Source organism: Motacilla alba, chromosome 1 (assembly GCF_015832195.1).
Source record: "Motacilla alba alba isolate MOTALB_02 chromosome 1, Motacilla_alba_V1.0_pri, whole genome shotgun sequence".
Lineage (NCBI taxonomy): Eukaryota > Metazoa > Chordata > Aves > Passeriformes > Motacillidae > Motacilla > Motacilla alba.
In genome coordinates this window covers 38,240,856-38,306,194 of record NC_052016.1, presented here as the reverse complement: position 1 = coordinate 38,306,194, position 65,339 = coordinate 38,240,856, and the positions used below count along the sequence as shown (strand labels likewise).

The 65,339-nt window shown below is 46.0% G+C and overlaps 3 protein-coding genes and 1 long non-coding RNA gene across 4 annotated transcripts in view; 1 reads left to right on the top strand and 3 right to left on the bottom strand.

The window, feature by feature from the left end:
- Positions 1-5,117: 5,117 nt before the first annotated feature.
- On the bottom strand, positions 5,118-7,395 carry LOC119705208. The gene is made up of 3 exons (XR_005258168.1): positions 7,214-7,395; positions 6,815-6,882; positions 5,118-5,575 (listed from the first exon to the last, which is right to left on the bottom strand). It is a non-coding gene; the product is annotated as an uncharacterized LOC119705208 (long non-coding RNA).
- An 18,233-nt stretch (positions 7,396-25,628) lies between these two features.
- On the top strand, positions 25,629-28,028 carry LOC119708143 (homeobox protein NANOG-like). The gene is made up of 4 exons (XM_038154179.1): positions 25,629-25,824; positions 26,137-26,411; positions 27,138-27,227; positions 27,606-28,028. Exons 1-4 carry the CDS (start codon positions 25,629-25,631, stop codon positions 28,026-28,028), a joined length of 984 nt encoding a protein of 327 aa, XP_038010107.1.
- Positions 28,029-34,082: 6,054 nt separating this feature from the next.
- On the bottom strand, positions 34,083-39,938 carry LOC119705165 (homeobox protein NANOG-like). The gene is made up of 4 exons (XM_038147265.1): positions 39,758-39,938; positions 36,400-36,674; positions 34,980-35,069; positions 34,083-34,508 (listed from the first exon to the last, which is right to left on the bottom strand). Exons 1-4 carry the CDS (start codon positions 39,936-39,938, stop codon positions 34,146-34,148), a joined length of 909 nt encoding a protein of 302 aa, XP_038003193.1. The 3' UTR covers positions 34,083-34,145.
- Positions 39,939-60,117: 20,179 nt separating this feature from the next.
- The window catches only part of LOC119705597 (solute carrier family 2, facilitated glucose transporter member 3), a 10,797-nt gene continuing 5,575 nt past the window's right edge, over positions 60,118-65,339 (bottom strand). The window contains exons 6-10 of the mRNA XM_038148204.1: positions 64,787-64,974; positions 64,310-64,414; positions 63,780-63,881; positions 63,357-63,560; positions 60,118-62,841 (exon numbers count right to left, since the gene is read on the bottom strand). Of these exons, the coding sequence (XP_038004132.1) occupies positions 62,656-62,841; positions 63,357-63,560; positions 63,780-63,881; positions 64,310-64,414; positions 64,787-64,974 (785 nt within the window). The 3' untranslated portion in view covers positions 60,118-62,655. The remainder of the gene's footprint in view (positions 62,842-63,356; positions 63,561-63,779; positions 63,882-64,309; positions 64,415-64,786; positions 64,975-65,339) is intronic.

The following is a 65,339-nucleotide window of genomic DNA, read 5'->3' as shown; positions in this document are numbered from 1 at the left end:
GATGTGCATCCCAATACCCACGTTCCCTTAACCTGACAATCAGCATTCATCACTTCCCAGAAACGGTTTTGTTCAGCCCAGCACAGAGAAAAGGAAACTACATTAATATGTACAGCCACAAGAAGAACAGGAGAAACTCTGCCCCGGGCGAAAAACGCCGTATAAAACTAGCCCGGCAGAGACAGCATTGGTGAACAGAGGGCATTCGAAGCGGTAGAGTTTGGATCTGTGTTCACCCAGCGCCGATCCCGGGCTTGACGCTGACCCTCTGACTGCGGCTATCAGAGACCAAATCTCGGTCGCGAAATATAAACTTTTTTTTCATTGATTCTTAATTTCGCTTTATAATTTATTTTTTTTAATAAATTATATTATAGCTATGATCATAATTAGGAACTTGCAAAGTATAAGGTATAGAAATATCACTAGTCTATGTTTGGAATGTGTAACCTTTCAAACCTCACCAAGAAGTTACTAGACCCTTATGTTTCAATCAAGAAGCTACGGAGACCATCATGGTCACCGCTTATGCTCCCTGTTGGGGAATGAAAAAGTTCATTTTAATCGGTATAGGAGCAAGTTATTTGATATTTATTATGTGTAGAGAAAAACTTAGTTTGGAACCTGTAAGCATGGTGGGTGCAATAGGGGGAAAGAGAACAGTCTTTTCTTTTACAAACATTACTATTTAACTAAGAAAACAGTGGGAGACACACCATTGTGTATGTGCCTGAATCAACTATGCCCCTGCTGGAAAGAGATTTATTGGGAAAATTGGAAGCTTAAATAACTTTCTGTGATGAAGAAATATAAATTAAAATACCAGAATCAAACGCTGTTGTGGCAAAGATTTTTTGCGTTACAGAAATAAAAAAAGAGCTGGAAGAAATCCCAGAGGAGGTAGAGAATTAACCCCACTGCTATAGATGACTGAGACGCCTGGATGATCAAAAGTGGCTAAACCAGTAAGGATTACTTTCAAACTTGAAGCCAAACTGGTAAAGCAAAAATTATATCCTCTTAAGTGGGAGGCAAGTAAAAATTTGGAGAAGCTTATTGAAAAATTTTTAGAATATGGGTTATTGAAAGAATGTGAGTCAGAATATAACATACTGATATTACCAGTTATAGATAGTGCAAGGTTTAAGGGCTATTAATAATAAGTACCTGATATTTATCTAGCAGTAGCTCGTCCATACACACTCTTGACAACACTGAAAAGGGGAATATAAATGATTTCTGATGCTTGATCTTAAGGAGTTTTTTCCTGCAATATGTCCTGACACAGATAGATAGAAATTGTTTGGTTTTGAGTGGGGGAGTCCAAACACCAGGCGGAAGGTGCAGCTGACATGGATTGTGCTCACAATAAAAAAAGAAAAAAGGAAATTGGAAAGCTGCAAAAAGAAAATTTGGGCAGAACTTTACTACAATGTGTGGTGTGGTAGATAGGGACAGGCAAACGGAAGATCACGCAATGTGACGGAAAGCAGCAGGATTCCTTTTCCCCTTAATCCCCTGAGATAAGCGATCACCCTAGGAATGTAACCCCCCTAACTCTAGTAACTTTCCACTCCTTACTAACCATAGATGGTACTGCAGACCCCCTCTGACGTAGTGAAGCCCCCTGGACTATTTAACCTCACGAGATAAGTCAATAAAGGCCATTGACCGTCCACCACATTGGTGTCAGCGCGCGTCTTTGGCCCAAGTGACCCTAGTGAGTTTGGGTCGCCGTGCTGCTCCTTGAAACCAGGTCGCCTTGCCTTATAGCAGAAGGCAACAGCGTGGATAATATTTTATCAGCAATCAACACCTTTACAAGCAATCAGTGCCTCGGTGCTGGTGTAAGTCTATTAAATTTTTTGGGACTATTTGGATACAGGGTGTCAAAGAAAATGGCACAAATAGACAAAGAAGCAGTAAGATATTTTAGTTTTGAGATCTTGCAGGAAAAAAGAAGCTTGAGAAGCAGCTGAAAAGAAGCCATTTTTCAGATTCCAGAGCCAAGGAATACAAACCTTCTTACGTACAGCCAGGTGCTGTCAGTTATGGATAGCCAGTTATGGGGTACTGGGAAAACCCTTGCACAGTTCTCCACCAAAAAGACTTGGTATAAACTCCTGGAGTCAGGGAGTCTTTGAAGCCCTAAAAGAACCTTAATGCCAACCTCTGAATTAGGACTCTCGCACTTAAACCGAACCATTTGAGTTATTTGTGCAGGAAAGGATACACCTGGCACTAGGGGTACTGGGGCAGCCTTTGGGTCATGAAAGTATCCCGTCCAAACAATTGAACAATGGAAGTAAAGGTGGATACCTGGGAAAGGTGATAGCTGCAGAGAAGCACAAAAGCTGCCATGTACCCTAGATGGGCACGGCTGGTTTGGAGCATAACGGAGGACGTTGGATATTGTCAGCAGGATGCTCCAACACCAGGTTGCTCTGTTGGAGGAGGACAGTGTTGAGCTTCAGGTAACCACTACTTTAAACACAGCCATGTTTCTCCAGGCTTCAGAAGAAGCCCAGAAACCTTTTCTCATGACTGTCTTGTGAAAGGAATGAGAGGGAGGTGTTTTTACAAACAAACTGTGTGCCTGCTTGTAGATAAAGCCAGATACTGATAGGTGAAAGAAGCAAAGGGAGAAACCATAAATTCCAGAGGAATTCCACTAATTGACACAGACTGTTGCTCCCTCAAGGTCGTGCTAAATTCCCAGACTGAGAAAGAAAGAACAGAGATACAAAGAAGGGTGCACATTAGAGGGGAGTCTGTATTAGGCAGTTTGGGAGTCTGCACCTCTCAAGTACCTCAGCCAAAGCAAAAAGAGAGAGAAATTAGTCTGGGAAATTAGAATAAAACGGAGGCTGTACCCTCTAGCATTTTGAGATACCCCATGGGAAATGTTCCCTGGTCTCTATCATTATTTGAATAAAGGTACAGGACTCCTCTGTCTCCTTTTTGGATGTAAACCTCTGGCATCTTGAATTAATTTTCCCAACACTGGTAACCACTCAATAAGTGTGTTTTGGCAGACCTGATCTCAAGAGCAATCCCATCCCGGACCCAGAACTGGACCTGCACTCCAGCAGGAGCAGCATGGCACAAAACAGAAAACAGGCAGCTGGTTATGCAGTAGGAATCTTGACTCAGGTAATAGAAGGCCAGGCTTTACCTTTTAACACATCAGCACAAAAAGCAGAATTAGTGACCTCACACTGAGTGCTAGAAATCACTGAAAGAAGAAGGGTAAACATAAGAACTGATTTAAAATATGGGTTTGGAATAATACACCATGAAACCACATGGGAAAAAGGGGAACTGTTATCAGCATAGGGGGCTCCTATTAAATCCAAAGAAGAAATTAGTCAACTACTACAGAGTGTGCAAAAGCTGAAAGAAGTGGCCGTGATGCCCTTGTGAAGCTCATCAGTGTTGAGACTCCCCATTTAATACAGGGAATCAATTCCCTAACAAAACAGCTAAAGGGGTTGCTGAAAAATATATCCTTGCACTAATACCTAGCAAAAAGTTGAATATCTGGGGACAGAAAACAAATTATAGCAATCAGGACAGCCAATTAGCCCTATCTTAAGAATCAACTGAAAATCCCAGCAAGTGACTGGTAAAGTCATGTGGGCAGGTAATTGTACCTCCACAATTAATGCATAAGATAGCAAAGATAACAGAAATAGAATATCAGGGTACACATTAGGAAAGAGAGAATATGGCAACTACTTTATAAAGGAATATAGGAAGCACAAAGATGACAGAAATTAATAGATCAGGTGTTGAAAAATATGTGATTTGTTTTGTAAAATAATCCCAAGGAAGGAGGAAGGCCACCTCCAGGGCTATTAAAACACAGGAATCAAAATGATTTGCAGATCATTGGCAAATTCGTTTTACAGAATTGCTCTGGCAAAATGGAGACTGGTATGTTTTGGTATTGATAGATACTTTTTTGGGATGGCCAGAAGCTTTCCCATGTCACACTAACAAGACAAGTCTCAAAGATTTTGCTGAAATTAATATTTAATAGCACTGAAACTAACTCTTTAAAGTTTTAAAAGATACATCGCTATCAACAGATCAGTAGGACTAGAGCTGCCTGTACATCCTTTCCGTCCAGGAGATATGGTGTGCATCAGAATCTGGAATTTTGGGCCAATCCAGGGGAAGTGGAAGTGACCAGATCAAGTTCTCCTGGTAACCTACACTGCACTCAAGGTGGAAGGAATTGAACATTGGCTTCATCACACACAGGTAAAAACAGCAACCACACATTAAATTCAGTAGAGACAAGACTGACTAACACCATGGGGATTTTACAAATAAATAAATAAATAAAAAAATAAAATATATATGTATATATATATATATATATATATATATATATACATATATATTCTTACTGGTTTAGGAATAGGATATGATTTTCTAAAGGGATACTATTTATTGTATTTAGATTAAGATGATAAATAATTGCATTATTATAATAATATTAACAACAATAACAATAATAATGATGAAGATGATGATAATAATAATAGAAACTATGTTTTTAATTTTTGGGAAGGGGAATGTTGTTTTAAACTTAGTGCAAAATTTTGGCAGATTACAGAATATAACTTCTGTAGTATATTGCCTATGCAAATCTCTGCAGAAAATCCAGTTCTGTGGGGCTTTAAGTCATCAATTTGACAAAAATTTGGAAACAAATGTTAGTGGAAGCTTGGGGCAAGGTAAGAACTGAACAACAAGAAGTATCAATAAGAGATGGAGAGCCATTGAAATTGAAGTGCGATTTTACTCAGATTCCAAACTTCAGTCCTGGTAAATTGAAAGTGAGCTGGGAAAAAGAGATAGAAAATAACTGTTTTTAAAGTTAAATGCATAGGTAAATGGCACAGTGGCTGTTGCCTTCTGATTAAGGCAGGCGACCTGGTTTCAGGAAGACAGCACGGTGGCCCACACCCTCAGGGCCGCTCGGGCCAAGGATACACAGACACCAATGTGGTGGACGATCCAAAGACGTTTAATCCGTTATCTCATCAGCTTATATAGCCTTGGTGCTACTTCTACTTCTGGGGGTCTAACATTGCCTTTTATGGTTAGTAAGGGGAACGGGAAGAGGCCATGTTAGGAGGGGGTTACATTTTTGACCTCTTACCGAGGGTGATCCCTTATCTCTGGGAGTCAGGGGAGAGGGGCCCTGCTGCATTTCCGTGACAGCCCGAGATCTTCCGCTTCGCCTGTCCCTATACTGCCACATCTTCCTCCCCCCCCAAAAATGGATGAGGTAGTCATATATATATATATATGCACTGATATGAGGTATATAAGGTTGTCTCTTGACAAGGAAAGAGGATTTGGGAAACCTGAGTAAGTTTTTGCCAGGCAACTTTTTTGGGAATTCTTGCGACCGGCAGTTTTCCCTGTTGAATTCACAGCATCGGTTGTCTGCCTATGAGCAGGATGTTGGTCCGTTCCAAGCGGTTCCGGACGAATGAGACTAGCTTGTTCAGCAGGCATGGTCCGAAGGTGACAGCTAGAAGCAGTATTGCCAACGGACCTATTAGGGTAGAAATTAGAGTGGTTAGCCATGGTGATTGATTGAACCAGGATTCGAACCAGCCTTGTTGGTCATCCCTGTCTCTCTGTCTCTGAGCCAGTCTGCTTCGGAGTTCTGCCATGGAGTCTCTGACGACTCCCGTGTGGTCTGCGTAGAAGCAGCACTCCTCTTTTAAGGCGGCACACAGGCCTCCTTGTTGCATGAGCAGGAGGTCCAGTCCCCGCCTGTTCTGCAAGAAGTGGCACACCTTATCATCCTGAAGGATGGCAGTCAGTATTGTTTGTTGAGTGAAGGTGATTTTTGTTGCCAACCTGTCCTGGATTGTCAAGCAAACTGTATTCTATTTACCATCTGTATGGCAGTTGTCTTCTGTTAAGTGGGCAGTTTTCCTTATCTCTTCAACAACCCAGGAGACATCTGCTGATAGCAGGTTATTGCATGTCACTGCATGACTGATAAGAAATATAGCATCCCCGTTGTGAGATGCTCTGCCCTGAGGGGAGAGCCAAGCATTCTACCCCATACAATGTGGAGATTCTGGAACACCAGCGCGGCTTTTCTCCACTGGATTTCCCAGAGGAACAGCTGCCTCTTCCACTGGAGATTCAGAGGAAGACTACACCATTTTTTACAGGATCCCTGCTCCAACAGAACCACACCTGACACTCCAGGACTGCAGCCACATCTCCAATTGGACTGCTACCAGCACCCTGACCAACAGGGTGTCAGGTTATGTTCTGATTCTATCAGTGTTGTTTTAGTTTACTGCATTGTTTATTTTATCTTTTTATTTTCTTCCCTATTAAAGAACTGTTATTCCCTGCTCCCATATTTTTTGTCTGAGAGCCCCTTAATTTAAAATTTATAGCAATTTGGAGGGGGAAGATGGGTTTACATTTTCCGTTTCAGGGGAGGCTCCTGCAATCACAACCCATTGAAAATAAGGAACAAATGACATAGTGTTACAAAGTCCAAAACAAGAACTGGTTTGTAGGGAGTACCAAACTTCAAAGCACGGATGTTGTTGAGAATTGGAAAGAGACCAAGGAATTTGATTTGCCAACTCAGTCATTCGGAAAGAAGTGCACCCACCCAGATCAAGAAGAAAGGTCAAATAAGAATTAAAAGTCAAACAGAAAGAGAGCAATTAATCCTCTTCCTCAGAAAAACTCCAGAGGAGAATTTGATGTTAGGATTAATCAAGGAGTTTGCCAATTTGCAGAATGTATCACGGCTTACCATTTGTTTACCAAGACCAAGAGCAGTAGGTGAGTCCATTCCATGGGGAATTTTAACCATGCACTTCACTAAAAATGAAATCACACGTTGTGAACAGAAACCTGTAATTGGACTGTTATGTTTGCCCAATTATCCCCAAAAAAAAAAAAAAGTAGCAGCAATTTTCATTAAATAGTTTAATATACATAAAATGGAATACACACAAAATATTGACAATATAATTTGGTTAAAATAAGGGATAATTTGGTTCTTATAATAGCGCATAAGCAAACAAAACAAAATTTAAAAAATAACCGCGCAGGGTACGGAGTGCAGGGCATTTGGACCCCCACCATCTCACATGCAAGCTTGCCAACCTAAAATTCCCCTTTTATACTATATGTCACCACCATCTCCTACCATTTTCGATTCGTCACACTTGTATCTCCATCCTCATCATCACCTTCATCACGCATGCTCCACCATTCTTGTAGGTGGTCGCACCACTCTTTGGGGGTCGTCTTGAAGAAAGCCGATAGTCTTCCTCGTGTCCTTTATTTCATCTTTTGGATTACACATGCGCACCAAGCTGGTATAGTATAAGCCAAAGCCAACATAACATAAGCCAATATTATGTTCCAATATTAAAGCAATAAATCTCATATAATTAACATTTTCCTGGTGTCCCACCAAATTTTCCTCTCTTCCAGATAAATTTAGTAATAGTTATCTCTTGCTTCTTCCTGCTCTGAACATCTGCAGGAGAAAAGGGGGGAGACACCCCCCCTCCTTTTTTGGCATTTACCTTTTAACTGTTTTTTTTATTTTCAAATATTAATTACTGTATCAATATTGATTACTGTTTCAATTTTGTCAGCATGAATCACACCTATTTATCACAGGACAGAGGGAGCAGGCAGAGAAAATTAGGAAAAAATGGAAGTCTCCAGGGAATAGAGCTGATTGTGAGAAATTTTCAAATTATATATTAATCAAAATAGGTAGATTTCAGGCAGTAGGATAGTGTTCTTAACATGAACAAATAAAAAAAAAGTGAGCCAAATATTTATGGAATGGACATGTGGCAAAATTAACCAAACAAAAGAAAAGGAGGTGTACTGTGACTCCATTTGGTCTGCAACAATATTTTCTCAATTTCAGTATATGGCAAAGGTTCCTTAGGGTTTTACTTGGGATGGCTTAGTTTTTGCAAATTGGCCATTTGTGCAAGAAGGGAGAACCTGATATCAAGTAAAGGAAAAGCCAGTGTCATGGTGGAAATGTGAGAGGATATATAATTATAGTCCTGTTGATAAGGTAATATAGGCTATTCCTTCTTTAACTGCTGCTTTAAAGCATGGATGCTCTGAGGCCTCAGAAACAACCTCCAACTGACTGATAGGAGGGGAACCTGTTTCTTTTCAGTTGCAGTAGAGCTACATTTAGGAGCCTTGGACATTTAATATGAGCAATGAGTGATGGGACTTGGACAACTCCTCTACCTTTAGATGGTAAAGTAAAGCAAATTACATTGGGTATGCCAACTTTATGTCCAATTGGGAAGAAAGTTCCTTTTAGGGGAACAGTAGAAAACCTGCTGTTGGAACGTGTGAGAAGGTCAAAAACAGATGAAGGATGGAATGAACCTTCATCTGGAGTGAAAGTTAGCTGGGCCTTAGAGTGTTTATTGACTCCTTTAGTAATATGCAGGAATAAAGAATGGATATCAACTCACAGGACATGCAGAAAGGCTGGCAAATGCGACCAGGAAAGGATTTACGGATTTAAACGTGCAGTTACAAGCAACCTCCAGGATGACTTTATAAAATGGAATGGCTTTAGATATGCTCCTGTTCAAAGAACATGGGGTTTGCGGATGCTTAAAAGATAGAATTGATCTTTGCTGCATACACATTACAAATGTGACACAAGATGTAGAGCATGAGCTGGACTTAGTAGAAAATGTAGAAGAAAATATTCATGAGTGTCAACAAAATATGTAAGAAAAATGGATAGATAAAATTTTTAGTGGATTGGGATGGAATCTGAGTTCACAGGTAAAAGCACTGATTAACACAATTTTGTTAATAGTCTTCCTAGCAACTATGTTGATCTACTATTGTTTAAAGAAGCAAATTAACAAGACTTCAGGGAATTGGATGGTTATCCTAGCAGTAGCTAGACAACCAGATGCAAAGGAATCACTTCCAAGTCTCTCACCAGCTTGTAGTGAATAATATTTGGATTAAAACGTTGGAATAATTTTCAAATTTTTAAAAGGGGGGAAATGTTATTAGTATTTTCATCAAATAATTGATTAAATTATATTAAAGGGTTAGCTATGATTATAGGTAGAAAATTGCACTGTATAAGGTATAGAAATATCAGGAGTCTTGTGTTTGGAATATGTCACCCTACAAACCTCACCAAGAAGTTACTGGACCCTTATGTTTCAATCAAGAAGCTATGGAGACCACCATGGTCACCAGTCATGTGCTTGGAAACTCACTCCACTTCCCACTTTGATTTTAGTATTAAGGATTACAATCAGTAGATCTCAGGAGAGACAACCAGTGATTGTTTTAGGCTAAGAATATTGATGAAGTTATTAACAACTGGAACCAACAAATGCAAAGGTTATTATTTAAGAACCTGCATAATATGCAAAAGAACTTATGTACCAATGATTCAGCAGAAGATAAATATAAATATAAATATAAATATAAATATAAATATAAATATAAATATAAATATAAATATAAATATAAATATAAATATTAAATGGAGGAGTGTGGTTGGTGAAGTGGAACATGTTTTCAGAGGAGCTGTTTCCCATGTTCCTGGTGCCTGAATAAAGACGTGTCTGCTTATTCACATCAAACTGGTGTTGGGTATGTTTCTTTCATCTCATTTGGTGACAATATAACATGCAACAGCTATAATTTCTTAGATTAGTAAATTTACCTGATTGATTCCCACTCACATGCTCCCAATCATGCAAACAACATGAGTGAATGACACAAGCCTGTAAAATTAACACAGCCTGAAATGCACGAACATAGCACGTCCCAGGTCAGGTTCCCTTTCAGTCTGTCAGACTTCATCATCTCCTGTGTACTGCAACAGCAGCATGACATGCTGACCTGGATTTCCCACACCTTAGAGAAGGGCTGCTTTCACTGTGCTGTGACAGCTTCAAATCACATTGTCAAGCCGCAGGTTAAGATTCTCCAAGTGAGCTGGCAACAAAAAGCTGCATGCTGAATGCTTTCAGTTTCCAAACACCTGGGGCTGGAACTGCCTCCTCCTGCTGCTGCAGTGTCCTAGGACTGGATGAAAATTTCATGCTGGACTGCTGAGATAACAGTTAACCCTCCCCCCACGGAATGGTGGGGGAAAGAGCCAGTCCCTTCCTGGGAAAATGCCCAGACATCTGCTCTGTGCAACAGGAGTGGATCATTGCAACGCACAGCACGAGCCATGCTCAGGACCACCTGGAGCACCAGCTCCTCACAGGCAAGGCATGGCACAAAAATGTGCTAGCACAAAATCTCAGCTGGGAGGAGTCAGCAGAGCCCTGTCAGAACGTGACCTGAAGGAGAACAAATCCACAGCACCTAGCAGGGACCAACAGCACTGCAAGGGTCTGGCATTAAGGAGGTCTAGCTCAGGAGTCTGCTGGGCAAACAATAAGCATTATTAGTTACAGGGATCTGATGGGGCTATAAATAAAGCAGGTTAGGTAATTAGATTCGTAGACAGCCAACAAAGAAAAGATGAAAACTGATGAGTGATCAATGTGCCCTCAGTCATTTTGCCTCTTAGGCACTCTGGTCGTATTTGTTATTTCAGAGAAAACTTGGATAGGACAATGAAAAACATGATGTGAGATCATCAGCATGTAGGTAACTCAACCAGAAGTACAAAACATCTTGTTCTGACAGTTCAGTCATGGGACATATGAGTCATAATGTTTTAGTTCAATTTATAATATTCAATATGCTGCTCTTTGTCTTTAATACTTGATGAAATAGAAATCAAAACATAACTGCATTTTTGTAATATATTTTCCTCTTTTGAAAATTTGCAGAGTATCAGGAAATATTTCCTATGCACATATTAGATGTTGGTCCCCCAACAGCTGGGCCTTTCTGACCCCATATCCATTATGAATCCTGTTAAGGAGGCTTTACCACCGCACACATTTGGATAGGATGGGAGAATCTGTACAAACCAGGAGATTTATGGAAGGCAATTGTCACCAAAATCAGCATATCGAAAAACTACAGCACTCCCCAGCACATCTCTCTGTGGCCTTTTGGATGTTGTTGACCTTTGCTGTCAGATTCTGAAGGTTTTTCCTACATCTCAGCCCCTCTAGCCTCAGACCTGCGTCACAGCCACTCATCTGACATTAAATATTTGCTCAGGCCTGTGGGACAAAGAACAGGAAGGACAGTTCAGAGCTCAAAAAGCAAAGGGCAAATAAATACCCCAGAAAAAAAATACTGATCCCTGTTTTTAAGCTTGTTTTATCTTTTAATGAAGCATATGCTTCCCTAATGATTTTCAAAGGGTTTTGAGGATGGGGAAAGACAGTGAAATAGCTTTTGTTCTGAAAGGTGGTGTTTGAAAAAAAAGAAAGATCGGGAAAGTCTGCCTGAGCAGTACAATAGTGTAAAGAATTTTCCTTCACTCTTTAAGGGAGGTCTCCCTTTTCTGCATCATTCCTGTGCTATCCAGACACTTCTCACTGCCAAGAGACTGCCCTAAATACTGACACTTCCGCTTGGTTACTCCAGCTCATCAAGGAAGCTCTTCCCATACAGAAGGAATGGAAGTCAGACAGTCAAAGGAAGCTAGGCTGGGATACAGCACACCTCCTTGCAGCTCTACTTGTCCATTTGCAGGGCCCTTCCATTACCAGAGGAATTTCTGGGAGTGGTAACAGAAGTCAGCCCACCTCTCAGCACTATCCATCTTCCATGCTGCCCCAGAGGCATCAGCAGCTGCCAGCACATCCTCAGCACAGCAGTGGGAGGAGTGACTCGGCAGAGCTGGGCAGACTTGGGCAAGTTTGGCCCCTGCTGTTGCCTTTGGCACAGCCCACAGCAGGCACGGGCAGTGGGGCACCTGCCTCGGGGGGCTGAGGCCGCCCCTGCTCCTGTCCCCAGCCTGAAAATGCCCGGTCTCGTGTCAGCCCACAGCCAGCCCTTTGCTGCAGCAGCTCTGGGGAAACCCCTGCCTGCCCTGTGCTTGGACCCTAGTGAGTGCAGGCTTCTGTTCAGATACTAATGCATGAGCAAAAATGCAGAGGCAATGTATCTAGGCGGTGGAATTTGTCTCTGATCTCTGTCCCCAAGTCACCCTGTGTCATCTCCTCTCCTGAATCTGTGCATCTCCAAAAGGAAAATCCAAGCTGCAGCAGTGGGTAGTAGTGAGTGAAAGGAGGCACAGGGATAAAGAATTTCTCTAAGGACATAGGGGCTGTGCAGGGGATGGAAGGGCAAAGGGTTTGGGCAAAAGCACAAAACAAGGAAAAAAAATCACAATTCAAGTGAAGTCTTCTGTAAGACAAGGAATGAGGAAACTTCATTTCTTCTCTCTGGCCCCAGTTCATCCAGGTCTTTAGCCTTGGAAAGATACATGAGCCAGGACAGTTTTATCTTGACTTCAAGCAACAGTCTGTCTGTACAAGGATTCTGTAGCAATACCTAAAGAAGGAACAGGGTGAGCTGTGAAATGGGCTCAAGTCCAAATCCCAAAACAACAGTCCAAGTTATTGGGCTTGCATCATAGCTTTGCAGATGTTCTGAAGCAGGATAGCTCCACTTATCATTGTACAAATTATTCATAGGACTGCAGCAGGACTATCCCTGGCAATTTTTTGCTGCTGATCTGCTGTCAGTTGCCACCCTTGCAGTTCTGTTATCAGGAGGGACAGGGTAAATTATCTCCTCCATAGCTTTCTATAACATTTAATTCTAATCCAGTCAGTTCTGCAGAAGGTAGCAAAATAGTTTGGAGAGCGGCTCTGAAAAGTAACACATGGGTTTTGGCAAAAAACATCTGGGCATACAATCAAACCAAAATGTGATACGAAGCTAGGTATCACACACCTGGAAAGTTCAATTTTCCCAGAAATAGCTTCCCTGACTGACTTCAGCCAAGGTCAAATACAGTTGGCCATAAATCAGCAGTTCTGTTTCCTGAAAAGCCTCACTCTAATAAGATGCTTTTATTCTGACTCACAGCACAGACGGGGTCCCTCCTTCCCTCCCACTCTCACTGGCTTCTATCCCACATCCTATGTTGTCCTATAAAACAGCTGATGGCCTGTGGCATGTAGCAGGGATGCCACAGAGGTGGGTTTGAAAGGGGGTACGAAGCCAAGTCTCATCCAAGACAGCTAATCTCCTCCTCTCCACACAAACCTTTCGGTTCTGTCCAAGCAACTTATCCCTGTGAAAGCCAAACGATGCTGGCCAGCTCAGCTGCCATTCCTACACACAGTGCTGTGTCCCCAGGAGAGAAGCCAACTCAAAGGGCTGCAGAATCAGATTGTCTCTATCTGAGGAGAACAGAAGCTGGGACTAAACACACCTGGGTGGAATCTACCTTTTGACAGCTGCATCAGAAGGCTGAGGCTTATAAACATAGAGCACTGATGCTGAAGCAAGTACAGCTCACACCTTTTCTTCTGCTGTCCCCACACCTGTCTGCTACTGCCGCTGGGGCAGGAGAGCTCCCCAGGGGAAGTCTCTGAGTTTTAAATAAGAGGTGAGCACTGTCATAGCTGAAGGGACTGCTGAGCTGGTCAGTGTGCTCAACACACTGGAAAATAGTTTGGATACTAAACATCATAGGGTGGGAAAGTCATCCTGCCCGCTTGGCTATGAAACCATAAGTCTCACTGTGCTACAGCCACAGAAACTTTCTGGGATCTTGTCATCCTTACTGTTAGGCAGCAAAGGACTACCTGTGAGACTTTCTAAGACACAACATATTTTGACACCCAAAAAAAAAAGAAAAACCAAAAAAAAACCAGCACCCAGGAGAGCATAGAAACAGCTGACAGTTGGAGATTAAAAAAAATATTGTTACTTTGGCTCCTCTGAACATGCAAAGAAGCCTGATGCAATCTGACTGTGATCTAGGAAGCAGAGCTGGAAAGCAGATGAAGCTGCCAGGTTGATAGCATTCCCTGGTTTGATTGGACAGGTTGTCACCATGCCAGAGAGGCTGTCACAGCAGCATGGTTCGTGGAAAGTTCTCAGCACTGATGTCCTTAGTGGTGCCAGCAACATGCATGCTGAGAGCATCTAGCTATCCCCACAATATAAATGGACAACAGTGAAGGAGGAGCACAAAACCATGAGAATTGTCCTTCTCCATGAAAAAAATAAATGGTGCCTGCATCCTTACAGGTGATGGCAACTACGCTGCAGCTGCAAGCAACTGGTGCTTCAAAATCAGCTCTCTCAGAGATTATGTTTGTCTTCAAATGAAGCTCGCTTTGGTTAGTGGCCACAGACAGCTGCACATCACACAGAATCAAGGAAATATAACAAGGAGATACAGTCAGGAAGGAAAAAAAATACAGGGAGATGAGAATTTAAAGTGGCAGGCCATCTGGAGAAGAAAATGAACATGAAAAAATGCAAGGGAGAAGTGAAAGCAAATAAGAGAGAGAACAAAAATAAGTGGAAAATCATGAGGGGAGATCAGTGACGGGCCAGAGACAGCCACACTTCCATCCTGACTGGGCAAGGGGAAGAAAGTGCTGGATAGTCTACAACACTACAAGGTTTATTCAGTCCATGCACAGGGGGGACAGAGCAGAAGATCTTGACAGCTGGTGAAGAGAAAGAAATCCTTCTCCTAGTGGGACTGAAGCCCTTAATCTTTGCCAGACTGGATTCTGGCATATGCTGCAGTCCTGCTGGGAAATGTTTGCAGCACCATCCTAAAGGAGGGGAAGTTCAACCTCCTTTCATTTAGCCTGCTTGATTCTCAAACTAATGGGCCCTCCAGGACCTCAGGCCACATACCTCCCAGGGTTTACACCCTACAGGTTAAACATCTTCTGAAACTATTCTGGCTGAAGGGCTTATTTGCACAGGAAACTTCTCCCAGTTGGGTCTTTTATTGTATTGGTCGAGTGGAAACTCTAGGCATGAGTCACTTGCCTGCAGCACAGGGAGCAAAAAGATGCACCCATTAAGAATATGAATGGCCTGCGGCAAAGCCAGGAGCTGGTAATGGTACTGTACTGAAAGAAACACAAAAGGAGTGAGTCTCATCTGCCAGCAGAACAGAACAGCCAAGATATCACCTGTACAAGATTACTAGAGTCATATTCAGTCTTTCCTTTGAGAAAAGACAGTTGGAGTCTGGTTTGTCATGCTGGAAAGGATGCTAGTCCCTCCCTCTGTGCAAACAGGCAAAAGATGGGCATTTTGCAGCAGTTGCGCTGGGCCAGCTTGCAGCCAGTTACTCGAAGCCCGTTCATTTACACAGGCTGCGCCTGGCGTTTGCTGCCAGCAACAGGAAATCGTGTCCCAAGCACAGGGGCGAGCTGAGAGCCTAAAGAAGGGAAGCCAAGGGCAAGGGCAGAAAGGCACAAGAAACGTTGTGCTGGGCGAGAAGCTGTGTTTTCAAGCTCTTATTTTGGGTGCAAAACTGTGTAAACACAAACTCCTGGATTTAGGTGCTGTTGTGGCTGATATCACTGCACATCACGGCTCACCACGCTCCCTGCACGTCGTGTGACACGTCCTCGAGAACGATAAGGATGGCCCCGAAGCCGCTCGGGGCCCGCGGGGACTCGGGCGGGCACCGCTCGTGCTCCGCTGGCCGGCGGCGCCAGAGGGGCGGGAGCTGGGATGAGGGAGCTGGGATGCAGGATGCGGGATGCGGGATGCGGGATGCGGGAGCCTCCAGCGGCTGTCTGCTGCCGCTCGGTGGCCGCCGCACGGTGAAGTCCAGCAGGGCCGCGGTGGGGGAATGATCCCCGGCCCTGCTGTTCAGCCTTCCAGCCACCAGTCCCAGAAAACGGCCGTGCCGTGCCGTGCCGTGCCGTGCCGTGCCGTGCCGTGCCGTGCCGTGCCGTGCCGTGCCGTGCCGTGCCGTGCCGTGCCAGAGGAGGCTCAGGTTTCCCAGAAGCGACCCGTCAGTGAGAGGCTGACCTCCTTCAGGGGTCCTTCCCCACCTGTTGCTGTGTCCCAGGAGCAGCTCTCCCTCATGCCAGGGTCACTGCCAGCGAACCTGGGTGGGCTTCTCGCCCGGGGCTGGGATACAGGCAGGGTTACCCCCTTTTCTTCTTTTCGCGTGTGGGATGGAGCTGATTGCATAAGGCAGAGCCCCCTGAGGAGCTGAGTACTCGGGTCACCGCGCTTGCTTGGACTGATGCGAAGTGACTCATTCTCTGCCTGAAATGGCGCTCCCTCCGAGGCTTGGAGGGATTGGAGGGTAACGCAGGATGGCCCCTGTCCCTGGGCAGCGTGTGAGATACAAAGCTGTGTTTCGTGTCAGGTACATACAGGCAGCGTGTGTACTTGTGATTGTGATATGTGTGGAAACTGATCATGGGACAATTAAAGGATGAATTCTAAAAAATAACCGAGGGAGTAAAGCATGGAAGAAGGCCTTTGAACTTATCCTTTGTTTGCAATTAACTTTTATAGCATCTGAATTAAAGCTTTAAGGATGTTGTTGCTCGACAGGAACTTTCTGCACGTAGCTAAGCATTAAACAGCTTTGCAATAATAACCTTTTGAAGTATAATTTTAGAATATTGCTTGTAGTAAGGAGCTTTGAAAATATAAGTTTAGAATATATGTAAAGGAAATATGCTTATCTCAACACCTTAGCAAAACAGTAAAAAGCAGCTTGAGAAAGGAAGGTGAACATCAACCCAAGGATTGATAGTTTTGACCAAGGGAAGCTGGACATCACTGTTATGAGATTTATAGTCTTTGCAATTAAAAGGTGGGCCCACATCTGGAGTCTGGACCGCACCAGCTGGAAGACCTCTTTCTTCTTTCGGAAGTTGGACCCCACCATCTGGAATACTCCTTTCTGGGGTACATCCTGAGAAAAACTAACTCACAATAGTGTATAGAATTGTGACGTAAAAATTTGGAATAGAAACTGCTGAAAAAAGCTTATGTGTGCCGCTATAAATATCTGTACGCCCCAACCATTGGCATGCAGCTGGAGGGAAAACTTCCCCCACTGTACCCAGCTGGCGTTTGCTCATACGGTTTTGCTGTTTTGCTCATACTTCACCACATTAATTAATAAATTGATTGCTGCTTGAATATTGGCCTAGTCAAGTTTCTTATTTATAACAAGCAGCACACGGCAGGAGCACACAATGGAAGCTCCACAGCTCCCTGCGGCTGTGGTTTGTAGTACGAACCAGCCAGCTGCCACACTGCCCTCCTGGCAGGGCATTTCGGCCCCAGCAAGGGTCTGTGGGGAATGCTGTCATAGCAGGTCTGTGACAAAGCCAACCAGCCTCCTCTGTGCAGTGCCCAGGGCTGGGGCAGTGTCACAAGCCTCTACACTCCTTCCCTAAATACAAACGGCAGTCTGGGCAGGAAGTGATGCCACGGCAAATCCTCACTTCACCAGAACAGGGAGCTTCGCTTCTGCTCAGCCTAAGAATGCAAGCTGTCAAAGATTTGTGAACCACCTAATGCTTGCTCCAGGCCTGGCAGGTGTGCTGGGCCACCACACAGCCTTGTGCCTCAGTTTCCTGGCATGTGGGTGGGGGAGGCAACAAACAAAGCAACTGCAAATACTGCTATGTGCACTGCTGAGGGTGGGGAGGTAGGCAGTGACCTGTTTCTGGGAAGTAATTAATTAAGGCTGTGCTTTTCTTTTGTCAGTTATACTGAAGAGTTATTTTCATTCCTTCCCCATACCCGATAATTTGACCATTTAGCTCACACCAGACCAGGCCAAGGGCAGATCATTTTGCCACAGAACTACCCAATGTCAGCACATGGCATTTTCTTGCCGTTTAGATACCACTCTTTCAGATCACTGCCAGAGTGTTTAACCAGCATCTCAGCTGGCACTTTTTTTCCGCTTCAAACTGTCCAAACTCCGTCATTATCTATAACCAAACCACAGAGTTAAGAGCTGGCTTGGAGATGTACCCTAGAATAGCAGTTCCTGATAAGGTAAGGTCTTTCTCTAATATGGAAAGTTGTCTGGTGAACATGGGTTTGTGATGGACCCAACACAGTGGAACAGCAGATATCCCTCAGTTATCTTGGACATTTACTGTATTCTAAGTACTCTACATCCCAAAATAGTGGATCAGACCAGCCGGACAACTGGATACTTCTGCTGATAACTCATATAAAGCAAAACTCTCCTCCCCTTCAACATCAGCTGGCAAACAGCGTAGGCAACCTCCTAAGTCAGTAGACTTTGGAGAGCACAAGGGCAGGACTGGGGAGTGTTTCACCCATCCCTGTTGACCTGCTTTTTCTTGTATCTGAACTGTGTTTTCTAACAGAGGCTGGCTACTTGCCACACTGCCTAGCTCAACATCTCGATGTACCCGGTGTCCTCAGGCCAGTATGTAGTCTCTGAAGTTGAAAGCTGACATCTACTGGTCTCAGCAGTTCCACTGTACTGATAGCAGGGAGCTCTCTAACTCTGTGAAAATCTAGTCCAAGCAGGAAGCAGAGGTGTCTCAGGGGTCATAATAAGCCTGTGCTACAGCATGCCCTGGTGTCACCGCTTCACTTCCAAGTAAAAGGTGCAGGTTTCCAACACACTCCTCAAATACAGACAGCTGCGAGCATGTTATGAACAAGCCCCAAACCCGGGCCTGCAGAGCCAAAGTTAAATCTTCCACAACAAGTGCAGCTGTCTCCCTGAGGAGAGGATGAGAAAGAGACAAAGAACCACATGAGGCAGATCTGAGTCAGGCCACTGAATACTCCACCGGAAAATGCTCAGACACCATAACGATGAAGGCAATCTAGGAACCTGGACCTAATAAAATGGTTTTCTGTTCTCTTTTTCTTTTACCCTCCCTCTGCTTACTGTGGCTCAGCTTTTTCTCACTGTGCCTAGCTTTATTTCTTTGTCCTGGAATGCATGTATTGCCACATGTAAATAAAGGGTCAGAGTGCTCCCTCAGGTGCACTGTTACAAGCACAGAAAAAATCTCAAACTTCAGTGTTACCCAAGTCAATGTGTATCTTTGATTGTCATGGGACAAGAATCCCTCCCTGTGCTGGTTACACAGAGGGAACAGAAATCAGCTCCTGTCCCATTGGACTAATTCCCTCCCTTTGGGCCTTGACTTCAGGAGACTGAAACAAGATGTTCGTGAGTTTCACCATAAGGAAAGTTTTAAAGCTACAAAGGGGATGTTACATAGAACAGCCTGATTCTGAGAATTTGCTTCTCCTCCTGTTCCCTGGTGCCACAGCAGATTGCTGCTAAGCAGGCTGCCAGCAGCTCTTGGCACTTGCATGACTGCATCATTCAGCGCCTCGAGGACAGCTCCAGGTGTTCCCAGCAGCTCTCTCAAGACACAAGAAGGTCAGTACACAAAGTGGACAATATTGAATCCCGTGACCAGTGTACATGTATTCTCTGGGGATCAAATCACAGGAAAAGAGTGCCAGCACATTGGTTCTCAGAGCAGGTGGATACTGATAGAGACTGAAACCTTTGGTGGTTTGCGTCAATGAGCTGTCTGTGAACTGCAGTGGCTGAGGAGAGATTAATTACACCCGACTTGATCATTTCTGCTGGAGAATTGGTGAAGTTTGATGGGTGCAGTGAGTAAGGAGAGACATCTGAGGCGCTATCACATCAGAGGGCCCTGCTGGATCACAACTGACACCTGCACCTCTGCACCAAAGCCATTAAATACTTTGCAAGGTTACTTTGCATCTGCAAGCACTTTTGGCACTATTATTAGGCTGTTTATAATTACAGCAAAACAATATAGTCGTGAGTGGGGTAAAGAGAAGGTGTTCTCAGGCCTGTCTTAACCCCAGAGTTTGCATGAAAGGCACAACTGGCGTTAAACAAGGAATTTTTAGAAAAATGTTTTTCTCAACACAGAGTCATGGCTCCATCATGGCTAAGCTCTGCTGGAGAGGCATTTTTACTTTGTCACAGTAGTCTGAGGGTCTGGAGCCCTTCCACTGTATAATTCTGTGGCTTCTGACCTTGCAGAAGGTCAGAGAGATGCAGCCCATACTGCGTTCTCTTTGGTATTCTGTTGCTGCCCCACAAAATGTGCTTTCACAGCCTAATTTGAGCTCCATGAAATTTTAAAAATATGAAGTACAGGTAATTTTAAGCTTTACACCAATAATGACGGCAGTGCTATGTTCCCCTGCCCACTTTCCACCCTTCACTGGATTTAATTCCTAGACAAATGACACCCAGTTAAGAAAGCTCCAGCCTCTCACTGTTGGTCTCTTCTTTGTCTCTTTCTCTTTCCATCTCAGCCAAGTCGGCCTTCTAAATATTGTCAGACAAAAGCAGGTAAATCTTTTTCTTCCGTCAGGCGGCGCAGACAACATCCACTTGCAGATCCCATTCCACAGCCCTGGGCTTACCGGCTCCGCCATTCAGATGTAGAGCGGGTGCCAGCCAGGGAGCCTCAGGCTCTAACACTTGCTAATCGCTCATGAATGCATGTGCAAGAGCCCGTTTTGGAGAAAAGCAGAGGGTTTATAGGTGGGGGCAAGGGCCAGACAATGGGGGGATCCCTGTCTCAAGCCCTGACAGATTTGAAAACTGAGCACCATTTTTCCTAATACTAGCATTCGCTGTAATTAGAGACTTGCATCACAGGTGATCTGCTCCTCTGGGGACTTCCCGGGACTTAAAAAAACACGGCACAGATTTGGCACCGTGCGCTGCCTGAAAAGTATGTGTTAACTCGGAAGAATTTGGTCGTGGGATGTGTTAGAAGCGCTTCCAGACTGTGTGCCCACTTACGGCCTGCACGAGTGTGATTACAGCCACCCACTTGGCACATAATCCTCATTAGTTCTGTCCTGATTTTAATTTACCATGGGCACATACATGGGATCATCCTCAGATGAGAGATGTGGGAGAAAGCAGGTGCCATAATACGTGGTGAACTTGAGAGAGCATGAGATTCAGCCACCACTTCAGTGTCCCGCTTGAACTGAAGGCTCTGGCAGCACTGCATTTTGTAGGAAGCTATCCTTATGAGAACGAGGAAGACAAAGAAGTCTCAGCAGAGGGGGGAAAAAACCCTTCTGTGTAATTTCAAAGTTCATGAGTGGTGTGTGTTTGGAGAACAAAAGACAAAGTGCTTGATACAGAGCAGCCTTTCGAGGAGAGTGGGGGAGGTGGCTCATGCCAAGCGCAGGGCCTTGGTACAGTGCAAAACACGGGATTTGTCATTCCCCCCTTAGGGTGGAAGCGGCAGAAAGCATTTGAAGACAGCTCTGTCTGTGCTGTTTGCTTTTAGTGAGAGGACTACTAACTGCGCCTGTGGGAACAACCACACCAGGGACAGCGGGGAGCGGGGAGGATTCCAGCAGAGACGATGCTTGGAAGGCTTTTGCCCGATGTGCACATCTCTCCATGTTCCCCAGGATTTCGCATGACCCTGGCTCCAAGCTGCTTGCGAGACTGCTCCACATTCCAGCTGATGGGCACTGGTAGGGCATGCTTCTTGAGATGAGAGCTTACAGATACCGCACTCTGGCATCACGTGCATGGCAGGCACGGATGAAGGATTAGTAAAGAAAGAACAGACCTATCAAACCCTAGAAAATCATGGTCTCTCTAGCCTGCTTCCCACCTGCTTTTTGACACGCAGCTTTCTTGCCTTTCCAGGGAAGCACTTGGCTTTGTGCCATGGATGCCCTGCGCCAGTCTGCCCCCACACCGCTAACAAAGGGCCACATCACCCAGTAATTCTCAGGGCATTGAGAGACCGGGCTGCCAGGGGGAGGGACAAGATTTGTCCTTTTCTCTACCTGCTCCCCTAAAGAGTCGAGAGAAAGGAAAACTGTATTTTAATATGAATGAGGACCTAATTTTTGTTATTCTTTCTTGATTCCCTTCCTTCTACAGACTGTCATCTTGGGTCCAGAGTGCAGGCTATGACCATGCTACCTGGGACAGGCTGTCCAGAGCCAAGGGCTGGGCAAGTACTGAGGTCTGCCGGGCAGGAGTGTCTTCAAACACCTAACCTGGGGAGTGTTCGCCTACAACAAAAATAAAATAATAAAATTAAATGTGCCTGCTTGGGACGAAAACAGACAAGCTCAGCAGAACACAAGGCAAGGATTTCTAGTTGCCTTCCCCAAGCACACACATCGCTGTCAGAGGATGGTGGTTGCCAGGAAAACCTCCGATGGGCAGTGGGGCTCTGGCCGTGGCTCCCTGTTCAGTAATACCGAGCCAGCACCCTGCTGCCCCGCTGAGCACCGCCAACACGAGCAGAATGGCACAGCGACACGCAGTGGCACTTCTCAGCCTCTACCAAAACATAGGCGACCCGCACTACAGCCAGCTGCAGGAGGCAGGAGAGCACCTAATCTATGCAAAATTCGAGACAATCTCTACCACTATAGCATTATCCTGTTGATCAAAATGAGTTTGGCGATGCTCTGAGGTAGGAAAAGCCCGGCATTTCTGACCCAGTGGTGGGAGTTCCAGAGCTGGATTTACAGCCTTAGCCAGCTGGTGCTTCCCCAGCCTCCATCCATGTAAACTGGTGTTTTTGCATCACTTCAGAGCAAGCTTGAGCTCCAGCCCTCTGAAGGCAGGGACCCTACTGAGAATAATGGGAGATCCTTGTAGGGGGAACTTCCCGGATGAAACACCTTCCAGCCACAGTCCCAACTCACTGTGCTTAGACAAAGAGGCCAAGACTGCTTTTGGACCTGAGCTTCTGTCTGTGCTACTGAAGCACTACAGAAAGGGCTTGTTAGAGCATGCTGCAGCCCAGTGAGTGACTGCATTCAGTCCCATACACTTGATAGGAAAGATGTGTCCTGATTGTCTTTACAAACAACTCAATGGGTGAGGGTATGGGTGTCAAGAATAAGCCAACTTATTACTCACCTAACTAATGTTCCACAGTACATAATGAGTGCATAATGAGCTAAGAACTGAAGAAGAAGGGGGTAGCCACAGAATGAAGGGAGAGGGGGACACAATCCAGTGTCAAAACCCATATTGTTCCTGCTATTTGGCCCTGTTGGGAAAAACAGGATTAGACTAGATCTGACCTGTGTTGCTGTTTCAGCTGAAAACAGTTCCAAAAGGAACACAAGTGGATACTTGCATCTGCTCTGTGAGTCATTCCCAACACTTTATAAAAGCACATCATCTCTAGTGATTTTAAAATTTTAAAAATTGTAAAAATTTTCCAACGTTTTTTGGAAGCACATCAGCTCTAGAGATTCATGGGCAGTATATCCAATCTGAAGGCTGATGGTGCCACAGGCAGATGTTCCAGACCTGATCAACCCATGAGCTTCCAAATGTCCACATCATGTTTCCCATAGCACTCCCTGTGTCTGTCTGACTTCTGGATTTACCTTTGCAATATGTTTCCATGTATATCATTTATTTGGGGGAAAATAACTGAATTTCTTTTCCTAAATTTCAGTTACCTGAACTGAAATTATTTTCCTTTTCCTAAATAAATAATTTATTTTCCTGACTTTAGATGGTACGGTTTTATACACTTACACAAGTCTTATTTCTCTCACAATTACCTAAAAAATATATGTTTGGTGAAGTGATTGGTGGTATTGTTGGGTGAGGGGGCAAATTATCCTCACTCGAAGGGGATATGTGGAAAAGAGATTCGGTAGTTAAAGCATAAAACAAAGGGAATGGAGGACAAATGGGATGAGAAAACGAAAATACGAACAAAGATAAAAAAAAAAAAAAAGGAGAGGGAGAATTAAATCAGCTGCGTGCTCACTACAAAGCAGGTCTGACCCTGGGACAGAAGCTGATATATACGCAAAAACCTGATCTATGTATGAAAATTGCAGACTGTGAGCAGTCCTGCTGCCTCTCCAAACATACACACGCAGCTCTCCGAGGGAGGATGTGCTGATATGCTGGCAGAGGCGGTGTTACTCCGTCTGTAAAACTCTAATCCCTGCGCCGCGGTTCATCCTCCCCAGCCGTGTGTCCTCGGACGACTCGGGGGTTCCCGCAGGCTCTGGGGCCGCCAAACACCAGGGCTGGGCTTGCAGAAACCCCGCGGGTTTTTCCGTCTTTGCAAAGGGCTGCTTCTGGCGAACTCGGAGAGCCCCCGCGGGGACCACGCGTGCCCGGGGCAGCCCTGCCAGCAGGGGACACGGGGACCGGCGGCTCCCTGCCCCGCCAAGGGCGGCAGGACGGCTTCGCCCCCGAGGGAAAACCCCTTTCCGTTCGTGCATCTGCTCTGCGAGCCCCGAGCGAGTGACCTGCCCAAACCCACAGCCCGGCTGCCTCTGCTTGCTTTGGGGCCAGAACCAGGCTCTGGCTCTAGCTCGGTATTTTCATTAGAAGAGATCATAACCTCTTTCTCCCACATTCCTAATAGTCCTGACTGGATCTTGTCCGGATTCTGAGAAACTAAATCATTAATTAGGAGGTGATCAAAAGTAAGCCCGGCAAGGACCCTTCTTCCTTGCTGGCTCAGGGGACCAGCTGGGGCTCATTAGGACTCAAGATAGGAGGCGGAGATAAAATTGAAATCAAGGGAGGCCTTTCTCCGTCAGGTCCTAAAGACGTTTAGCAGTGCAGCAGGTTAGTAGCTACACCCCTGCCTGTGTCCTGTTTCTTTGCACTGGAAGGGGTGGGGGATTTGCTTGATGTGTCACGCGCCTTCATTTGTACTTTTTCCAGGTGGTTTTCCAGGTTTTGTAACTCCCGGGGTGTGAGAGCCTACCGATAAGTTTTAAATTTCCTTAAAGTAAGCAGTAATAGCTGTGGGAGGAGGGTGGCAAGGGAAACAGTTTATTCCCCCCGAGAAGGCCGTAGGCCCTAACTTCAAATCCTTAAGGTCTGTAAAGTTCTTTTACAGCTGCAGTGCTCTTGTCTCCTTTTGAATTTGACCCGGTGATTCCCATCCCTCCCTACTGAGTAACAAAATATTTTTTTTCATTTTTTGTTTTAAGATATCACTTTCTAAAAAGTCTTAAATGGTGGGGGAAACAAGCTTGGAAAATGTGCAGAGCAGGACTGCCTGGCGAAGCCTTGGGCGAAGCCGCCGGGAAAAGCGGCCTGGCTTTCTTTGAGCCCTCTTCCCCGCTACACAGACACGGCTCTGTATAGGCCCATGCCCCCTGCCCTCCGTCCGGATTCACTAGCGGGGAGATGGAGGGCTTATCTCTTTGCAATGATGGTGGCGATCTGCAATGCAGACGCACAAAGCCTCCTCATGCCCCGCGGCCCCGTCCGGGGCCATTCTCTCTGTTTGGGTGGGGACCTGTGAAATGTGGGGGTGGGGGTGTCTGCCGAGCTCCGTCCAACTCACCGGGCGACTCCGCTCAGGCCCGCTGCCCCGAGGGGCGAGCAAGGACCTCCTTCCCACGCCCCAGCAGGGAGTGATGTACTCATCCCCGCCGTGGCATCTACCAGCCAACTTGGCAAGCGCAGCCCTGTGTCCCGGCCCTCCCCCGGTCCCTGAATACCCTCGAAGTCCCTTCCCCCCAATCAACCAACTTTTAACATGACAATGGCCATGACAATACCCTCCAGCCAAGGCCAGGCTGGGGCGGACTTAAAGCATCTCCCCCCAAAGGAGTGCCTGTCCGCGGGCTGCCGGCAGACTCGACGGTCACTTCCACTCATGCTTGGGGCAGGGGGACCCGGCCCGGCCATGAGCACCCACCTAGGCACGCCGCAGTACGTGCTGTACCCCGGCGCGGCCAGGTACGGGGACTATTACTGGCTCTCCGCAGGCAGCATGGACAGCGCGCCCACCGAGGAGGCTCCGGCGCCGGACGCGCTCCCGCTGCCCGCGGCCAAGACGCCCAGTCCCTCAGGTACGTGGCCGGCCGGCCGAGTGATCGGGCTGCTGCCCTGGCCTGGGAGTGCCCCGGGGCTGGGAGGCGATGTCGCTGCTGCGGGCGGGAGCCGGGCGCCAGCGTGGCCACTCTGCCCACACGGGACGGGCCAAAGGGGCGCATCGGTTCCGCTGCCGTGAGGCGACCTGTGGCCCGCTGCCCACGGCTGCGGAGCCCCGGCGGGTCCCCAGGGCACCCGCAATCTCAAATTCTTCCGATAAGCTGGGCTTTCAAGGTTTTTTGAGTGTTCCCTGACTTACTTTGCTCACCTCAGTTCTCTTTTCTCCTCAGTTGACTCTCCAGCCTCCTCCAGCTCTGGGACGCTCACCCAGTACCACACCCCCGACTCCGCCACCAGCCCCACGGCAGCGGGGAGCCCGTCTCCCCACTCCTCTCTCCAGAAGGTCAAGGCGCAAGGCAAGGGTGTGGTGAAGACGGGCAAGAGCCGCACAGCCTTCTCGCAGGAGCAGCTGAAAGCCCTACACCAGCGCTTCCAGAACCAGAAGTACCTCAGTCCCCAGCAGATCCGGGAGCTGGCTGCTGCCCTTGAGCTCACCTACAAGCAGGTGAACATCTTGCAGTTGATTTGGGGTCTTTTTTCCCCCTCCTTTTTTTTTTTTTTTCAATTGTGGTTTTCGTGTTTCTTGGACCCCAGAGAGAAGTTTCTTTCATTATCTTGTAAGTGCTACCTCTTACGTGAGAGCAGAGGGTGTGAAAATCTATGACTCAGCCTAATGTTCGGTTCCAGCACTATCCACCCACTGCGTGCAGGTGTTTGAAAGGCCCTGCAGAGCAGCAAAGCAGGGCTGTGCAGAGTCAGGTTAGTGTTCTGCATGGACATGTGTTGTCTCTGAATGTAGAAAGAGACCTGCACTGCTATGCAAGTGGCCTTCCCTAGTCGGAGTGGCACCGCGGGCTCTCCCTAGAGGGAAGGTCCTTGCCCCAGTGGCTGCTTGTGTCTGACTAAAGGAGCCACTCACTCCTGAGCCCTGACCATGGCACAGTAGAGAGACAGTGCTGTACAACCTGATTTCTGCAGTTGCCTTGGCCGGTGTTTTAGGTAGGGTTTCTAAAGTCAGGAAAGATCCGGTGGTGATCTGAGGAGTAGGAAGATTAGTTTTCGTGTCTCAGCTCTGTGATTTCACCATCACCGGCATCCTCCTGCACATTGTTAGCTGCTGAAATTATTTACAGTATTAAAAGTCAGAAATGAGATTGTAGCAAAAATAAGGATGTATAGCAAGCTCTCAAAAATTAATTTCTGATTTATGTCCTTTCTGCATCACTTTTAGGTGAAAACATGGTTTCAGAATCAACGGATGAAATTTAAGCGTTGCCAAAAGGAGAGCCAGTGGATGGATAAAGGGATGTATTTACCACAGGTGAGTAAACTCCCCCATCACCACCAGTCACGCCTCCTCCAGTCAGCGGGGAGAAGTGTATCATGTCCAACCTGGTAATCCCAACAAGCCACAGGACTCAATGTTACCAAGCCAGTTGTATTCCTCGTAACAGGCCTTACAATGGCATCTCTTTTAAGCTGGGTTTCCTCCCCTGCGTGGTTGTTCCTGGACACGTTGAGCTGGAGATTACTAACCGGCCAACTCTGCTATTACTGGTCTACTGGGAGGACAATGGGCATGAAAAAGGCGCTATTGTTCGGCTTAGAGGGGGGCCTGGGGGAGAAAAGAGGACCCATCCAAAAGAATGGGCCGTTGGTGTGGTTCTGCACTGCTGAACGACTTTTCTTTGTCTCCTAGAATGGGGTTCATCAGGCTGCATACCTGGATATAGCACCCACGTTCCACCAGGTCTTCCCTGCCGGTTCCAGCAGGAACTTCCAGGCTGTGTCCAACGTGCACCAGGCTTACAGCAGCGGCCAGACTTACGGAAATGGGCAGAACCTGTACTCGTTCCCCTCTGTGGAGGATGAGGGGCTCTTTGGAAAAGGTGGTACGAGCTGCAACACTCAGCAAACCATGGGTTTATTAAACCAGCAAATGAACTTCTATCACAGCTACTTTGACAATATAGATTATGTCGGCGTAGAGGTTGATGACACCTTCAACTTCCAGAGCACCTCTGACGCTGTCACACCTTTTTCGAGCTCTCCTATACAGAATCAATGCCAGTTACCTTGGCATCCCATGGGGACCCAGAGTGGGTATGAGTCTCAGGTTTGAGTATTTTTTCTCCCACCTCTTGTGTTCACCCATGGGATTCCCAGGGTTTTGAAGTCATGTTCTATTTGTTTTTCTTGCCCCTCCTCCACTACTACTGTTTTAACTAATGGGGGGGGGTCAGCATCCTGCTGTCTGAGGCCAGTTTCCTATTTAAGTGTGCCTGTCTGTTCATAGCTAACCCTTGGCAAAGATGCTTTGGGTATTGATGAGTTTGAACCTCATTCATTGAGGCCAGTGTGCAATGTTGCAGCTGTGAACAGCAGAGGTTGTTAAGGTTTGTTTGTTGTTCAAGTCTCACCACCTTCTTTGCTGCCTCTCTAGCAGGTGATCTCTGATCCTTGCCCTCTGCGTCTTGCAGCAGAGCTTCCACTGCAAAGAAGGTGAATGTTTGTTGTTGCTGAATAATTTTTCATAGTTCGTTTTTTTGCAGTGTTACCGAGCATGTTTCATGTTTTGTCCATGTTGTGTTTTATGGATTTTTCTGGTTGATGTTCAGTGTTCTTAATGTTAATGTTCTTACAAAGTTGTTTGAATTGAAAATAAATTACTTTATTTTAATATTGTGATGCTGTCACCAGCTTGCATTTGAACAGCTGGCTATGAGAGTCGTTGCGCTATACAGGTTAGACCTGCAGTACTGAGGAAAAGGAGGAAAAAAATAACCCTACCGTGTTTCACCCAGAGCTGGGATCAAGTAATGAATTCTATCGGCCTGTTTTTAATATGCTGGTGTGTAGCCTTCTGCAAGGAGGGTGGGGGAGGTTCTAGGACCAGGCAACTGGACAAGTTGCTGGCTTGAAGTGATGTGCAGCCCCGTAACATTCTTCTATTAGCCCTTGAGCAGCAGTGCTTCAAAAAAAAAAAAGTATTACAGAAGAAGGATGGAGCAAAAGAAAGTGTCCTGGAGATTGTGTGGCCTCCTGCTGGTGCTCTAGAAGGTCACAACTGGAGGTCTGGAATCCCGCTTAATTGAATATGCAGCTCTGTTGAGGTTCTTGTGCTGACCTCAAATGGCAACAGAAGTCTGCGACTAAGTAACTAAATCTCCTGCCTCCAGCATTAAAACAAAACCTGAACCAAGTTGCTATTTGGTCATACTCCAAACTAGCAGAAATTGTGTCGGGTTTAATCCCACATTCTTTAAAGTACACTACACCACTGAAGCCCTTCATCTGCCCGAAAGGGGTAATTCAACCGGTACTCCCACCAAGCACAATTAGCTAAACTGGCAGCTGACTGCTCAGGCTCAGACAGCTTCAGGTCCTCTGCTGAACACAACCTGCTTGTGTGGGTGCAAAAGCATATCCCCTCTTTTCCTCTTGCAATGCTGCACTCCTCTGCTCCTGAGGCAAGGTACAGTAGGGACAGGATGGAGAGAGGAGCAGAGGCTTGAGCCTGTGTAAAGGACAAAAGAATGAGTTACTCATATGTATGGGCTGCCAACCTTAAACCAGGAGAAAAAGATAAATCTGGCCCAGAAGAGAGGAAAATGCCAGGTTCACATGGTTTTCTGTATTACAGAACAAGAGCTTCTTTCCCATCTGGATGGGCGATTCATATCCCAGTAGCATTGAATGAATTCTGGGTAATTTTTTAGCAATAGTAATAATTTCAACAATTGCCTTGAAAAAATAGAGGTGAACCATATGAATCACCTATACAAGTCATACATACTATGCCTTGTCTTTCAGCTTTAGAATTAGCAGCTCATGGTTTTGGGGTTCTTTTAAGATGAAGTCTTTAAAGAAGTAATATACAGATCTTTGCAGAACAATTGCAGAGGATGCCTGCTGCAGTTTACCTGTGCTGCTCCGTATGTTTAGTTTCCACGTGTCTGCTGCAAGGGTAAGGAGATAGCCACAACTCTGCTGGCAGATGTCCTTCTGCAAAAGCAGATCTTGTTGCTAAAACAGCCCTGGGGCTGAGAATGATTGCTCTGCATGTTGTGGTTTGTTACTCCATGTACTGTGGGAGTGTTCTGTGGAAATTGAGTGTTCCCTCATGGCTGTGTTATTCCCCTGGTTGCTCAGCCTGGGTTGCGTGCAGGTTTGGCAAGCACGTGTAGCTGGAGGGAGCATGCAGAGCAGCTGTTCTTCGAGTTTTGGAAGGTGTGCTGGAAAGGACTCCTAGTTGCCAAGGAAGTGTTTCTAGAGCCTGTGGAATTAAAAAACAGGGCTCTGTCTTTCCACAGAGCTGGTGATCTCTTCTGTTACCTTCATGTGCCTGAATCACATCACCATGTGAAACAACTGCACAGGTAATTGGGCACTACTACCAAAACTGGTGGAGATGCAGGTGCCTCCAGCCTCATACTTGCAGAAGTGTTGGTATTAGTTCCTTAGAGGAAGAAAGTGCATGCCAGCAGAAGCTCTTTCTGCTAGGATGCATTACACCTCTGTTAGGACTGCTGCTTCTCCTGACTGCTGTGTAACAGTGACTTCTGCACACTGCAAAGACGATTTGCCTTGCCAGCAAATCTTTTTAGGATCAAGCTGTAAGATGATTTGGAGCTCCTCATATGCATTACAGCTTGTGGAAATACACTCCTCATTTACAATATCTGCCCTCACAAAATAAGCTGCAGATATAATTCCAGTGAAGGAGAGAATTCCACCTAAACAGAAGAAATTTGGTCTGGTACAGATTATGTAGACTAGGATTTTGTTCTGTAGTTCACTGGGTTCCAGCTCTCCCACAGGGAAAATACCAAGAGCACTGGAAACAACCTCATTCCTTGGTCTCCATGTCAATGTGGCCTGCAGGGGTTTTACAAGCTACATGTTTCTTCTAGGTGATCCAGGAGCAAGGGCTCACAGCCCTAGTCGTCTCTCTAGTGCAGATAAAAGTAATGATCTTCGCTTTAATAGGCTCTTCCCTACAGGCATATGTAAGCACATTTAGCTATCTAACTACACCGCATGACTCGCAGGCTGAGCTAACAGGGTTTTGGGTTTTGGAAATTTTCAGTCAAGCATTGCCACATGTCTCTGGCCTGGCCCGTCATCAGAGGGCAGCAGCATATTGGCTGATACTGAATAGTCATGAGGCATGAATGACTCTAAATCATTGCTCTTGGATATTAAAATAAAAGGAAAAAAAAAAAAAGCCAAAATAAACTTTAAAAAATCCCAACAACAAAAAACCAAAACAAAAAAAAACAAACAAAAAAAAAAAAAAACCAAAAAAAAAAGAAACCACAATCCCAAGTCTTTTCCTTCCTCTGAGGGTCATGTACTCTTCATGCTGTCCAAAGTTTTGAAGAGTACCTTAGGGTCATATCTGAGAATCTCTTTTATAACCAGGCTAGAATTAATTTCTCATACTTGACAAAAGTCCATCTGCTGCCTAGCAGTTGGAGAGTGTCCAGGCCATTAAATCTTTTACAAATTACAACACTGGGACTTCTGTTTTGGGGGAGCCCCAAGATCCAGCTTAGTAATTGCTTAGATACTAGAGAAGGACCAGTGTCCCTCTGGCTGGCTGGGGCTGAGGGACTCCCTCCAACAGTAGCTGCATTCCTGCTGTTTTTACACAGAACACTGGGAATGCAGCTCCTGATACAGTAGACATCAATGATCTCACTTCCTGGGAGCTGCTTACTTGCCTGTTTGGAATTGCTGCAGGCTTTTGGACTCCATAACCACCTGTGACAATAAGGTCTTATCTTTGGATGTTACCTCTGAAAAATTGTGTCTCTGAAGAAACCACAAGATTTGGTACTGTTTGTTAGCACTAGTTTGCTGAAGATCAATAGCAGGGAGATCACAGCTGTTGCTCTTACAGACAGCAGCTTTCTGCAAGCCAGTCCCGGAGCCTCCACAGCAAAATCCTGCTTGTCCTAAAGCTTCTCTGAAGGAGCAGGACGTGACATGTGACTCCTTTTCCAGAGAGTTATTAGTGAGGACGTGCTGCAAGCTCAATTTTTTTCACCTACAGCCGCCTTTGATGGGATGGCATGGAAAGGTTTTAGGTTATATTCAGGTGAGTAAACAGAACTGTTGGCTTGAGAAGAACTGAAAAATATCTTCATTCTGGTGTGAGAGCCTTGATAATTGCCACTATTGTCCACCCTCCGATGTTAGCCAGCACCTTTTTAGTCAACTTAATTGTTCCCCACCCCTCGGATGGTTTCAAGAACAGTCTTGCCCATCCTTAGCCACTTAATGGTTGCAAGAGGAGAGGGTGGGGGCTGTGCCGGAACTATATGACTCACCATCCAAAAGGCCTTATCTTTCCTCAAATCTTGCCGACCACTTGTTGAGGTTCAATGCCGGGCAGTACACAAGCACCATGCAGCCACTCAACTTGATCACACCCCATCACTGGGATGGGGGAGAGAATCAGAAGACTAAAAGTGAGAAAACTCGGGGATTGACATAAAAAATATTTAATAGGTAAAGCAAAGGCCGCACACACAAACAAAGCAAAACAAGGAATTAATTCACCCCCTTCCCATAGGCAGGCCATCTCCAGGACAACAGAGCCCCATCCTGTGTAATGATTCCTTAGAAAGACAAAGGCCATCACTCTGGATGTCCCCCTCTTCCTCCTCCCAGTTTTCTACACTGACCCCAATGCCATTTTGTATGGAATATCCATTTGGTCAGTTGGGGTCAGTCTTCCCAGCTTGTGTCTCCTCCTAACTCCTTGTGCACCTCCAGCCGTCTGGCTGTCAGGGAGATAATAAGAAGCAGAAAAGGCCTTGACACTGTGCAAGCCCTGCTCAGCAGTAATGAAAACATCTCTGTACTATCAACTCCCTTCTCAGCACAAATCCAAAACACAGCCCCATCCCAGATACTGTGAAGAAAACTAACGAACACAGCCAAAGTCAGCACATCATACAGTTTACAGTAGAGTCAGAGTGTCTGCATGAGGGAGTGGGAGAGGGAACAAACAGCTGCGAGGCACAGGGACATAAATCAGCTTTGCCAATAGAGGACCATGCCTCTTATTAGTCCAGTCACAGAAATCACTGCCTTTATTTTATGCTCTTTTCTTTAACCATGGCAGCTACTTCATTGCATTAAGAGAAATTTGTTGTCATCATCAAAGTGATAGAAAGTGTGTGACTAAGGGAACTGGAGGCCTGCTATTGCATATACTTTGCTACACACATCTGGTTTTAGGTCCTTAGACAAGTTTAGGAATGATAGTTCCTCCATGAGAGTCCCTGTATTCAGTATGGCTGGATCCTGAAAATTCTTAAGGTGGGTGACAGTTACTCACCTGTTTCTTTGACTCGAGATATCTGGCATTGCCAAGAGCCATGAAGCTGATCCACTAATAACACAGAAAAATTTCTGTTTATTGTTTCAGCATCAAATAGCAATGGCATACATTTACTATGGCTATTTATGTTCCATCTGGTTTTTATACTGCAATGCTCTATTGCTGTGGGAAAACGGAGATATATAAAAATACATAATGCATCTTAAAAAGTACCCTTTTTTATTTGCCAAACTGAATGCACTGTTAGGTTTTCTCAGGGGGAGGCACAGAAAGATACAGACTAGAAGGAAGGGCTTATAGGATCGTCTTACCAGCCTTTCTGCAAGCTACTTGTCACAACTCCCTTCATTAGACACTTCATCACTTCACCTCATGGCTGATATACAAAACTGATGGTTTACACTTCAAATGGCTAACTGGCACGTGGCAATAACTTCTCCAACTTCAGTTAAAGGTAAGTGACCAGCACCTCTCCATACAGCCCCTGGCTTCATGTGCTATGTACATAGAGTGATACATAGAAATGAGATTCCCAAAGGAATCTGTGCTTCCCCTTAGACAAGTTACACAATCCATAATTAAGATCCAGGGTGTAAACTGCATAGCCAGATCTTGGGCTTTGATATAAGGGAGCTTGGTTGTCTGTGCCAATCAAGAAAGGAACGTGTGTATGCACATGTAAGGGCACAGAAATAAAGGGCTCTGTGTGCCTGTACCTGGGCAAACAGGTCTCTGAACAGCTGCCTGTCTGCAGGCACACATCTGGATGCCAAAACAGGTTTTAGCTACAAGGCATCCCTGAAGTGGCCAGCACACAAATAACAAAGGGAGAGATGAGAATAAGATTTGATTCCTTGCTGCCCAAGTACCCCACATCCACAGTGCTTAGGAATGATAAAGATGATGGCTGGCAGCAGCTGGGAAAGGAGCCCCCAGAGTGGCTGAGTGGTGAAAATTACAGCCATCACCTGTCTTGGAGCCTGGATATTCCACACTGCCAGGATAGCTGTGGTAAAAGTCTACTTTGTGCTGAGCAATGAAGCCCACTGTCTGCTGGACACTGCAGGTCGCCCCGCCTTTGCCAAAGACTCCTCCATCCTCGCTGGTCACGATTGTGTAAGCGTTCTGCCCTGCTCCATAGTGTTGACAGGGGGAAGGCATGCTTTGGATGTTGCCAGCTGTGGTGATGGGGTAGCCCTGGTGGAATTTGGGGTGCACATCCAGGTAAGTACCGCTCTGGAAGCCATTCTGAAAGGGAAAGGCAGAGAGTCAGAACACAGAGCTTCTCCATTGGTGTCCACAGGCCTGACATGTACTGGGGCTCTGTCCCTTCACATTTCATATTGTCTATTGACCAGCAGCAATGGCATGGAGGGCAAGAAGAACTACATCCATTCTCGTAGCTCAGGGGTGGATACACAATCATATATATGTACATATATATGCATATATATATGATATAATATATCATGTATATGGATATACATTCATATATACATAAAACAGCTTTTCCCTGGAAACATTTCTAGGGTATAGCCAGCCCACTGCTGGGCTACCACCAGTACACATGGTGAGGTGCCAAGTCTGTGCCCCTGTGCTGAGCAAACCAGAAGGCCAGGTATGCTCACACTCATATGTTTAAGTTGTCCCCATGGAGGAAATATGGGACTGATCTGCCCAGATAGAAGAGCCACGATGAGCCATGTGCTGTGTTCTTACTTGCGTGAGACACTGAGCCCGTTCGCTCCACAGGCTCTGCTTCTGGCACCTTTTCAGCTTCATCCTCCGGTTCTGGAACCAAGTCTTCACCTGGGAGGGGAAGGGAAAGCAAAGAAAATGTCAGCAAAGGAGAGGAAAGAACAAATGTAACCAAATTCACAAGCAGGAAGAACCAGAGGGAGTGACCAGATGGCAGAGATACATGGGCAGCAGCAGATAAAAGCCTTTAAGAACTCCTGGGGGGCTGTTGCCAAGGGGAGAGGTCTGTCTAGCAGCCTCAGCAGGTGGCTAGTGCAACTGTGTGATGGGGGAAGGGGTGGCTCGGTGTCAAGAGACAGTGATAGCTGGGGCGAACGAATGGACTCATTCCAAACACGGAGGTGAATGACTGGTGTAAATCAGATCCGACAGCACCTCTACAAGCCCCCTGCACTACAGGCAATTCTAAGACGCTGTTTCTGCCTTTTTGCGAACACAGAAGGGACAGACCTGCTGCTTGTCCCCAGCAGTTCCCAAATTCAAAGCTCCTTGCTGGGGTGAATTCCAGGGCCATTTCCCCCCGGGCTGTGTCTGCACTGTGAAAGCAGCCTTTGCAGGGATGTGGATTGAAGGAAAGAGCAGACTGTCCCACCTGCCTTGTTCCTGACAGAACCAGTTCAGTGTGTGCCTATGTGTAACTTTTTTAGTCTCGTGTAACTTTTTTAGTCTCAGGACATCCCAGCCATCGTGCCCAGCTCTGAGATTCAAATTTCAGGAAGATTTTGGACTTGTAACTGCGAGCTCTTGTGCCCCGTTGCCCAGCCCCCCCGGCTTTAGGAAAGCATCACTGGAGGCAGCATTATTTCATTATGTGCAACCTACCCGGAGATCAGCAGAGACCCTAAAGGGCAGTGATGAGTGAACCTAGCAGCACCCACGGGGAGGAGGGAGCACGTGTCAAGGAGCCAGGGAGTGCTGAGTGTGGAGCATTATTAGATACTGGACAAGATAAGACCCGGGAGACACTAGCAAGAGCTTTCAGCATGTTGCAGCAGCCCCGTGATTCAGAGAACAGATGCATGCCAAGGTTTCTGAGAAGTTCACAGTGCATGAAAAAAAATCTGTGAAGTGCTGTCAAGCCCAGGGTAGAGACTGTGGTGAACAACATATTCATCACTGGGTTTGCAATTCTACTATAGGTGTTGGCAACAGAACCCTTAACTGACCCCCGACTTGGGAGGCCCAAATGAGGTGCCACTGACCCCTCTATCTGCGAAAGTGCTTCTGATCTCTGGGCATGAATAAGCAGGGGAGCAACTGTTAGCTGGCACCTCTGCCTCAGTCCCTGCTGGGGACTCATCTTTGCATCCTGGCACTCCCCTAAGTGACCACTCAGCCACTGTGAGATCCATATACTGTGGGTCAAAGTCTCTGTGTTCACCTGCTTGTAGGTGAGCCCCAGGGCAACAGCCAGCTCCCGGATCTGCTGGGGGCTGAGGTACTTCTGGCTCTGGAAGCGCTGGTGCAGGGTTAGCAGCTGCTCCTTGGAGAAAGCTGTCCGGCTCTTGGTCTTCCTTATCCCCTCCACACCATATTCTCTGCCCTTCTGAGACTTAGCTGTAGGCTGTGGGGACAAGGATGAGGAATGTGGACTGGTGGCTGAATCTGGTGTGAATTGGCTGAAATTCCCAGAACTGGATGAAGCTGGGGATACTTCTATAAATAAAAAGAAAATGACAAAAGGTGTAAGAGACAAAATGTTTAGCTGTAAGGGTATGAGCATGCTCCCTGCCTGCTGTAGAGCTCTTTGCCTACCAGACAGGAGCTTTTTTGAAGCAAAGGCTTGTGTGACCCTCCTTTCTTCACAGACCTGTGAGCACAGACAAGCACACTGAGAGCGAGCAGCTTCCCAGCTCAGTCCCCTCTGGGATCTTCATGACTCCCTTTTGCCAGGCAGAAAAGTCAGGGCAGGGAGTGGTGCAACAGCGTGGTGCACACTGATTCACAGTGAACTCTCCTCCTCCAGATGGCCTCAATAATATTTCAGTCTGATTGTGGTGTAAAAAGGCCTTGTCATGACTGCAAGCATAGCTCTGGGTTGCTGGCTGGGCTCCTCAGAACTGCCTGCCCAGCAATACCAAGGCACTCAACAGAGACAAAACAACCTCTGACCAGGGTGTACGGTGGGGCAGAGCAGCCAGCGCTCACAGTGAGGGCAGCAGGTGGAGAACGTCAGGCATTGGATATTGGCTCAGTCCTGTTTGCCTTTGTCTCCCACCACAGACCGTGCCACCGCTGGAGACACTGTAGGTGGAAGGATCTATTTGTCTGAGAGGGGCTTTTGGTGAGAGAAGAATGAAGGAGAGAAATTTCACATGGAAAAGGAGAGGGAAAGAAAAGGTGGATATGTGAAACAGGTGAAAGGAGGCAGCAATCCTGTAGCAGGGACATAGGGGACAAAATTCAAGAGTGCAGAGGAAGGCATTCAAGCCCCTTCTCATTTGTCCTGGTACATGTCTTAAGGGATCTCTGTTGATGGCAAAGTTGAAATAAAGACTCAAGGGAAAAGTCTCCTGAACAATCTGGGCTCCTAGCGAAGACAAAACCTGCCAAGATGCAAAGTCATTCAGGCTGCAGGAATAAGAAAATGTGTCACATCCCAGATTACTGGGGTCTGAGAGAGGATGAGACCTTCTCAGGCCAACCTGACTGAAGGGCCATGATACCAGTCACTCCTCTTTCCCTCAACTACAATGATGAACCTGCCCATCCCTCCCTCCTCCCTCCGCAAACTGTCCTGCACAGTCCATCCCCTCTCCTCCTACTGGAAGTGCAGTAAATGGGGGAGTGCCATTTCAGTACACACCTCCTGACTGCTGAGCCCAACCAATGCCTCCCAACCTCCTTACCAGTCACCCTGAGAGCTGTGACACTGAGACACCCACCTCAACCTCCAGAACACATATCCAGAGCAAAGTACTGATGTCCCCCAGAGGAATGGGCTTCCCAGCCATCCTACAAAACCTGTCCTTCTTCTGTCCTAAGCTGAGAGTCTACTAAGCAATCACTCAAAAGCCTTGGAGTCCTGTTGGACCTCAGAAAGGTGGCCACATCTGTGGTAGTGCTCCCCTTACAACTCTCCTTACAGAGGCATGCCTGTCTCTGTGGTGCCTGCCACCCAAGGCCTGCCTGCTCTGGGCCATTTGCTATCCCTAGGAGATGACACCACCCAGAGCAGGGGCTGGGTGAACAGCCAGGGGTGTAGCGGGGTAGGTTGCCAGCACTGGGGAGCGGGGCCATGAGGATTGCAAAGGGATTCTCTCTGCAAGCAGGAAGAGGCTGTCAGCAGAAGAGGTGCAAGGGCCTGCAGTGTTATGTGCGTGGGCCTAGACTGCAGAGCCTTAAGGATGCTGAACATCAGTGACCTGGCTGCATGCCAAGCTAAAACTTCGTGTGGTATCACAGGACGCTCACCTCCTGCAGGCTGTGCAGTAAAAGCTTTAGAGGGAAGAAATGAGTAGGCTGGGAACGTGGTCCTGGAAAATAGGAAAGTCTCCTGTTAGACAGGAACCACAGCGAGACACTGTAGAACTAAAGCTCCCCCAGGCTGCTGATTGACCTGTCATCCCAAAGCCCCATGAAATGTATCGTGTGCAGCTAGAGCTCAGGACAAAAATGTTTCCTCTCCCACGAGAAGAGCAGAAAGGAGAGAGGAAGCAAGAAACACAAACAACAGTGCAAGAGACATCAACACGAAAGCCTGCGACAGACCTACTCCCACAGGACCCTGACATTTGTAAGCCTCGACTTCCACAACAGGGGCTCTCTCTGAGAGAGGTACGAGGGTGTTTGAAGGTGCGGTAAAGTCTATATACCAAACCCTACAGGGGCACACAGGAGTCCATCTGCCCGCTGCCTTTGATGGGCAGGCAACATGCAGAGAAGCTACATGGCAGGTAGCCACATGCCGAGTAGCCATAGGCACTCTGCCTGAGCCTTCCATAGCAACTGACAGCTTGAAAGTGGCACCCCAAAAGCTGGCTCTCCTCCCACCAACTCACCTTGCTAGGGGGGTGTTGCCCTGCTGACCATACTGTGGGGCTGGGCTAAAACCTGTTCTTATCAGCTCTTCTATTGCCCCTCACTGGACTGGGAGAGGAATGGCAGGAACAGAAAACGTCACTGGGATGACTTTTTGGTTAAAAAGGGAAAGGCAAAGCAGCAAGGGCGCAGAAAGAAGAGGGAAATAGAGGAAAATGGCAAAATGAAAGAAGCAGTGTGAGTAATGCGAGATTTAAAGGAGCAGATCTCCCAGCACCAGTGATTCAGAGCAGGCCTTGGCTCATGATTAACAAGCACATAAAAGGTGCAAGGAGTTTGGAAGGGGATGAGGGATGCCACAAGAAGTATCTCCAGGATCTCCAGTTTCTCTTGATGACAGCATTTAACTAAAAGGAGGCCCGGACATTCCCGCACCAAGAACCATGAACTTCCATAAGACCAAGTTGTCACTCTGCCCCTTCAGCCTGGAGCACAGACCTGACAGTGCCTCGACCCTTGCAGGCTCTTTTGAGCTTTAGGAAACCCGTTGGCAGTCACCCAAGAAAAGCAGCATGGAAAAGTGGTGTGACTGGCCAAGGTCACCCCTCCTCCTTGCCTACCCCACCGCAGTTTGCCTAGGTCACGCACTAGGAAACCGAGGCAGGGAAAGAGAAAAATCCGCTCAAAGTCATTTGAGCCTGACCTGGGAGCAGAGTTATCCTGGGGGACAGCTCCAGGATTTAGCTGCAAGGCCTTACCTGCTGTGTGCCTCCTGCCCGCAGCCTCCGGAGAGCGCCCGGCCGCGGCGTTTCCCGCGGGCCCAGCCGCTGTGGGCGCTTGTCCCGCGTCCCCCGCCGCGTTCCAGCAGAGCTCCAGGCAGCCCCTGGCAGCCCCGCCGGGGTACGCGGGGTACGGGGGCAGCGCCAAGTGCGCGCACATGGGGAGCAGCCGGAGGGGCGGACCCCCCCCTCACACCAGATGTCACCTCCACCTGAGGGCAGGTCCCACCACCGAGCTGAGGCAGCCCCGAAGCGCAGACAGGCCTTTATAGCCGGCCATTCCCTGCCTGGGACCGCAATATTCACCGCGGCCCGCTCCTCCGGGCCCTTTGTCATGTTAAAGAGGCTGATCGGTGGGGTGGGGACGGAGCAGGGGGGAGGGAAAGCGGCGCTCGGAATGGCATCAGGGCTGAAATATGTCCCCTCTGAAATTCTTCCCATTCTGCAGGTTCCTCAGTCACACCTGAGCAGGGTCTGAGCCAGAGCCCCAGGACAGCTCCTCCTGCTCGCTTCTGTGGGCTCTGCGGAGCCTGTCGCGGCTCAGAATCCCGGGAGCGAGGGCGTCCCGTACGAGACAGCTGCTCCCTGCATTGCCAGAGCCCATCCCGGCCACGGGGGGAGGGCACAGCAGCTAAATCTGGTGCTGAGCTGCTCCGAACCGTGCCGGCCAAACCCACACCCTGCCCTGGGGTTGCGGGGAGGGTTCTGAGACCTTTACTTGGCGGTTTGTGTCACAGGGACACCTCGCCAGGACCCACAGACACCCCCCACTGACCTGGCAGCACTTCCCATACTCTTGGTACAGATGTCAGAGGTGGGAGAGGGGAAGAAATGAGTAAGAATTAGAGCTGGGGACCAGAACTGGGTTTTTTTGGGGGTTTTTTTGTTTGTTTGTTTTGTTTGTTCGTTTTTTGTTTGTTTGGTTGGTTGGTTGGGTTTTTTTGTTGTTGTTTTTTTGTTTGTTTGTTTTTTAACTGAGAAGGAATTTCCTTCACACAGGCCTTCGAGGGAGCCAGCTGAAAATGTGTTTGGCCCATTTTCAACAAGCCTGTGCCAGAGCAAACTCAGAAACATTGGGCAAGTCACATCCAACACCAGATCTCACTTTCCAGAGGAAGCTCAGAAATCTCATCTGGCTGGTCTCCAGGGGGACAACCAGCAGAGGCATTTTCATTGTGGAGCTAGGAAAAGATCTAGTGTATGTAAGGTCCACAGCTAACAGATTTGCTTGCCCATGGCCTTTCAAAAGCACATCCTTTTATTTGTGTAGCCTTGACTGTGGCCTTTGTCAGGCTGCTGCAGGTTGTTTGGAATAAAGGAGATGAAGAGTTTCCTTTAGGACAGGGTTAGCTGATGTTTCCTGACATAGGGCCTACCCAAGGGGGACAGGCACCTGCAGAGCTGTTCATTAAGTAACTAAAGGTAAGTGGGTGAGGTACAGAATTCATCTGTGGGCCTGCAGATTTGGCTTATTTTTGGTCCCCTCTCATCAGCAGGTTTTGCTCTACCTGTATTTAGGTAAATTGTATTGGTTTAATTTCAAAAGACATTGTGAGTGTCTCACTGATATCCATTTCTCAATACAGAGCTAGAAGTCCCAGAGTTAATTAAAAAACTTCTTGCTAGAACCAGCCCTGCTTTGGCTCCAGGACACGCGCATGCCTCCTGTCAGAAGCTCAGAGCTGAAGGTGCTGATCTGCAGCAGTGTAAAATGATTTCAAATGGGCAGTTCTTTCACTCCTCTGAACCTCATTACTTCACAAATGCTTGTTGCTGCTTTCATTCCAAGCCTGTGCTAGCATCCCAGTACCTGGCAGGAGGACAGAGGGGCACCTGCTTGCTGTCAGTGTTCAAGTATCAGCAGGGAGAAGATACAGACAGGTGGGGGAAAGCAACAGAAACAGGAAGTAGAATTTAGATCAGTTTAAAAGGACATACAACACCACTTCTACCAGGACTTGTGCTGCTGCTCTGTGCCCCATGGCAGGTCACTAGTCCTTGCTTCCCTGTCTGGAGAGACCTTTCCCATGAGGTGCAGACTGGAGGGAGCTATGGACCTGGCTCAAGTCTCTTTAACTTGGCACTGAGTTTTATGTTTTCTGTTTGCATGAAACATTTTTTAGTTTACAAACTGCAGGGATTGACATATCTCTGCACAAGAACAGCACAGTTTTATGTTAAATTTACTTGAAAAACTTAAAGCAAAAAAAAAGGGCTTTTGAGCACATCTGACTCAATAGAAACACAAGAGCATCCTGAATATGTCAATTATGCTGCTACAGCCTCTAAATTTGCTTTGGCTCATGTCTCACTTCTGAATCATTCCACATTTCAGAGCTGCAGTGCCCACAAGAGCTGAGATCGCTGTCCCTCATATCTGCCCTCAACACAAGAGCTGAGATCACTGTCCCTCACACCTGCTCTCAAGCCCTAGCTAATTAAGCATCAGTTACATGAGTTGTACAGAGCTTGGGACACCACTGGGCAGCTCCAGTGCCATCAGTCAAGGAGGATGTTATGTTCTCCTTCTTACTCATGCCTGGCCTCTTACCGTTTATTGATGTTCAAATTTTCACGGCCTTAGGTGCAGTTAGGTTATGAAACCAAGGTAGCAGACCTGGGAGGTATCAACATCTCTTTTAGGATTGTTGAACCTGAAGACCTGGCAGAAAACACAGTGTGGGTGCTGGTGTGGGTGGCAGTGGGGGTCTGTGTAGCTGTTGGGAGTTTCGCTGGCTGAGCACTTCACACTTGATCTCATTGATTTCAGCTGCTTCTGAAGGTGTCTGGGATCTTTCCTACAAGGTGCCCAGAGGCCATAATAAACCAGTGTAGTCACTTGCACTACAAAGTCCCTCTAGGCAGCAGCTGGGGAGGAGGGTGGTGTCACTGCTGGGAGCAGAGCCACCCCCCCCTTCCCCGGCTGGACCAGTGAGTGGGGCAGGACAGAGGGAATCATCTCCCTGGGGGCAGGAGGGGGACCGAGGGCCAGACGAGCAGAGGGAACCTCAGCACCTCACTCCCTGTGGTTTCAGAGCAGCAGCAGCACCTCTGAGGGAGCAGCTTATGTCCCCCACAAAAAATGTGGCACAGAGGTGGCTTGGCATCAAACCAAGCCTGGCTGGTTTGGCAGTGTTTTGTTCCAGACCTGGCCCAAATGCTCACTGTTATCTGACAATGCTGAGTATGGTTTTGGTTATTTATTCAAAGATTGTTATACAGTTGTTTTTAGAAAAAGGCTTTGATAGTACTGTTTTATGATATTTCTCCTTTTTTTTTTTTTTGTTTGAAGCCTCAAACAAATGCCCTGCTTTGTTTAAACATTTGTAGGGTTATTGTGATTGCTACTATTGATACTAATGGCTTAATCAAAAGACATTTGAAGAGCAAAAAATTGGAAAAATAATGCAGTTTGAAGGATAAGAAGCAAAGTAGCTAAAACATTCCCACATTGCAACATTACCACTCTGTTCCCCTTTTAACCACTTTGTTCAGCATGCTAATTCTTTAATCATAACTTGAATTTGAATTTGCCCCTCTTAAAGCACCATACTTTCCTCAGACTTTTCTTTCGGTGACTTCTTTTGGTGATTTTCTGCCTTTTTTCTTTGCTTTCTGTGAGACTGTGCTGTAATCTAGTTAGATCCCTGTGCTTGCCTGGTGTCACAATGACCTTGTACTCTTTATACTCTTTATAAATATTGTTAATGAGTCTGCAAAAGAAAAGAGGGGTTTTTGTTTGTTTTTTTTTTCCCCTGCTAACACACATGGCTTTGCTGAACTGAGAGTAGGCAGGGGAAAGGAGAATTTATTCCAGAAAATCATAAATATGGTGCTACTTTCTGGGGGTTTTAGGTGTGTCATACTGGGCTGAAAAATTCTGAAAGGGGTGAAATAACTTCCCATTGAGGGAATATAGCCAAATTTCATTTGGATGATCATAAAAAGAAAAAAAAATAAAAAAGGAAAAGGATTCATTTTCTCTTTTTCCACTGTTCTCAGCCTAAGGCTGGTTAGAACTGGTACTTTGCTGTACAAAGCAGCCATCCAGAGCCACAAAAAAAGTAAGTTAAGACCCCTCAGGGCAGAAAGTTGTAAGGGGATCTATGGCAACACCTACCTAAAAAGACTGGGGGAGGGTCTAGAAAGCCTGCCAATCTTAAATAACATTCGTAAGTGTTTCCTAGCTGCCTTCAATTTTTCCTTCTGTAAATGTAATTTAGGACACAACTTCACATGTTAAGTGGTTTTGGTTCATGAAGGAAGGGAACAGAGGGCCCCTTCTCTTAAACTACTCAGAGTAATAAAAGCCCAACTTATTTTACTGTGCAAAATTTTTCAGTAAGATCAGTGAAAGGTAAAAATTAAAATCTATGCCACAGCCATAAATACGTGTATGCATATACATATCCTCGTCCTCTCTCCCCTCCTCTTTTTTCTTTTGTTCTTTTCTTTTTTTTCTGGTTTTTTTTTTTTCTTTTTATCTGTGTAGTAAAAAAAATGTAAGGGTCAAGAAATGATTTGGCTTCGTTTCTAACAAAGCAGTTTCAGACAAGCTGTTGATCATTATCGTGAGATGGATTTTTCTGCTCATACATCCTTCCTGGAGTCCTTCACCCAATCAGGCCCTCAAAGAGAAGTATAGTTCGACACTTACGCCAAGAGGAAAATGAAACTGGAAAAAATGATCTGTCAGTGTTGCCAGCACTCCCTCAGTCTCCTGGGTCTCACTTGTAGGATTTTACTTCCCATTTTGGCAGAAAAGGTGTGATCAGTGTAGGCAGAAGAGAAGGCCTGGACAATATGATGACATCTACTACTTTTAGTCTCATTCCAACATACATCTCTTGGAATGTAGTAGACTCCTCTGCTCTCACACATCTCTCACAAAGCCCAGTCTAGCTTCTGTCTCTTGTCTTCAGGTTTAAAAGGCACCTGTGATTACTAGCCAAAGCAATTTCCCTGGCTGTATGGCTACAAGTTATGGCAAATACAGCTAATTCTCATCCACCCTGATGCTGCTGTGTGTTTCCCACTTCCCGAAGTGTCTGTCTGTGCCACCAGCTGAAAGAGATGTGAGAGTCCAGCATCAGAAATGGAAGTGGCATTTTCTCCCTATTCAATACCAGTTTTGATTTTGAAGAAATAAGTTTGCATATAAAATTACAGCAAGGCTACACTCCGGATCCACCATGTATAAGTCCCCTGCAATAAAGGATCTTGACTGCTGTTAATGTCATCCGTGGTATATTTTCTCCCAGAAAGGAGGGGACGGTTTTTATAATGCTTGCTTCTTTTTTAGTACTTGAACTGTTTCCCCTTCTCTTTAACAAAAGCTATGAGGATTTTTTTTATGGTGGTTATTGCCACAGCACCAAGCTGTCTGAAGTCTTGAAATCTCAAATCATGTTTAACCAGTTTGGGTCATGCATAGCATCTTAATCTAAATGTGCATATGGAGAAAACATTCCCCCACCACTGGAAAACTCATCTGGTCCTACAGAGATGTGGTCCCTGCATGACATTCCCCAAACTTGCTCCTAGGCAAATTTTCCAAAGAATTCCCACTTAAGTGTAATTTAGAAAACCACAGGTCCCCATGGCTCGTCTACCAGTTCAGTTGTCAATACCTGGGAGTACATCCACTCATCCAGCACTTTGATATTAGGTTTTGACCATAATATTTGGATTGGACTAGGCTCAAGATATATTTTCCATGTTCCTTCATGGTTTTCACTCATCTTGCTCCACCACCAGTGGATCAGTGCACAGTCTCATGAGGGAGTGGTCTTCAATATCTTGTGAGGACGTGGCAGATGAGTAGAGGGTGAGCTGGCAGGGAAAACTGCCCACAGAATAAGACATGAAGAAACTGTTGGACACCTCTGCAAGGGCATAAGTTACAGAGAGAGCAGGTGAAGGATTTTGGCAGGGGGGAAGAAAGTTAGAGGTTTCTCAGTTGCATTAGATGCAGACAAAGTCTGCCTTAAGGGGGTTATAGGCCATGGTATATCAAACCTTGAAGACTCTTTGACATATCTAAGGCTGGAAGAAGAATGTAGTGGTCTCCTTTTCCAGTCACTGGCTCTGGTATCTGGGATTCCACCAGCCCAAATGTGCCAGGAATTAAGTCTCCCCAGACAGAGATAACATAGCAGAGCTCTGATCAAGGGACTGATATCAAAGGAGCAAATCTTTCAGCCCCGGGGATGAATCAGCAGAGCAGTTTATTCCAACCTTTTCTCCTCCTTTCAAGTATCAGGTTCAATTGCAGCAACGGCGGCACAAAAGGCTTCGTCATTCTAGGTGCTGAAAAGGCAAGGAAAACACAACCAGGAGGAATGGAATTCACAGGTGATACAAGACTGGGAGTGTGTTGCAAATACCAGAAAGAACAAAGAGGTGATGTAAAAAGAACCTATCTTGCTTGGGCAGGGAGGAAGAAGAAAAGATGGGGGCTGGTCATGCACCTGAGGAGAAAGGATCCCCAAGGTTAAGTAGTCAAAGAGAGATGTCTAGAAAGCACAGCATGGGAGGAAAATTTAAAAAAAGATAAGAAAAAGAAATGCACGTTTGCCAGCTGAGATATACCAAATTCAACCAATAGCAATATTGTTTTGCAGACATTCAAGCACTTGACAAAAATCCTTGTAATCGTCCTCTTGGCGTAAGTGTCAAACTATACTTCTCTTTGAGGGCCTGACTGTGTGAAGGACTCCAGGAAGGACGTATGAGCAGAAAAATCCATCTGACAATAATGATCAACAGCTTGTCCTAAACTGCTTTGTTGGAAGCTTAGCCCATTCATTTCTTGACCCTTACATTTTTTTTACTACACAGATAAAAAGAAAAAAAACAGAAAAAAAAAAAAAAAAAGAAAGAGGAGGGGAGAGAGGACAAGGATATGTATATGCATACACGTATTTATGGCTGTGGCATAGATTTTAATTTTTACCTTTCACTGATCTTACTGAAAAATTTTGCACAGTAAAATAAGTTGGGCTTTTATTACTCTGAGTAAACTTATTTTCCTGCATGGGCAGACTGAGGCTGCATGTGAACTCAGGAAAGGGCCTGTAATTGTACAGCACAGACCACTCCTTGGCTAAGCAGAAACAGCTTGTCATTGCAAAAAACCTGTGCTTAAAGCTAAAAGGCACTACTAATACTGTGCACAGTTATGGTGAGGTTACACAAAGAAGGCTACATTCTGTTTTGTATGCCCTGCAAAATGTGGGCATGAGGAGGAAAGGGAAGCCCCAGGGAAGAGCAGCAAGCACTAGAGTGTTATAGATCAGCTTCTCTCTGCCAACCAAGTATCAAACCAGAATTGCAGGCTCTCAGCCTCTCTGCTTCTCAGCAATATGTGGATCTAATCTCTGTTCACATACAGGGGAGATCTGTCTTGTCTGAAGGCATTCCCACTGCCTGTTCCTCTCAAACTGTCCTACCTCCTACAAAGCAGGTGAAGACAGGTGGAAAGGGCTGAAATGGAAGGCACAATTCTGGGAATTCTGATGAGAATAGGTGAGGTTGTGTGTCACTTCAGCTCCACCAGTTATTCACAGTCATCTCACCTGAAGAGAGATGAGCTAGAAGGCCAAGCGAGGTCTGGTCCTCTGCCTCATCAGTGTTGTTTATGTCAGCTGATCCTTCAACAGGCTTTCCTGGGACATCAGTCACATCATTGCTGGATCTTAATAAACTATGTTGTCAATGGGTCTGCTTCCCTTATGAAGCTGAATTAGCTCTGCAGGGAAAACAGGAGCAAGACCACTGACTCTGCAGAAAGATCATTCATCTCTGAAGCCTGTAGCTCAGGTGTATGCCAGGAGCCACAGAACTGCTGCTGAGCTGTAGTCTGGCTTGGGCTGTGGTTTGGTGCATGAGGATTTGGGTGAGAGGGAAGGAATTGCATGTTTTGCAGGGTTGTGGCATGGCACTCATATTTCAGAGTGCCCTGTGCTTTGACAGGACACCATTTACCCCTATGAGTTATCAGCTGCCCTAAAAGATGCTCACTGATAATTACATTGCAGGTGAATCTAAGCTTGACAAGAATTGTGGGTACAGAGTGAATATCAGCCATACATACATACATATATATATATGTATACATACACATATATACATATACATATATATACACATATATATATATGTATGTATGTATGTATGTATACACACACACGTGGCCTCTTTCAGTTATGAGGCATCTGGGAAACACATGCTGCCAGCATGTTGCCACATAACCAGGCAAGTTTCCATGCCTGGAAAACAGGGTAACACAGAGTCAGCACACTCAAGTGAGGCTGCACTCCATAGCTCGTGTTTCCCCTAGGGCACTGTGCTATAGCAGGAATGAGGCACCTCGGGAGCAAGGAAGAAATTCATGGCTCAAAGGTAATCAGCTTGTGGGGATGTAATGTTAAACTCATTGGGAAGGCAACATGGGGGGTGGAGGGGGGGAGCGATTGGGGTTGGTGGCCTGTGAAAATCTCAGCATGAAAAAAACAGGAAAGATTTTTTATTAAATTACGGTATTCTTTTGGGAAAGTACCACATAGTAAAAGGAAGGACCAAGTGTGTCCAGGGGCAGTAGAAAATTGTTGAGGTACAAAAGAGGACCCAGAGATGGCCAGGGTAATGTGAGCCCGTCTTCATCCATACTTTCAGTTCACCCATCTCTGTGCCATTTTGGCCTTTTTTTTGTGATAGCTGTGCCACTGATTTAGACCAATAACCCAAAGACAGTGCTAGCAAGGAGCATTCAGTCTTTTCAATTCTAGTAGGCTTCCTTGTGCAAACACACAGTCCCAGGTCTCTGGCTGCTGCTGGAAGAGACCTTGGCACTGCATTGCACTCCTGCAAGGCACCAAGTACATCAGAGGCAAACCACAGGCTCGGCAGGAATTTTGTGTCCCCTTTGCTACAGAGACCACTGAGAGTTTTGTGTGGAGACCAGGTCATTCAGGGGATCTGGGTGAAAACCTTGACTCTGTCTGTTGCAAAGCTGGGCTTGTGTGCATGGCTGTATGATTAGAGTAATTCAGCTTTTGCCTTTAGTTTCCCTGCAGAAGAAAGGAATTTGCAGATCTGCAAGCTGTGATCAAGGCTGTTAGAAGGCCTTCCTAGATGAGGCTGGGTGTGTGGACACTCTGTAGCTTTTCATAACACTACTGGCAAGAATCAAGCAGTGTCTGTGCAACCAGAGTGCTCACGCCCACAGCTCACTCGTCACATGTGCACTCAGCATGGCTGTGCTTCTCAGCAGCACCCCGTTCAGAGAGACTGGGAGCAGGGGCAGTACAATTGCTGTGGCTCCCAGATCTGCCAGTCAGCTGGCCCTGCAGCTGCCCAGCACTTCCAGTCCTGCAGTGCTTTGCACTGTGCAGGGAGACTCTAACCCCTTTCCCCTGTGTCCCTCCTTCACCTTCTTTCCCTGTCATGTCAGGCACGAAAAGGAGATGAGGAACCACAGTCTGTGTTATGCCTCTGCAGTGTCCTTCATGTCAGGGCACTGCACAAGCAAAGGCACCCAGTACTCTGCACATCCAGGGTGCATTGCAGCTTCCCAGAAGCTTTACATTTCCATGGTCTCTATTTTTAAGGTGTCGCTAATGTGTCCTGACCCCGCCTTCAGCAGGAGAAAGCATGCTCTCTCAGCTCAGCTTAGTTAATAAAAAGTTTAAGTCCCAGTCAAGGAAAAAACCTGAAAATGTCTTTTCAAGAACCAACACTGTGCACTAAATCTTTTATAAAGCCTAATTTCAGCCCTGGTATTTGTGCTTTGGCTACTCTGTCCTCACATACACAGTCAGTCAGGAAGCGGACTTTCCAGTCACAAAGAAAAATGTTTCTCTTCCCTTACTTCTACTTTTTTCCCCCCATTTTTATTTTCTTATTTATTTTCCTTTTTTCCCCAATTCCATTTGGAAAAAGAAATCAGACTTGCTCGCATAAAAGGATGGCTCTAAACAATCTGTTTGGAAACACCAAAACCGTACACTAATATGACACTTTTAACTTTTCTTTATGTGTGTGACTAGAGCATTACAACACACACCATTACCTATGAATTACATATGATCAGTGTGAATGTCACCCTTGCATCAGAATGAGAAAAAGGAGGAGCACAAAGGTGGCAGGGTGCTGCTCCACAAAAGCTTTGGCTCTTTCACAAAATAAGGAAATATACTGGCAAGTATTTCTCTCAATATTTCTGCATATCTTATGGTAAGTTTTTCTGAGATGGACAAGCCCCTGCAGGTTTCAGCAGTGGTGCTGTCTGCCCACACTGGGCTTTGCTGACATTGGCTTTGGCCAGTTTTGTTTGGATCTCATCCTGCACTACCTACCACAGGTAGGAAGATACCTCTGCTTTGTGCTTATGGCCAGGCTGCTTCTGATTTGCCAGGGAGACCTTCAGTCCAGCTGAGCCAGCTGCATCTTGCATGCCCATCAGCTTTACCTGCCTGTGGCACTAAAAGGTCCGGTGCAGGTGCATTTTATCAGTTTCCACTGAGCCCTTTATGCAGGTTGCTCTGAATGGCAGCTGTCAATAAATTCCAACGGCTGATACTGTGTGAAAAAATGCATCTTTTGGTCATGTTTCTCTTTGGGTTCATGTGAAAAATCTCATTCTGCAACAACTGTGCATACTATTCTCTGTTTTACAGGATGTGAGTAACTTTCTGAAGATGCTGATTGCTCACATCCTGTGTGGCAGTTGCAATCTGGTCTACATGGATATAAGACACAGACTTAAATGTGCCGCTTTCATAACCCAGAGAAAATATGCCTATGGCGTGCTTAATTGAAATTTTCAAAGGCCACCTATCATCTGTCACCACACCCAGCTCCCTCATGGTGGTGGTTGTTACAACTTGACGGTGCTGAATTTACCAAATCAAGTGCAATCTCTGTGCCAATAAAATGCAGCTACATAGCTGAAAAACTGCTGTGATGCAGCTGGAGATAGCAATAGGACAGGTTCCTACTAAAAAAAAACCACCCCACAGTTAATAAGTACACGTGGGTGTAGAAACTCGGTAAGAAATATTGAGGCAACATTTGTCCTTCCTGCTCTCCTCCAGCAGTGACTGTCAGCCCGAGTGTAGCTCTGCACTTTTATTTGACAGTGTGAAGATCTCGCTCAGACGGGCGTGAACTTTGCTCACCGACTTCCCTCGGGCCGTCCCTTTGCTAAAGAAAATATCCAGGTGCAAGGAAGTTTAGCCCAAGATCACCCAGCCGGTCAGCAGGAGAGTGAGGTGCGAGCTGCTCCCAGCGCCTGCTCTGCCCAGGAGGTGGCACTGCCAGCTTTGCTGCCTGGACCGGGCGATTCTTGCGCAAACACAGCCCGGCCATAAGTTCCTGTTGGAACCCCGCCTGCCAAGCACCACCCCATGATAAAACCTAAGTCATCTACCCTGTTGTTTGCTCAGCTTTCACCCTGATTGTCCCTTCTTCCAGCAAGATTGCTCAGGTCAAAAGCCCAGAGAAGACATTGCGCACTGGCACAACTTCTTGCTGCACCCAAAACACCCAGCCACCTTTCCTCTCCTTATGTTCCATCCCCCTCCCTTTCCTGTCTTTCCCTACCTCTCAGCTCTGATCTGTCAGAAGTGAGTAGATGCTCCAAACGTGTGCTGTGTTTTGTAGTATTGCTGTCTGTTTTTAACTCGCACATCCAAAATTTTTGCAACTGCACTGGTGTTTTCCCAGCCTTCTCATCAGTGGCTATCAAGCTCTACTTTATCCACAGGACAGAGAGGCCCAGGGCACACCAAGTCCTGTTTGTAGCTGCTGAAACGAGATTAGCCTTCAGCATGCTGCTTATTCCAAAGCTGTCAGCATTTTTTATTCATTCCCACCACCTCAATGTGCTTGGCAGACATCTCTGTACCCACAGAACACTCTTGGATGGACATGAAAGAATTCTTTTGGAGGGAGCATGGTGACAAAAAGACAAAGGCTGCTGGGTGACAACAAGTGCTGAGCTGCACATTCTTGGTGGATATAGGCTAGAGTTTATTTATCTCCTCTGCCTCATGGCTGCCTGTTCCCAGCCCACCTTGCAGTCATAATGCCACGTTACTAAAAAGTGGGGTCTCACACCAAGACACCTAAATAGCTAAAACTACCTGATGGCCACTCCCCCTCACTTCAAACAGCTCCATTCATAGCCACACCACTTTCAAGGATTCTCCTATAAAATGTCTTTTCAACCACCAGTGCCTTCAGAGATCTGACCACGTTTCTCTGCATACTTCTCTCTCTTTATCACACACAGCTCCCTCCTGTCTCCTGCTGTAACTGCCAGACACACTGCCAGCAAGTGACCCAGTGCTCTGGGTATATGATAATCCTTCTGGCTACCTCACTGCAGGGACCATTTCCTCACAGCCCTAGGACTCCATTCCAGAGACACTCACTGTCTCTGCCACATCTTCTGCTGTGTTCATTGCTCAGTGCTTCACTCTATTCCGCCCTTCCTTGGCTTCCTCTCACTCAGTACCCTTAACATCATCTTCAGTATCAAATCAACCTTGCCCCGATCCACCAGTGCCATGCTGACTGCTCTGGGATGGCAGAAAGTGCTTGCTGGGCATTGGGAGTGCAATGGCCTTCTGCATGGACAGCCTCCCTTGTCTCCACAGTCATGTAACACCAGAGAAGGAAGGTAGGCAACTATTTGTGTGCCAGAAATCCAGAGTTCCAGTTGTGCCATCAGTCACTCTTGCACTGATTTGCAGCATTGAAGCATTGTAAAAAGACACTGGCAAAGCACAGCTGTTTGCCCTGGCCAACACTATTCAAGACAGCATCTTCAAACAATTTTATTTTGTGCAGGGAGTAATTTTGTGCATCTTCAATATTTTTTTTTTTGTGTGTGCAGCAAGTCTAGTAATTTTTAATGAAACTGATCCTAACTAAGGAAGGAGCTTCACAATGGATTCAAGTGCAAAAAGCATGCGTGCAAGAGCTGGAAAAAAAGACATGCAATGGAGAAGGAGGTTGGAAGCATTGCCTGTGTACAGAAGGACAGAATCAGAAAGGCCTTAGAGCCCAGCTAGAGGAGAAACTTACATGGAACAGGATGGGTGACAAAGGGATTGTGCAACTATCCTAGTAACCAGGCCAGGGAAAATACAGGTCTGCTGAGGAATGGGGAGACAAAGTAGTGACCAGTGTCTCAGTCTTAGATGAGGTTGAAGTACTCAAAGCCTTCCTTGCTATAGTCTGTGGAAGCAAAGCCTGCTCTGAGACTTCCAAACATGTCATAATGGTTTGTAAAAGTGAGGGACAGCAAGGAGTGGGGCAGCACCAGGCTTGATACTACTTAGGGAGGTTGAATATATTACAGTGCGTGAGATTGAATAGAATAGACTTCAAGGGTGCTCAGACATTTCTGAAGCTGCTGAAAAAATTGCCTGATATGATTATGAGACCAGAGTCTTTCATCTGTCATCCCTGGCAGCTGGAAAAAATGCTAATGTTGCACGCAGCTGTGCACACCAACCAGGATGAGTCAGTGAACCCCAGACCAGCCATCCTTGCCTCAGTGCTGTGTCCTCTTGTCACCCAATGCCACAATCACCAAGGACAAGGATGTGGTCAGGAAAGGGTGGTGCTGGTTTACCAAGGGCAAACTGACTGCCTTCTGAAATGCAAGGACTGGCTATATGGATTAGGGGAGAGTGGCTGATGTGATGCACTTTGACAGGAGTCACACTGTAGGCACAGCATCCTCCTTTGGAAGGAGGGGGAGTTATGGCAGCAAACCACTACTCAGCATCATACTGGGAACTGGGAAGATGCCAAATATTCCAGTGATTGTGAATGATGCCATCAGCAGCTCCTCTAAACTCCAGGCTGGTATCCTATGACATTGCCCAAAGACTGCTCTGAGTAACCTATCATGCTCTTCACACCCTGAACACATCAGAAAGAGTAAGTGTTGCACCTACACAGACTCGTTGTGCATCAAAATATTCTGTAGCACTGAACGTTGCCCTGGAGACAGAGAAAAAGCTTGGTCATAATTAATTGACCAAATTTTAGCATATTTTCCCAACCTTTTTGTGAGCAATATCTGGAAACTAAAGAACATCCCCCATCTATTACCATTACCATTACTTCTGATGTTCTGCTGATGTTCTACATTCACGGAATGTTGCTTTACTTGAGCATGTAATTTGCAGAGATGCATTTGCCCATGAAATATTTGGCACCTTCAAGAGGCCAGAGGAGATGTCAATGGAAAATTCATAACCAGGGAGACAGAATGAGGAAGAAACTCTTCACACTAGTTTCAGCTTATGCATAATGGTTATCAGCTATTCCTTACAAACTATCCAACAGTCCATCTATCTAGGCAGAAGCTGCTGGGCCCACAAGGCCACTGCTCTGGCCATGCTGGGACAGCCAACAGGATGCCTCAGTTCTGAGGGCAGGAGCTAAGAGCACGCCATACAGGTTGCCTAGCATTTTTCTGTGCACTGGGGCGGGGAACTGGCTAGAGCGATACTGGGAGAGCTGGGTGAGGTAGAATGGCAAAGTGCAGCATGCCAAAATCTGCAGGTTAATATGGATTTGGAGTGGCTGGAGATGAGGCCCCAGAGTCGCTACTTCACCCAATTTCTGCCCCATGTGACAGGATGCTTCAGAGAACACGGCATTGTCATTTCCTTACTGCAAAGAAGTGCCAGAAATTCAGATTTCTGTCCCAGTCCACTGGGAATGAGGAGTTGGCATTACAGGCACAGACAGGAACGAAGGAAAGGAGGAAGCTTATGGCTTCCAGTTCTCAGGTGATCAAGCTAGAATGGGAAATCCCAGGTAGCAGGACTGTTTTGGAGGAACGGTTGATTTTAATAGGCAAATAGAGAGAAGGAGATGGGGTAGAGTAATAAGAAACTCTTCTTCAGTGTCAACACCTCCTCACAATTCACTCATAAAAATCCCTTGTAAACTTCCCTTACAGAGACACTGCTTCTCTTCACAGTAAGCACAGATCTAGCTGCTAAGCACTCATGTTCAGTCCCTCATCACCACTCAGACTCTGGAGTTCTGTAAGAAAGGCAATAAAAACTGTTCTGAGGGTTTCACATCTGTCCGTCAAGGTTTCAATGTGAATCAAGGGGGCATTCATGGGGGACATAATTTCAGATGTTGTTGTTTTAAAAAATGGGAGTGATAGGAAGTCTGGCTTAATCACAGAAATATCTTCTATCACAGCTGCACTTTTAACACGATACTACCTTGAGCAAGCAACGGTATCTGTGCAACCAAAGTGTTCGCACCCACAAACCACACATCAGATAAGTTTTTATTTCATAAGAAAGACGTGGACTCTAATATGAATCTCAGCTGGGGTTTACAGTGTTGGTGGGAAGTCACTTCAAACATGGTTTTCATGGCTGTGCTCCAAAAACCTTCCCGGGAGCACCAGTTCAGAGAGTCCAGGAGCAGGAGCAGTGTAAACCCTTTGGATCCATCCAGATCTTCCAGTCACCTGGCACCAGATCTTCCAGTCCTGCCGTCCTTTGCATTTGTATCAAGAGATCATCCCTTTCCTTTGTGGTCCTCTTTCCTCACCTTGTCCTTCCAAGTCAGGAAGATAAGGAGATGATGAGCCATGCTAGGCCTCCACAGTCTCCCTCACGTCAGAGGCCTGCACCAGTGAATGCACCCGGTGACTGCATATCAGGTGCCAGGTGAGTGCCTTTGGGACCATTCCTGTGTCCCTGTTGGCCTCCAGTCCAGAGAGGGCTGCCAGGGAACTGAGGTGTGTCCAGGCTGCCCAGTTCAAGTTGCAGTGGCTCATTCTGGCTCCCAAGAGCTGTCAGCATTTCCAGGCATGAGTCCCATCCTTCCCTCCCTGTCAACCCTCTCTGCAGAATTCACTCCTTTAAGTCTTCCCATGAGCTTTAGATTTCCTCAGTCTCTATTTTTAAAGTGTCACTAATTTGTTTTGAATCTGCCTTCAGCAGAACAAAACCTGTTAATAAAAATTAAGTGGCAGTCAAGGAAAAAAAACCAAAACTTTTCAAGAGTCTTTTCAAGAGCCGACACGGTGCACTAAATCTTTGTTAAAGCTTAATTTGTAGTCAGCTCTGGTGTTTGTTCCTTTGGCTGCTCTGTTCGCACACACACAGCCAGTCAGGAAGTGGACTTTCCACTCAACAAGAAAAAATGTTTCTCTCCCTTCACTTCTATTTTTTTCTCCCTTTTTTTGGTTTTGTTTCATTTTCTTTTTTGTGTGTGTTTGGAAACACCAAAACCTTACACTAGTACAACACTTTTAACTTTTTTGTGTATATGTGTGTGACCAGAGTATGACAACACACACCATTACTGATGAACTGCATTTGATCTGTGTGAATGTAACTCTTGCATCAGAATGAGAAAAAGGAGGAGCATAATGGTGGTATGGTGCTGCTCCATCACTCCATAAAAATTTGGTCTCTGGCACGAAATAAGGAAGCTGAAAAGTATTCCTCTCAACATTTCTGCATGGATAATTTTTCTGAGATGGACAAGCCCCTGCAGGTTTCAGCAGTGGTGCTGTCTGCCCACACTGGGCTTTGCTGACATTGGCTTTGCCCAGTTTTGTTTGGATCTCATCTTGCACTACCTACCACAGGTAGGAAGATTCGTCTGCTTTGTGCTTATGGCCAGGCTGCTTCTGATTTGCCACTGGGAGACCTTCAGTCCAGCTGAGCCAGCTGCATCTTGCATGCCCGTCAGTTTTACCTGCCCATGGCTCTCGAGAGGCATTTTTAGTGCCATCTTTCAAGCAAGCAAGAGGTGAGGTCGTACTGCAAAGAACACTGTGACTCTGACATAGCTATTTGTTTCAGCTGCAAAGATACTTCTGGACACATGGTGGAGGTGACACCTTTATTTCTCCTTCCCTGAAGAACTGATGACCTCTTGCCTGTGATTCACAAGCTTCTGGAGTCCTATTAGGCTTCACTTTATTTTGTGTGCAGGTCAAGGGCCCATACTTTGGTTGTCTTCAGTCTTTCATTTCCTCAGTCTCTCACCTTCCTCTTATAAAGTTCATATTCCTCTCTTTTAGATCCTGTTCCACCTTTTCATACTTGTAAACATCTTATCTTCCTTCCAGATCTTGGGGATTTTTTTGGTTTTTTTTTCTCTTCCCTCATTCTCCTGCTACACGGCTGCATCCATGTCCCTCCACACCTTCGCCCCTGCTCCAAGGTTTCATCTTCTCCTGGTTCTGCATCCTTATGCCTTCCTCAGAGGAAAATTATTCTGGTGGCTTTCCTCTAAACCTTGAGGATTCTTTAGGTCATATACTGAACTCAAAGCAGAGTTATTAGCTTAGGACTTTCACTGTGGGTTTTGATCCATCCCAGAGAAGAGAGCACTTTGCAAGTAATAAGCAGAGCAAAAGGGAGAAAAAGCTAGTCCAGACCAAAGGAATTTAATGTAACAAGATAATATGCAGTCTGTGTGCCAATGGCACTTGGTGACAGGAATATAAAGGAAGCAATAAACATCTGAGTTTGTTTGTGATGGAGAATCAAATTTGTTAATGGAAGGCAAATTCATTCATTATGGAGAAGACTAAAAAACAGGATGAAACAGAGACTAGAGATGGAAAAACAGAGTGCTGTTTGATCAGGTTGATCTAGTGAATAGTTTAGTTTTAACATGGATGACCAGTTGCTAGTTGAGAACAGGATCTGCAGTGGTCCCAGAATGCATGTCACAGTGACTGGTGCACCAGTATGACTGCCTTACACAAATCCATGTGACCTCTTGCTAAACAGAAAATGGTTGTGCAACATAAGCGAAAAACAGACTTAGCAGGTCAGTCATGTGTCTATCAGGCCTGCTGAAGCTTATGGAAAAGGAAGAGATAGTTCTTGTAAACACTGTATAATTTATTGAGATATAGCATCGAAACAAGATATATCACAGTAAGTGAATTGTTTTAAAAGTTACAGCCTGTCTCCACCAGAAATGGAATACTTGCAAGTAACACCAATTAAAATGTCGTAGCAATATATATTTTAGAAGACAAAACCATATTCTTTCCTTGTCTGACAGCCTGAGTGCTGCCTTTTCCCAGCAACACATTATGAAGACAACTGCCTCTTGTCTGGTAACTCACATACTAAAGACAGCCAGGCTAAGTGACAGACCAGACCCCAGGTTTTCCAGCAAGCATCTCACATGTCTTCAAAGAGTCCTTCTAAAAGTGAAGAAAATGTTAGAATTGTGTCCTTGGTCTGATCTGCAGGAAGTCTGAAAAAAAAAGCCAGATATAAATTTTTTGTGTGACAAAATGTGCATTTGATTTACCTGTTGGCAGGACCTTTCTCACAATGTGTACAGTGGGAGAGAAGGTTGTGGTGAGTCACTTCTTGATGCTGCTCCATTGTGGCCCATCACAATGACATTGAAAGTGTGTCCACACCTTCTTTCCTCTCAAATGAAAGCAGTGATGGCACAGTCCCCCACCAAATCGACAAGTGTTCCTTCTTGGAGTAACCCTCAAAGAAGGGTTTAGTGACTTTGCTTGGAGGTAAGACTGCAGTCTCCTGCCTGTGCTCACACCCAGACACCTTCCCAAGGGAGAAGCTGCCCCATATCTCCCCAGCTACTGAGGTGTCTAGAATGTGTCCTCTTTTCAGAACAGAAAATCAAATAAAAAGATTTTTGCACTGGACATGGAGCAGGGAAATCTACCTCAAATAAAATGCTGTTTGCCGGAGGTTTTTTCCCACATTTCTTCTCACAGAAATAAAGTGCTGTTCTTGGCTGCTATGCAAAGACATTCATCAGAAATAACACAAGCAGAAAGCGACAAATATTGGCAGTGATGCTGTGGCACTTTATTGTGCTCCAGCCTGTAAAACAGTACTGAATCCTTTGACATGATGTCACTTGGGACCCTTGGGGGTTCTTCTTCTGTCCACTCAGCATCAGTTTCATTCCAAGAACTCTCCAGTGATTCATTTCTATGGGGTAGTGTGGTGGCCACAAGAACTGCCTACATGCTCACTTGGATGTGATGAACGCATTCAGCTGAAAACAGCTCGTCCTCAAACCATTAAATTGCATTCAAACAATTTAATTAGAAACAGGTTTTCCTTTTGAAGCTTCCTTACAATTTTAAGAACTAACCAGATCTAAATCAAAGCCTTGTTCCCTAACCCAAATTTTATCACAAACACTGCACAAAAGATTAATTTAATGCTCAGGGAATCACATGCTTTGGCCACAAATTATTTCGTTCTCTGCTTCCACTTTTGACAAAGAAGACTGAAATGTTAAGAGTTAAGTTTGAGCTGGATATGCTTATGAGTTTGGATGGCTGGGCTTTATTTTTATAACTGAGCTAGAATTGAAAAACAATCCTAGACAGATTAGCCCAGGGCAGTCCCCAGCTCCAAGGCTGGTTGCATACCAAGCTTAGCAAAACACAGGCACAAGCTAGGAACGCGCAGCAGCCAGCAGCAGCAGCTTTCAGAAAGGCTTCACAGGATTGCTGCTCTGCTGAGCTTTTTCAGACTTTACATTTTTCCCTACCTTCTCCTGGTTTTAGGCTTTGAGCAGCCTGCTGACTCTGGAATTATATTAGCCATATTCCTGCTCTAAGGTACTCTGGGGTCTGCCATCTTTTCCTTACTTTCACTTAATCCTATCCTCTTCTACTGAAGAATATTTTGCTCACATATTTTTTGAGAGCAGCCCAGACACCTGAGAGTGGTCCAAGGAATGCTGCAGTCCCTGACCCACAGGATCAGCTCCTGGGGCAGTGGGTTTTTTCTTCCATCCCCCTAATCCTTTCCAATATCCACTGCTAAATGTACAGCAGCATGATCTCACAGGAGGACATGAAGGTCACATCCCAAACAGAGGGAGTAAAGCATCAGCTACAGGGGAAAGGGGTGCTTCTCCCTCCTGGCAGAGAAGGTGAGGAGTGCAGTGGGAACAGAGCAGGGGCAGAAGTCTCATCTTCTTTAGCTCTGGGCAATATTCATAACCTCCAGCCACTTCTCTGCCTTCATGTTACATTGGAGAAGTATTTGCACGCAAACAAAAAGGATTTGGGCAAACAAGAACCACAGAAGCACATCTTTTTAGTTTAAAAATTGCTAAGAAATGGTAGTAAGGGAATTAAAGGTGATTTGCATAGCGGCTGTGAGAAATTATTACTTCCAGTAGGATAAAACAGCAAATCCAGAGTGCTTAGCTACCCAAAAAGGTTGCAGGGTAGATGTTGGTGATAGTCCAGGGTGTAGTCCCAGTCTGTGATAAAAGAGTAAGAGAAGACCTACAGGATAAAGCTAAAATCCAAATCAGATATTTATTTCATATTTTTTATTTCAAAACCAGGAAACAACTACATTAATAAGCATATAAAATCCATCCAAAATATTCACAATGCCGTTACAGAAAAAGAAACTAAGAAAAGATACCGTGTGAGAAAGGCCTACACATTTCGGTCCAAGCCAACACACATCTGATGCAAAGTATGGAATGCTCTTATGCACAGCTGTGGGAGGAATTTCCTAACATACAGATGTCCATATAGAAATATCATGTCTGGATGTGCTGGAGGGTCAAAGGAAGGGCACAGAAATCTATGTAATTGAGCCAGAATGTCAAAATTGGGAGAGACATCTTATGTAATACTTCCAAGAATAAATATCTGGAATGTAAGCCTAAATAAAAAGCTTTGGAAAACTGGATGTGGAATGATTGCATTGTGCAAAGCTGAGGCATTTCCAATTAATTCACAGGAAGCATTTAACAGCAGCAAATGTAACTGATCTTTGCAACTGTTTCTCATTAGGGAAGGTAGAAATGTCATCACTAGTTACTGAAAATGTCAGACAGACCCCCCAGAATATACATCAATGGGAATTTCTCTAACCTGCTCTGAAGCGTTATGTTGGCAAGAAAGCTTGGGCTATCCATGCTGCAATAGTCTTGCTGTCATTCCAACCTTTCTAAGCCTTTCTTCCTTTTACCACCTTGGAATCTGTGGGCCTGCCTTTCTTCTAGGATATCCAGTGATGAATTCGAGCAGGTCGACCCAAGTTTGACCACATCCAAAAACTGCAGCTTGATCTCAGAAGAGCAGGAGTTTAAATCAGACCTACCTCTGTGCATTTCATGCAGGTCTGGACAGGCACGGGCTTGGAGCCTGTCACAGGATGCTGCAGCGATTAAAGCTGCCCCTCCTTGACTGCAGGTGTACCCTAGGTGCTACTTTTTGCCTGCCTGACCTGAGCTGAGCTGGCTTGGCAGCAAGGGTGGGGGACACACAAACTCAATTGCCCAGCAGAATGACAAGCAGGGAGACCGACATTTACTGATGAACAATTACTGCCTGCCACATCCCTTTGAACAGAGGCACTATAACAGAGCTGTACACATCTACAAAGCACACTGGTGAGCACCACAACATCATGCAGACCTTCCAGAGAGGATACATGGGGCAAAAAACATCTGGCCTTCCATCAGGCAGGGGACTGAGCACTACAGACATTTCGCATTGCTAAACCAGCAAATTCCAGCAGCTCTGGCGTCTAGTCCTGCATCTCTACTCTTACAAACTCACATGTACCACAACTGACCTGTGTCCAGGAGGGTCATGTTACACAACCCTCTGTAATATTTATAGGAACAACTGCAAAGAAAATACAGCTTTGAAAAATAAGGTTTATCCTTGCGCTCCTTTAAATGACAATCTGCAAGTATCAGAATTTATGATGTACTAGACTATAACAGAGAAGCCAAAAGGAAATAAAATTAAGAGAAGGCAAGAAACATTACCTTCTGGTTTGCAATCACCACCCTCAATCATCCACAGAATGCTTAAAACCATGTCTGAAAATATAATCCAACAAAACCCATTTTAAGATGCAATATCACACTCTCATCAACATTTAAGAACAATTATTTAAAATAGCCACCAAAAATCCCTAATAATAGAGATTTTAGTGCAGAAACATACCTCTTCCCACAAGTACAGAACTCTTTGAATTTCTTTCCAGAGGGCACAAATAACTTCAAGGTGATGTGCATAATTGGCTCTGCTGTACATACCACCTAAAATCTCCTTTTTTAGTACATTTCTCCTTTACAGTCTTATTGCACCTCAAGTCTACAGCATCTTTTGTTAGAATAGCTATTTCTCTTAAACGTCTCCAATTTCTTTATCTGTACATTTTTGTACACCATTAAAAAAATAAATATTTACAAAGTGACATACAAATAAATAAACTGAAGTAAAAGTATGCTTTCAGTCTGTCTATACAAAAAATAAAAGAGCAGGAAAAAATATGCATGTGACTTGGTCCCCTTTTTCCTGAGGCTAAAAAGAGTGCACACTGGATAGGAAAAAGCAAGGTGGCTTTTTGGTAAGCTTGCTAAATTCCAGTGTAACACCATACACACGCACACAGAGTAGACTCAAAGGGCTGGGGACTTGTTTAGCGGGTCACTTCAACTCATTACAAAAATAGTAATTAGGTTCAAATACATAATGGTCACTGTGTGCATAAGTATGTTAACCCCAAATGGCAATTTTATGTGAGAAAAGTAAAAATATTGCCAGCTCTTCTCTGTTCTCCTGATGTTTGTGGCAGGAAAGATGCAATTATTTTTGCAAGTGCCAGGTGCTTTCCAGTATGGCAGATCACCCATATCAGAATTGCTTAATGCTGGCAAGCCTGGCAGAATGGGCGAGCATGTGGGTGAAAAGAAGAATATAGCAGCAATTGAGGAGGGGAAAAACGTCCCAGTTCTCATGGTTTTCTTTGCTCATTCCTTTAATGACTCTTTAAGCATGAACGAGTTAAAGAACGGGTGTGTCGTGGATCTTAGGCAGCTTTGTTCATCTCCACCATGGGGGTCTTTGATGAGCCGTTGTTTCCTCGTCCTTCAAAGCCTCTGGAGATGTCTTCAAAAGTCCTGCCCTTGGTCTCTGGCACTTTGAAGAAGGTGAAGACAAAGAAGATGACCAGGAAAACAAGGAAGATGAGGAAGACATAGGAGCCACATAGTTTCTGCAGGGAGAACAAACACAAAAGGTTTCATTTTCATACTACATCTAAGGTCATTTGCTGTTGAGAGGTTAAAATTCCAACACCTTTCTCCAACAGTGCCCTTACTGACGTTTTTCTCATCGCTGCATTTTTAGAATTGAAATCACATTCCAATGGGCTTCTAAAGGTCTTTAATCTTCCCGAGGGTGACCAAAATTGATGCTTTTAAAGCAAAAGCCCTGATGTGCTAACTAAGATGGCTCTTCCAAATATTTGTAAGCTGCAACCAGTTAAGACAGCAGAATATAAGGTAAGCAACAGCCTCCAGTAACAATCACCACAATCTGACTCAGAGACCTCTGGAAGACTCACCAGCCCTCTTCCCCCAAAGCAGGGACAATTTCTAGGAGAGGTTGAGTTATTAAAGGTCACTGTCATGTGTCAAAGTCTGCCCAAAGATGCAGATTCTACTACTTTTCTGGACGCCCATCCCAGTTCTGCAGTGCTGTCACAGTGCTTTGTAAACCAGGACTTACCTCTGCATAGGGGAAGAGCATTCCCACCAAGAAATTAGAGGTCCAGTTGGAACAGCCAGCCACTGCCATGGCTGCAGGTCGTGGGCCCTGGCTGAAGAGTTCTGCCACAATGAACCACGGGATAGGGCCAGGGCCAATCTCAAAAAGAGCCACAAATCCAAAAGTGGCAACAATGCTAATGTATCTGATCCAGTCCACGACGTCCTGCAAGGGAACAAAGTATGATCAGCACAATGCCATCTCTAGTGTCACAACTTTTTCAGCTGCATTGCAAACACTAGCAGTTCCCAGAGTTATAAAATTGCTCTCTCCATTGCACATTTGGCTCTACCTGCCTACAGGGCAGTATTGCAGAGCAAAGCGGATGTGTTTTCTTACAGGTTCCTGCTGGGGTCAGCCTGGGCAATAACACCGATCACTCACCTTCAGAGCCAAAGCCACAGTCATAATAGCAGCACACACAGCCATACCAGCCAAACCAGCTAAATGGAGGGTACGGCGTCCCGCACGCTCCACCAGGAACAGCTGGAAAGGAAAAGGCAGAAGGAAAAAAATGTCCATTATTTGGCAGCAAAAGCAGGACAGACCTCCTTGCTCAGTGTCTCTCTCATCTTTTCTTTATCTGCCCATAAACCTTAGAGACCATGGTGATCTCAGGGCAGGTCACCAGGCTGCCCCATTGTCAGCACAAGTTCTTGCACTCTGGTTCTTGCTACTGCTTTCAGTCATCACTCTTTTCCCAATATGCACTCATTTCCCACATTCTCTCTCATCTAAGATAACATCTCTTTCTGCCCATCTCTCCTCCCACCACGCCGCCTTTGATGCACGCTGGTCTTTGCTCCCACAGGTCAGTCAGTGCATAGCCCAGTGCTTTGCCACCACCTGGCTACTCGTCTGTAGTCCCATCTGCCAGGGACACGCCCAGGCAGACACAGCCCTGTCCCACTCACCGACACCACAGTGAAGACTGTGTTTACCACACCGGCTCCAATGGTGGCATAGATAGGCTGTGTGATACCAGCTCTTTCAAAAATCCCCGTGGAATAATAGAATACCTGGGAAGAGAAGAGAAAGTTGGACACAGTCACGATTCCATGCTTGAGAGCATGTCCCTCATCCTCTGCCTAAAAGCTTGCACTCCCATCAGGGAGTTTCTAAGCAGCACTCCACACTATAAACAGCATGCTTCCAGTCAAGGTTCATTCACTTGGTGCAAGGCTGCGGTGCCTCACCAGGGTGCAAGAGGGGAAAGTGAAAGCCATAATATCCACTTTCCATCTCAGCATCTTTGCCAGACAACAAAACAGTGACCTCCAGCCAAGGCACAAAGATGTTTTGGGACTTGGAGTTATCTCCACACCAGCAACAAGTGCAAACTTAGCCAGAGATAAGGGAGGCCCAGAAGATGGGACAGCAATATAACTCACAGCATTGATGCCTGAGAGCTGCTGGGAGAGCTGCAGCATGATGGCAATGATAATGGCTTGACGGTAGTTTGGAGAACGGAAGAGCTCTGGGACAGTTGCTTTCTTTTCCTGGGACATTTTAGCACTTTCTTCTTTCATCTCCTCGATGTCTTGAGACACATCTCGATCGCCACGGAGCTTCTGGAGAACTGGAGGAAAGAATCCAAAGATGTCTGGTATGAGATACACACCTGCTGGCCAGGGGAGGTGTGTGTGTCCCATCCTGCTACTGCAGGGAGGGCACGGGAGGAAGACTGAACACCTCCAGCAGGTGTTGAGGCCTGCTGCATGGGAAAGGCCAAGGCTCTGCTGCCAGCCTTGCTCTTCTTTTCAACCCAGGGGCCAGGGTGCTGTGAACACAGAAACCAGGCCCAGGTCCTGCTCATGTTGATTGATCTCCAAGCTTATGTTTGATCCTGAAATTCTGTTCACGCTCTTGCCAGACCCCAGCCCTCCAAGCCCCCTGTTAAATGCCAGCCTACTTCCTGCCTTTTGGGAGGAGCTGGCAGAGTGG

Excerpts from the sequence above, each read along its gene's own strand:
- LOC119708143 (XM_038154179.1), top strand. The coding sequence starts at position 25,629 with ATGCTTGGGGCAGGGGGACCCGGCCCGGCCATGAGCACCCACCTAGGC. Across the intron at positions 26,412-27,137 it reads TTGAGCTCACCTACAAGCAG|GTGAAAACATGGTTTCAGAA; the intron begins GTGAACATCTTG and ends CATCACTTTTAG. Across the intron at positions 27,228-27,605 it reads AAGGGATGTATTTACCACAG|AATGGGGTTCATCAGGCTGC; the intron begins GTGAGTAAACTC and ends TTTGTCTCCTAG.
- LOC119705165 (XM_038147265.1), bottom strand. The coding sequence starts at position 39,938 with ATGTGCGCGCACTTGGCGCTGCCCCCGTACCCCGCGTACCCCGGCGGG. Across the intron at positions 35,070-36,399 it reads TGGGGCTCACCTACAAGCAG|GTGAAGACTTGGTTCCAGAA; the intron begins GTGAACACAGAG and ends TTCCCCTCCCAG. Across the intron at positions 34,509-34,979 it reads GGGCTCAGTGTCTCACGCAA|AATGGCTTCCAGAGCGGTAC; the intron begins GTAAGAACACAG and ends TTTCCCTTTCAG.